The sequence below is a fragment of the Hibiscus syriacus genome, unplaced genomic scaffold (genome assembly GCF_006381635.1).
Source record: "Hibiscus syriacus cultivar Baekdansim isolate YM2019G1 unplaced genomic scaffold, ASM638163v2 tig00110057_pilon, whole genome shotgun sequence".
NCBI lineage: Eukaryota > Viridiplantae > Streptophyta > Magnoliopsida > Malvales > Malvaceae > Hibiscus > Hibiscus syriacus.
This window is the reverse complement of record NW_024062581.1, coordinates 1,319,088-1,391,176: the sequence shown is the minus strand read 5'-3', so window position 1 is coordinate 1,391,176 and position 72,089 is coordinate 1,319,088. Positions and strand designations below refer to the sequence as shown.

Here is a 72,089-nt window from a genome sequence, read left to right as displayed (position 1 = left end):
GTGTTGATATTTAACGGCATTTGGCAGACAAACGCTGCAATAGGCGTTGATGTTTAGCGGCGTTTTCTTCACAAACGCCGCAGTAGATGTTTATTTTTACCGGCGTTTTTCCTACAAACGCCGCAGAAGATGTTGATATTTAGCGGCGTTTTTCTACAAACAAAATTTTAGCTTAATTTTAGTTTAATTTTTAAAATCCGTGGTTTCATTTCCGCCGAGATAAAATATATTAATCTTTTCCCCCACCTCAACAACTACAAGCAAAATCCTACGGTCAAAGAAATCATATAAATCTTGCAAATGAGATGAACCCTAACATTAGAAGTTAATTGATAAATTCAAGCTTTCTTGGGAGATTTAGTTCCCTTTGATGGAGATTTCGATTCTTTAGAAGAGGCCTTTTCAGTCTTCTTTGGGAGAAGAACAGGGTTAATGTTCGGTAAAACGCCACCGTGAGTAATAGTAACGCCGTCGAGAAGCTTTCCCAGTTCCTCGTCGTTCCTCACGGCGAGTAGAAGGTGTCTTGGGATGATCCTGTTCTTCTTGTTGTCACGTGCTGCGTTTCCGGCCAATTCTAGAACCTGGATTCCCAATTCAAAACCGAATTACGACCTACAAATAACAACAATTAACTTATGCGATGACTTGCTCTAGCTTTCAGTTACCTCGGCTGCTAAGTACTCGAGAACAGCGGCGAGATAAACCGGAGCTCCGGTTCCGACACTCTGTGAATACCTTCATTTCTTTAAGTAGCGGCCGATCCTTCCGACGGGGAATTGGAGGCTAGCTTTGACGGACCTTGAAACTGGCTTCTTCTTTGGGCCGCCGCCTTTTCTTCCACCAGCACCTTTCTGTACTTTAACTCCGGCATCCATTGCTAGAGACAGACGTGAAAAAAATGATTTTAACGCTTCAAGAAGTATAAAATTCTCAGCTTTGACAAATCGCGGTGCAGAAAATAAAGCGAGATTGGCACGTTTTGTAGCGGTAGTTTAGGCGGGGTGCAACGAGAGGGGACTGAGACCCGTTAGATTGTGCACTTATCGACGGTTGAAGATCCTTTAGAGACGATCCATGTTGTTTTCAATAACACCAATGAGAAGTGTGAACACTCCAATCAAACGTATCAAAAATATTTAGATGCTTACATTAATTTGTATTTCAATGCTAATTCGACATGGAATATTAATATGTCAGAAACAAATTATATTATTCAAATTTTCATGTTATAAGTAAATTAAAGACTTAAATATATTATTGTCTCCTAAAGTATACTATTTGTATTAAATTGTCCTCTAAAATATTTTTTCAAATATTTTATTTTTTAAACTTTAAATCGTTATCTCATTTACTCTAAATCGTTAACTCCATTAAAGTAAAAAATCAACACGCCGCTGAGAGGGCAAACGACTGGAGAGAAAGAAAGCCTAACCTGGGTATGGCGAAATGCGACGACGCCGGAGACGAAGAAGGCATGGCACAGTGAAGGAGATGGCTACTGGTGTTTTCTGGGTAAATTGTAATCGGAAAATCGTAGACAAATCAATAAGGAAGAATGGCTAGGGCTTTAGGAGTTTTAAAACTGGCTTTGCGACGTTTAACATTACAAACGCCGCTGATGTGTAAATAATTGCGGCGTTTTTAATTAAAAAACGCCACGTTTGTTAAAATCAATTGCGGCGTTTACAGAAAATCGCCACTAATGTACGACCCATTTGCGGCGTTTCTTGTAAAACGACACTATAAGCAACTCTATTGCGGCGTTTATATAAAAACGCCACTAATGTACGACCCATTTGCGACGTTTCTTGTAAAACGCCACTATAAACAACTCTATTGCGGCGTTTTTATAAACGCCGCTAAATTACTACTCTATTGCGGTGTTTTTTTAGAAAACGTCACTATAAACAACTCTATTGCGGCGTTTATATAAAAACGCAGCTAAATTACCACCCTATTGCGGCGTTTGTTGAAAAAACGCCGCTAAAGTTTCATTTTCCGGCGTTTCGATTTTAAACGCCGCTACATCCTTAAATTTTGTGGCGTTTTCCCTAAAAGCGCCGCTAAAAACGCCGCTGCATAACACTTTTGCTGTAGTGATATTTTGAATGTGAAAAGGGTTCTTAGAGTGTTTGAAGTTATGTCTGGTCTTCAGCTGAATCTAAAGAAATGCAAACTGTTTGGCATTAACTCCACTCAAGAAGAAGTTCAAGAATAGGAAAAGTTTATGTAGCACCCCCAACCCGTACCCGACCCGGATACGAGTCTGAGGTGTCACATTGACTTTTCAAAACATTTACTTGTACAAAATAATGAATAATTTTAAAACTTTAGCCAAATAAGACTGAATAATTTACATAAAATAATTTAGCGCATAGCGGATTTAAATCTTTATTTACATGCCAACTACAATCAGTATTACAAAATACTTACTATTTAATTCTTTTCTGATATGATCTTTAGAAAGGAGAAACTGACCTATCTTGTTTAACTTTTATCAATCTTCCTATTCTCGGAACCTACGTGTGAAACAATCACACGCTAAGTCGTTGACTTAGTGAGGCATATAAAGCATATAATAGAAACCATAAAACATTTCATATAACATAATACATACATGCATAAATACTGTCATTATCAACATCAATATCATTATCATGAACCCATTTAAAACATGTCATCTTGTACTTAACCTTTGTAATATATTTACCAAGTAATATACACAGTATCACATATAAATCTTGTAATGTATTTTTCACATGACAAAGCATATACATCACATACATTGTATTTATGCTATCTCTTTTAATAGTCCATGTACTAGCCATGTATATTTTTTATTCAGTGTAAACAATAATAACATAATATCATATAATAATGCAAGCACTTTTGATATCTTTTATAGCCTATGCACAATACGAATATATTTTATAATCTCATGTATTAATCCATGTATTAGCCAATCTATTAGCCAATATATATTACTGAGAACTCAAGGTATGCGAGTACACTGAGGTTGTGCACACATATATTGTCACCACAGCTCGTATAAATGTCCCGAAGGACCTATCATCCCAAAGGATGTCATCTGTGTCCTGAAGGACCTGTCATCCCGAAGGATGTAATCTGTGTCCCTTAGGACCTATCATATGTCTTATAGGATATATGTAACCCTCGACTCTTGGCATGCCAACTATACCACTATCTATCATATCACATAACATGAGCATTATCATTTATTATTTTTCACATCACTTGTATCATTCTTGTATGATCTCATAGATCATTGTATAACATTCTCGTATGATCTCATAGATCCCTTTTCATATAACCCATTTCACATAGGTTCATATCATATCACATGTATTATATGTGCATGTAATCATGTAGATCATATCATATAGCTTATATCATTTCTCATATGTTCATGTAAACACATATGTTATATCTTGCTCACATATGAATGTATTCACATATACTAAATTCACGTATCTCATATTTTATTCTCATATGTTCACATCAATTATGTCACATAAAATAACATGTCAAACATATCACACAACTGATATCATATTCTCATATATTCATGTAATACAATATCACATATTATAACATAAGACACATATGCCCACTTTCATGTAATCATGCACACATAATATCCATATCAATCACATGCTTGTGCTTATGGAATTATGCATTCAAACATGGAAATATACTTATCAAAAATACTTCCCAATGATGTATAAAACATCCATATATAATGTTTTGCATGCACCACAAATCAAATAACATTTTAGGAGTCACTTCTTACCATAGTAACTCTGTCACTGGCTCATCACAAGCTAATGTTTATTCTATAACATAAGTACAAATTAAATTTGCACTCACCTTGACACTTTATATATCCAAACGATGTTCCTCAATATAATCCACAACAATCCTTTTATACTTAACTTGTCTTAGTCACAAATCAATCACAATCTGTACAAATCACAATTTTATAACGATACATATGTTAGTATTGTACTAACATAAATACATCCCCAAAACAAAATCCATAATATACTTGAAACTCATTTTCTATCAAAATACTTAACACCTAATAATTCCTTTTAATATTGGCACTAACTTTTCCAATTTATATAAAATGGTCATTCACCATTTTATCACTTAAATTTTAAATACAAAAAATTCCATAAATTCAAGAAATTCCAGTAATGGAATTATTACCAACCAATTACTTTTACAAAGGTATAATTACCTTTAAGCACCCCAACTATGTAATTATTGCATTTAAATCAACAATCCTTTTAAACTTCCAAAATAGTCATTTTTCACATCTAACACTTATTTCAATTCCAAAACAACATTTTCCAGCATAGTACATCAATTATACAACACTTACACAACAACCCATCAATTTTCCATATTCAGACAACTTGCACTACCTTTAAAGAATCCGTATTCTGTATTAATATACATACTGGAATTTAATTCTGTTTATTCGTTGCAAACTAGACTCGAATACAAATCTATCCATATAAATAAATCCTTCTAATTCATTCTGTACAATTTATGGTGAATTTTCAAAGTTGATAAACAGAATCTGTTTTACAGAATCTGCTGTCCGAATTTTCTGACCTTTCCTCGGTTAAAAATTCATATCTTTTTGTATTCACCTTGAAATTGATCCCCGTTTGTTTTAAACAAAACTAGATCGATATATGAACACAAATATATAAAAATAATCTCCAAATTAGTTTTATAAAATTTCTGGTGAATTTTTTAACCTACTGCCAAATTCAGAATCTAACTGTTTCTTTTAACTTCATCCCTAGGTTCTTCATCAATTTTCCAAAATTTACGAATTGATCTCCAACCTTTCAAAAATTATGAAATGGTCCCCAAATTTTTTCTAAGGCTTGTAGAATACTTTCTTCATCATCTCCAACCCATATATAATTTTTCCATAATTTTTCTCATCCTTTAAGATCAAAGCCTAATGATTTAAAGATCAAAAACTAGGTTTTCCATGATTTTGCTCGATTTTGATCGATTCAAGCATAAAATCAACTTTCAATCAACCTTATAACATATCTATAATCAAATCCCTTATCAAGTCTCATCAAAACACAAATTTAGTCAACTTATGATTTGACCGAATTTTGAAGAATTAATTCTAGGAAGATTAACATGTTATAACCATCAATCGAGCTTGAATATGAATCTACAACCTCAAAAACATCAAGATTCATCATCAATTTCATGATCCCTTATATGAACACAAACCCTTAGATTTGATATCTTTGAAATTCAGCAAGATTAGGAAGCAATATTGGTACCAAATGATAGCGTTTTTCGCTTAGACCACTTTCCTATCTCACGACATAACTCGAATTTCAAAGAAATTAGCTCAAAAATGGAAAATAAAATATTTCCTTACCTTGTAAGAAGTTCACGTTCTTGCTGCTGGAAAATATGAACAATGGCATGATATTTTAGATTGATATCATGCTTATCATCCTTTAATTAATATTTACTTCATTAACTTGGGAAAATACCAATATACCCTTAATATAACTTAATAATTACCAAAGTACCTAAACACTTATTCTTATCACCATCCAAATCAGAGAAATATCAGCCTTATCATCTTATAATAGTCAAATATGAACAAATAATATCTTAGTTTACTGATTTGCCCTTGTAATTTTCTAAAAATTATAATTCAATCACTTTAATCCTAAGGTTCAAATTAAACATGAAATAAAACCATTAAATATTATTTTCCAACATTTAAAAAATGTGAAAATAATATTTTTATTATATTATTTTCGTGACCCATTTGTAACTTTAAAAATTACACTTTGGTCCCTAAACTTTTCAAAGTTTATACTTTAGTCACCAAACTTTCAAAATCTTATAATTTGATCACTAAACTAAATCCATTTATGGAATAAAATTAGTTTTGGGAAAATACCATTTATGTCTTTAAAATTTCCCCAATTTTCTACTTTGATCCTCAAACTTTCAAATTTTGCATTTTGATCACTAGCCCACTTTTTGGGATGTTACAGTTTATTGGTTGTTCAGTTGGGTGCTTTCCTTCAGATTATCTTGGACTTCCCCTTGGTGCTATTAGGAATTCATCAGATCTTTGGGACCCAGTGGTTCAAAATTTCTACAGTAAACTTGTAGGTTGAAAGGCTTCTACTCTTTTATCAACAGGGAGATTGGTAGTGGTTAAGTCAGTGTTATGCTCGCTTCCTAATTATTTCTTGTCGATGTTTAAGATTCCAGCCTCAATTTACAAAATCCTCAATTCAATCATGTCTAAGTTCTTATGGGGAGGGGCAATGGGAAAAACAAGATACATTTGGTTAATTGGTCTACTGTGTGTAAACCAAAGAATGAGAGAGGTTTGGGAGTACTGGATCTAAATATGATGAACAGAGCTCTATTAGGGAAATGGTCATGGAGGTTTGCTAACTACATGAATTTTGTTTGGAGGATAATGATTTGTAGCAAATATAATATTGATTCAGCTATATTATTGTTCGACAGTAAGGTTCCAGCTCAAGCTTTTTGGATTTGGAGATCAGTGGTGAATAACCATTTCGAATATGACCCTTTTGGTTTTAAGTTTTGAAGTTTATGTAGCTTTCAATCCGGTGATGGAAAGTTTATTTGGTTCTGGCAAGATATTTGGGCTATGGATTATCCGCTCTTGGTTATTTTTCCAAGACTATTTTCTATTACTTCAAACAAGACTGGCAAATTATGGGAGTTTAGGGAACATCGATCTATGGGATGGATTTGGAATGTTCATTTCAGAAGAAATTTAAATGATTGGGAATTTGATCAATGGTCAAATTTGATGGTTATCATTTCGAATTTCTCATATTCTAAAGATTCCAATGATGATTTGATATGGAAAGGCAGTGGGGATGGTGTGTATTCTGTTAGCTCTTGTGTCAAGTTGTGTTCTTCAGGATTAAATGAGGTTCATTTCTGGAAAAATATAATTTGGAGGGGTCTGCTTCCTCAAAAATGGAATCCTTTATGTGGCAAGTTGTTTGCCCTTTCACTAGCGAACAATTATCGCACGATTGCACGGTTTGATCCCTTCTCTCTACTGAACTTTTTCATTTATTTTTTGTTGGTATGCTGAAAATGGGGAAAATCCAGAAAGTTATGTAATGGAGAAATATAATAGCTTTCGAATAGGAAAAAAATATTTATACATATTGTTTTACTGCTTGGGAGAAGTGTTTTTTTTCGAATAGAAAAATAATTGCTTTCGAATAGGAAAATAATAGCTTCTGAAAATGTGAATATCTGTAGGAAGAGCAGGATAAGTTATTCAGTAACAGAAAATATAGTCGGAATGTCCACGTGGCGTCTTTACTCTGATGATGGATCAAATTATCATTGGGAGGTTATCAGTCCGAACTTGCCGTCGAAACTCGATGATGACCCGAAAGGCCCTCCTATTGCAAAATACCCTTCCATGGTCGATCTGCTAAGTGAAGGTAATGATTAATCGCTGAAATTGTATGCCACTATATTTTTATTTTGTACTCTATAATTTCATAGATCGCACACATGTAGGATGTTCAAAGCTTATTGAGAACGATGATAGAGGAGTGGATAAATACCCGATGTTTAGAACCGAAATTGGTAACTCAGTGGCGTTGAAAGAATCTTCAATTGCAAAAGCAATATATATCCTCAATGAAGACAACATTGGCTCTACTGATACTCCAAGTAAACGTTTCTATCTTCTATTTAAATTTATTTAATGTTTGCTTCAATTTCAAAGCCACCTCCAATGAAGTTTCATATTGTAGGTGGAAGGTCGTTATCTGTTTCAAGTGAAGCACTGCAGCGAGCAAGGAATGTTCTTGGTGAACCGGATTTAGGGGATTTAATTAGTGAAATGGATGAAGAGTTTCTCCATATAGAGTTTACACAGAGGAAAAAGTTAACGATGCGTCATCAAACAAGGAAAACAACTTTCTTACGTCCTTTCTCCACGAAGGAGCAATGAAGAATAAATTCTAGTAAACAATATGGTGAAGATTGTTTATGCATTACTTTAATGTTTCTAAATTTTAATGTATTTTGTTGTTAAGTATTTTTATGCATAACTTTTGTATCCTAAAATTAAATGTATGGTTGTTGGTAATTACATAAAACTACATGATAGTAACTTTAGTTTATGTAGAGCCTAAATAAAATATTTAAAATATCAAGTTATAAAATAAAGGTCATTAGCGTTTGTATCAATAAGCGCCGCCATATACCTGACTTTTGCAGCGTTTATATCAATAAACGCCGTAATATGTTTACTGTATAGTGGTGTTTTATGAAGAAACGTCGCAAAATATTTTTACTTTTCCTGCGTTTTTATACAAACACTGCCATAGGTGTAATCTATAGTGGCATTTTGTTATCAAATGCCATAAAATATTTATATTTTAGCGGCGTTTTTTAACAAACGCCACAAATATTTATACATTAGCGGCGTTTTTGTATAAATGCCGCAATAGGTGTAATCTATAGAGGCGTTTGTTATGTAAACGTCAAAATATAGTTGAATAATAGAGGCGTTTGTTTTCTAAAAATGCCGCAATAGAGTTGAACAATAGTGGCGTTTTTTTACCTAAACGTCGCAATATATCTGCAGTATAGAGGCATTTTTTTAAAACACCGCAAACTTAGATAAAAAAACCCCAAAACCCACAAATTTTCATCTCCTTCTTCATTTTGCAGATCACCGGCAAACCTTAACACTCCTAAATTAAATTTTACCCGTAAACTCATATCAAAACCCCAAATCTCTATCTGTCCAACTCTTTCAGATTCATTCTCCTTTGTTCAAGCCATCTTTCCTTTCTTCATTCAAAACCCCAAAATATTAGAAACCAAACTTCAAAAGCAACAATGGGAGCTATTATTTTGAAGTGGCTATAGCGACACTACGGGCGCCAGTGCTGACGGTGGCGGAGGAGGAGAGCTGATCATTGTGACCGGTGAGTAACTGAACTTGAAAAGTTCACTCTTTCCCTCCCCCTTCTCCTTCTTTAAAATGGGGCTTTCAGAAGATATGTAAACAATGTTATCCAAGTTGAAGTTTGCCTTTTTGGGTTTATTATAAAAAAAGAAGATCCAAAACTGAAAAGAAGTGAGTGTTTCCTCTTTTGAAACAGAGGGACAAAGTTTTCTAATTATTTTTTCGGAATGAGAGAATAAGGAGACATGCACAAAATAACAGAGAAGATTGAGTTGCTGGTGGCTTGTAGCATGTTGTTTTCTTTCATTAATAACACTTTTCTTTGACCAGGTCCTTGATCGTGGTGAGAAGATTGAGTTGTTGGTGGATAAAACTGAGAACCTTCGCTCACAGGTTAGTCCTATACTCCTATTTAAACCACATTTAATGGGTGACCAAAACAATGGCTTCTTTGTGCTTTGATCAAGTTGTTTCCTCTTCAGTTCTAGAAATCATTATACTTATCGGTCTAAGTTTTCAATTATAAATATTATCTACGATGGTCTCTTTATGCCTGTTATTTTGATACATCATATAATGCATTTAACTCCGATAAATGTTGAATGCAAAAAGTATGATGCATTGAACTTAAAATTGGATTACAGGCCCAAGATTTTAGTCAGCAGGGAACAAAGATGAGAAGAAATACGTGGCTTTAGAATATGAAGATAAAATTTATTGTATTGGGTAACCTTATTGCCTTGATTCTCATCATCGTGCTGTCAGTCTGCCATGGCTTTAATTGTTAATCTGCCTCAGATTTCCTTTGTTCCAACACTTTTCTGCAATGCTGACTTGATTGTCTTGATAGATCAGTTTGCTTTACTTTGTTGTTTTAAGGTGTGTATTTCTCTCTTTGCTTGCCATTTAGTAGGATAGATTGAGACTTTGTATCTTGGGTTATTGTATAGGTCATAGTTCGAACTTCCTACAATAGATATATATCCATTAACCATTTCTTCTCAGATGTTGTAATGGAGAAATATTCGAATGTCTCTGTATTTCTTAGTTTTCCTATTGTGTTGCTTTGATTCTTGGTTTTTATCAGATACATCTTTACATGACATATATAAAACTAAACCACTACGCTACTATATGAATTCTATACTAACAATAAGAAACAATACAAGAAACAAGTTCACTAGATTCCTCATCTTGTACAATTAGAAAAGAAAACTGAATGGGAATCGAGCTGATTAAACAATCAATAAAAACTGCCTAGTACTTGCACAGTTGAAATTAACATCCATACTGAGATCCATTAGTCCTTAACACAGAAGCAAAAATATAGCATAACATCAAAACAAAACAAATAATTGATCATTCTATCCCCAAATAACTGTTCAATTAAAACCACTCGGTGATTAGGAAATTGCATGCAAGGCATTTGAAATGCGTGAAAATTTTCTGTCACCTTGCATACACCTTCATTCGGACTTGTACATTATTTCTTTCAAAATGTATTTTCAAGTAAAGGATATTGCTGGAAGTTAACCATGGAATTGTTTTATCTATATTGTTAACCAAATACATCAATGTGACATTCCTAACCATTAACCTTTTATAAATATTCCTAATAACTTAGTCAGCGACAATACCTACCTAACAATCAAATTCCCACTACATATAAGGCAACACCAAAAAGGAAGCTAGCTATCATCCATAAATTTGTTCATTGTACTGAACTTCTTCATCCAACCTTATTCTAGCATCATAAAGAAACATCCAACTTTTTCCAGTTTTTCTTTTAATTCTAATCTAGCAGATTTAACATTTGTAAACAAACACCCCTAGCCCTGTATCCATGCCTATGCATAGCTAGACAGTCATGGAGCAGTTCATAACCCTATTTTTCAAACATGTTCCAAAAATGCAACGAGCTTAGGCACATTTATGCTCCAATTTACAACAACAGATATAAATATTAAGTTTTAGTCCACATAATTACTCTACTAGGAAGCGAAAGCATACTCAATTCCACTTCAGTAATGAATGTATGCATTCCATTTCTCAACTAAAGGCAACATCAAAATATCATTAGCTCATTTTTAAATTCTATGTAAGCATTAACTCGCTTTCTATTCCACATAATGAATGTACGCTCTCTTGATGGGTACTTGTTTTATATTATTTTTGTTGATCATTTCACAAAATATAATTGGCTCTACCCTCTCAATAAGAAATCTGATGTTTCAATAAAATAAACCATTTTTTTGGCTTTTTTTTTCATAACATGAATGTCGATATTTTCTTGCATATTTTGTTATACACTTTCATTGGTTTCAATTTTCTCTATAGGTGTTAATTGAGTTGAGCAGCTCGAATTTAATTCAATTGCGAGGAACACTTTTCTCAGGAAACAAAGGTAATCTTCTCTCTTTAAGAATGAAACATGAGTTTGTTTAGATATAAAAGCATATTGATTTCGATTAAACATCTGTGAAAGTGATTAGTTATATACTATGTATTTCTATATATGCACCCTTATAATTTTTATAAAATAACAAAGATACAATTTCTCCCATAACATTTTTTAATTTAAAAAGTCTTATAATTTAGGAGTGATTAGTTCTATACTATGCAAATATTAGTATGCACTAAATCTGATAGTTTAATGCTTATGTTTAGGTTCTAACTTTTTCTATAATATTAGCATTTAACATTTGAAATTGAAACTCCAGAAATAAAAAATGGATAAGACTTGGATAGATTTCTCATGGGTGAGCGTCGAATATCAAAATGGAGTCGAAAACTTTCTAAATTTAGCTTTTCTGAATGCAAGCCATGAGAATATGATTCTTTGCCCTTGTAAGAACTATGTTAACATTAACTGGCACATTTGTGAAGTTGTGTACGAGCATCTAGTTGTTTTTGGATTTGTTCGGGGTATAAAAATGGATCTTTCATTGAGAGTTTCTATCAGATAAATCTACTTCCACGAGTTATTCGACATATCCTGCTCCTTCTCACCACCCAACTTTTAGAGAAGATGACATGGAAGGAATGTTACGAGATGTATTTAATATGCACAATAGTCAGCCGTATGTTACAGAAAATTATTGGCAGAATGATGTTAATGATTCCATTGAGATGGGAAGAATTGAATGCGATGAAGAGCCAAATGGAGAAGCGGCAAAGTTTTACAAGCTGCTAAATGAAATGAATGAACAACTTTATGACGAATCAAATTTTCAAAGCTTTCTTTCTGCATTCATCTTTTCCACTTAAAATGCCTGGGAGGGTGGACTGGGAATTCCTTTACGCAATTGTTGGAGTTAATAGGAGAAGTGTTTCATTTTGCAAAAATCCCTCAATCATGCAATGATATGAAGAAAATGATAAAAGATTTGGGTCTTGGATATGATAAAATTCATAGTTGTCCGAATGATTGTATGTTGTATTAGGGTGATCGAAAAAATCAGGAGTCTTATCATGTATGCGGAAAATCTTGATGGATGAGTGGGGAGGCAGAAAATGTTACTGAGGATGAAGCTCAAGCACCATCAAGAAAGAAACCGATCAAGATTCTCCGATATTTTGCTCTCATACTTAGGCGTTGGATTTTGTTAAGGTAATAATGTCATTATTAGTATATACTCTATACAAATTCAATACTAACGTATACTTACGATGCACACTTATTTGTTGTATAGGAGAAATTTTCTTTAGAGGTCTCTGACGATTATGTGAAGTAAGCGTTAGGAAAGAGATGGAGGGACTACAAGAGCTCCTTAAAGAAGAAATACTTCAAGAATGATCTCAGCCTTGAAGAGAAGCTGCAAACAGTCCCACCTGGAATGCTCATGTACCAATGGGAAGATGCAGTCAGATTTTGGAGTTCACAAAAAGGACATGTATGATGTATTTTTCAGAAATAATTGTAACGAATTATAAATCATCATTAAAATTGGTTGTTTGACATTGTAGGACCGAGAGCATGTTGGTGTTGTTAGCAGGCAACATCAAAAGTTTACGCACACGGCTGGATCAAAGAGTTTTGCTTGTATAGCTAATGAGGAGGTATTATAGATTATTGATATTGTTTTTTGTATTCCATGTACATACTAACTCATAGAAATATATTATTATATTTTGTAGGAAAATACATTCGGTTCTAAAGTTGGCCGAATCCAACTATTCAACATGACACATACGAAGAAGGATGGAACTCCTATGACTGCTGAAGCTGCAGAAATTATTGTATGTTTATTGGGTACATGTTTTAAATTTACTTGACTTTATTTATATTTGTAGCATGACATTTTTTATATTTTAATTAATTATTCACCTTATTATTAGGAAAAATTGAAGGAGAAAAGGGCGGAGTATTAGATCACTGGTTCGAGTCACGGTATGGTTAATGATGATGACATTGAAAACTGAGCTATTAATGACGTTTTGGGTCTTGAAAGATATGGTCGGGTGCATTGTCAAGGATCATTTGTTACTCCCACCAAATATTTCGGATCCAGTTTGTCACAGTACATGTCATCACAGTCTCAATCTTACAAATTAGAAGTTAATCGTTTAAAACAACAGTTGGCTAAGATGGATAAACAAATGGCTAACATGAAAGCGGAAAATGAAGCAAGGGAAGCAGCGGCAGCACAGAGAGAAGTAACATATCAGCAGAGATGTGAAGAATTTGAAAAATGACTCAATGATATGATGAATATGATACAGAAAACTCAACCTCAAAATCCATCATCATAGTCTCATTTATGTTATCAGCATTATGTTATTGTTACTGAACAGTGTCTAACTGAACTTATATTATGTTAATGAAAACTTTTATTTATTATATTGGATTTGATGTTGCTTGTTATGGATATAGAGTTTGATGTTATTGCTGTAATGTTTTGTTGGATAATGGAACAGGTTGAAAAAATAGATTTGGGGTAATCGACAATACTTTTTTAATTGGTTAAATTATGTGTTATTTAGCGGCGTTTGTCATAAAAAACGCTGCAATATATAAGACATTTAGCGGCGTTTGTATCAAAAAACGCAGCAAAATATTAACATCCATAGCGGCGTTTTTTGTTACAAACGCCGCTATATACAAACCTTTAGCGGCGTTTTCAGGATACAAACATCGCTATTTACTAGACCATCAGCGGCGTTTGTATCCTAAAATGCCACTATATACCAGATCTTTATCTGCGTTTTTATCCTAAAACCGCCGCTATATACCAAATCCTATTGCGGCGTTGGTAAGACAAACGCCGCGTAATGTCAAAACCTATTGCGGCGTTTACAAACGCCGCTAAATGTCCACACCTATTGCGGCGTTTGTAAGAAAAATACCGCTAAATATCAACAAACGCCGCTATATATCGTTACATATTGCGAAGTTTTTGGTTCACAAACGTCGCGAACTTTAGCGACGCTATTTTCAGCGGCGCTTTTTGCGGCGTTTGTCATAATGCCTCATGTGTTTTTTTTTAAAACACTACAAAAAGACAGTTTTGTTGTAGTGAGTGTCTCCACTAATTATTGGACAACGAAATATATCCACTCATCTATGGATATTAGATTGTCTCTACTCATCCCTAAGCTAAATATCACATAGGCTTGAAACATAGTTTTCCAAAACGGTTATGCATCGAATGCAATCCACATATCATAAATCATATCACATATTCAATTCACCTTCCATAAATCATATTCTTCCAAAGCATCATAATTCATAACCAACTCATCATGATACATGTACATTCACAATGATCATTTACATCTCATGCTTCATAACTCATAATAAATCATGCTTTAATGTACATGCTTGCAATAACCACTCACTTTCAATTCATCATGGCTAATAATTAACATACTTAAATATAAATGCTTGCAAATATCACTTAATTCCAATACGCCACAACTCGTGATCAACTTATCATATTACACATGATTGCATAAATCATATTCTTTCAATGCCACAAATCATGTCACAAAATACATGCTCCTTATAATCACTTACTTAAATCAAAAATCATGAATTCACATCATTAATCAACAACAAGTAAACAAGTTTAGAATCTTATATTTAAAGCTCACACATGCTAAACCTTCATTCAACATTAAACACATTCATCACAAATGAATGGACAACAACTCACCTAAATGGCGAAACCATACGATCCAACCCCAAACGCTAACCAAATGACCACCAACAATTGATGCACCATTTTTTACAAACATAGCCATATTAGGTTCCCTAAAAAATAAATTCAACATGTAACAAAACCCTCCAAAACAGAGCAGAAAATTTTGCTTCTAAAACAGAATGAAAATCGAACAAATAATACAAAAACCTTACCATCCACGCGATGTAAACATTCTAACTTGAGAATCTTTGCTTCGTCACACTTAAGCTGAACCTAAACAATCATAAAATTGATTTAAAACCCATTAAATCTCCCAAAAACAACAGCCAACATAAACATTCCTGGATTTCCAAAAAATCATTGAAATCGTCATTTCTTGCTCAAATCAAATTCATTTGAAAAGTTGTTTTAATAACATTATATTCAACCTTTAAACATCTTAAACCCATAAAGAATCAATATAAATACAATCAAGAAAATAACCCTTTTTTATTTAAAAAATCAACCCAAAATGAAATATTACCAAATCACTTATGCAATCATGTATTACCCATTGATATCAAAATCTTTTAATTGAAAAAGCTTAAGGAAACCAAGTAAATAAGCTTACCTTGCTGGAAATGGAAGGAAATAAGATAGAAAATATGAAGCATAAAGTTGAAAAAGAAGTCTAAGAGACCTCCAGGTAAAATCGGCAAAAAATGAGGATTAAAGAAGATGAAAAGATTATAAAATTTAGAAAGGGCAGATCAAAAGTGAATAAAAAATTAGAAAACGAGATGGGCATTTGAAAGAAGTTTTGTTAGCCATGAGAAGGAAAATCAAGGAAATAAAGAGACTATTTTGGGTTGCACAAAAGATGAATGATAAAGGGTGGAAGTTAAAACTAACTTTTGATTAATAAAATAACATAGTAAAAAGGTGGAAATTAAAACTAACTTTTGATTAATAAATTAACATAGTAAAATTCATAGATAAGGATGAAAAAAAAAACACAGTGGAATTAAAAGAAAAAGTGAACAATCACAACCTTGGTGAAATTGATTTATAGAATTTTAAGATTTTGAAACCATTTGATTTAGTCACCTAATTCTCTTATTATAAAAAATAATATAATTTAGTCATTTAAATAATTCAATTTAGCTTATTAAAAATCACAATTAATATTCAAAAATCATTTTGAAATATTTTAGAAATATTTCCCACTTCAAATTTTGAAAATAATATTTTTCTCGAAAATCACAGAAATTACCGGATTGTACTGACCCGGATTTTGAGATGTTACAAATCAAACCTAGAAATATCCTATTTTCTAAGGGAAATTCATCTAAATTAATCTCAAACACTTATTTAAGCCCTGAGGTGATGTTTAAAGCTTACCGAAATCAAATGGGGACATATAACAACATTTAGAGGCATGTATAACACCAAATTCATCCACAACTCATCCACAAGCAAATAACATCGAAGTATTCTTCAAACATTCATACAAGCAAAGCTACACGCAACGATCTATAAGTATTATAAATGAGTTAGAAGTATGTTATTTTATTCTTAAGTGACTAAGAACTCGAACAACTCATTCAAACACAGATGTCTTATTGTTCTTGTATTTGAAGGTCTCTATACTTCTTTACCTAATCATACAAGTAAAGTAATAGCTACCAATTCTCTTGTTACTTTAAAAAATGTATATAAATGTTAAAAATTGAGATAAAATGACCTGGTTAGCTCAAGGGTCCCAAAACCCTTCAAAAACCTTGCCATGACCACTATTGTCAATCATGGAAAAATAGAATTTGAATTGAAGTTCTAGGAGAGGAGATTACAACACATTTCTCCACAAAGTTCAAACTAAGAATGCAATATAATAAATGTGTTTCCTTTGTTTTTTCTATAAAGTTTTGAAGAAGAAGAAATTTGGGTGAATAAGAAGACAAAGATGTGATTTTGGGAGATAGAGGAGTTCAATATTTTCTCCTCATCTTTACCTCGATGACCTCATCCCATTAACTGGAAACCGACCTTTGAAACTTTCAAAGATATAATTGCAACAACAATGCTTTCTCATTTTTTTTTTCCAATTCAAAAACTCATTTTTATCACTACGGGCTCAAAATCTATAATGTTACATTAGTTTTATCATATTAATAGGTGTTGAAAATCATCTCAGATAAATCATGTTTGAATCACGATAAAGTTATTTGTCAGTGTACCTTCATCATTATATTTATTTTTATGTTTGTGTTGATAGTATTTTTTTTCACCGTTCAATGATGTTTGTTTGTATCTTCTATTCCTTTAATATATTTAGTTGATTTTTTTAACTCATTTTTGGTATGATTTTTTTTATTAGGCTTAATACAAAAATAAGTGCCCAAAGTATATCTTAAATTAAATTTAGGAGCCTAAATATTTTTTTGTTAAAAATAACTACATAACGTTTCTGACGTTACACTTTTAGTTACCTACTGTTAACTTTGACAATTAAGTCACACATGTCAGAGTTATAAAAATTTAAAAAATTTAAAAATTTAAAACAAAAAACAAAAAACATATTTTTTTAATAAAAAACCTATTTTTTCTTAAATCTCCAAAAATTCAAAACACTAAAAACCCTAATTCCAAATCCCTTTATCCACATACGTCGGATTCCATCAATGTTGCCTTGATTGTCGTCTTTTGCCGTGGGTCACTTCATCTAACTAGATTTTAACGCATGATAGAAAGAATAATTGCTTGAATCACTAGAATCATCGCCCTTACGGAAATCAATAAGTCACTGCAATCACCCATTTTTCGCTACACATCTTCTCTTGAATCATGGGGGATTCGATACTTGGGTGTTCGAGTTGTTCCGCGCCGTTGAGTTTTCAACCGATTGATAGCAGTTGTGACGGACGATGGTTGTGAGGGGAATGAAATTAAGGTTTTTCGAGATTTTGGTTTCTTTTTATAGTTTCAAAATTTGTGTTCTTTTTTAAAATAATAATTTTAAGTATTTTTAAATAAAATTTTGAAATTTTATATGGCTAAAACATGTCATTTAGTAGCTGAATTTTAACGACGTTTACTATTTAGACACCTAAAAGTGTGACATTAGAAACGCTAGACACATATTTTTAATGAAAAATTCTTTAAGCACCTAAAATTAATTTTAGGTATATTTTGAGCCCTTACTTTTACATTGAGTCTTTTTATTATTAATATTTAATTTATATTCTTTGATAGTTTTTTAAATAATTAAAGTAATTAATATATTCTAATTTCTGTAAACAATTTTTAGAAATTATGATTTCAATATATTTGTTTCTTTATTCAATAAACCTAGTTGGTTTATTAGTAAAACAAATGATTTTTTTTATGAATTAACTCCTTTAATTCAGCTGATAATACGAAAAAGAACCAGAAACGCGTAGGATTAAAGAAAAGTATTTCCTCAAAGTCAAAAGTCAAAACTCTCCTATTGAGACGGTATTTTCAGTATCTTCGATTCCATCTCCGCGAGAAAACAACTTTCCGAGAATTTGCAAAGGAATCCCGACCTTGATCAGCTGGGAACGAAGCTTGATCTTAAAGGACTCTTTCCATCTTCTCCTCTCTGTTACTCTCTTAACTCCAAATACTTTTTATTTTCTTACTTATTTAAGTCGTAAGCTTTGTTGCCCGCCGTTTTCCTAAGGAGAGAAAGAATCAAAAAATCTTCAAACCCTCCATAAATTTCCCTTTCGCCCTTAAATTGATACACCTTTTTAATTCAGTGAGGGCGTCAGAGTAGACAAGTCTTCCATAATTTTCCTTCTGAGTTCTGATACTTCCCTTCTTGTTATTTTAATATATGAAATCTACCCTTTTTCAGGTTTCGTTTCAGGGTAATAAAATTTATAGACTATAACGTGTTATGTGAAGACCCTTTTTCCACATGTTTTCTGGGATTTGCTCCGATTCTTTGGTTGTGGGGTTGAATTTATTTTGTAGGAGTTAGAGGTTTTTGTAAAATAAACAAGCGGGAATATTTGAATAGAGATGAAAAACGAGGATCAAACAAGGTTTCTGTTTGGAATTTCGCTCACAGACAGACCGAAATGGCAACAGTTTCTTATTTGCTCATCTGGGTTCTTCTTTGGTTACCTTGTTAATGGCGTTTGTGAGGTTTGTTCTCGCTGTTTTTTTTCCTTCCAAAAACATTATTTGATCTTTTATTCTTGATAAAATTACATGTTAGTGTTGTTTTGAACCCGTTATTACATCTGCAAAGGTTTCTCTGTTCTGCATGTCCCTTTCATGTTTCTGTGTTTGCTTGCTAAGAAAAATTATGAAAAGTAAAATTTAGGACATTGTATTTTTGTATTATTTGTTTGTAACACTAGTTTCTCTTTATTTGCATTTTCATTGGTTTCACTTGTTGATGCCTTTGGTCTAGTGATTCAGAATAATTTCTTCGGTTCGCTCTGTTTTTTTTAAATTCCCTTTTTACTCTGACGATCGATGTGTTATTTTGTTTTATTGCAGGAATATGTTTATAATAGGCTTCAATTCAGGTTAATTCTTCATAATTTCTCCTATTTTGCCCTTTTAATTTTGATTTTTTCTTGACTTAAAATCTTTGAAACGTTTCAGTTTTGGATGGTATTTTACATTTATACAAGGATTTGTTTACCTGATACTGATACGGCTTCAAGGGTTTACTATGAAACAAATGGTGAATCCATGGAAGACATATGTGAAACTATCTGGTGTTCTCATGGGTTCTCATGGATTAACCAAGGGTTCATTGGCTTACCTTAACTATCCTGCGCAAATTATGTTTAAATCTACAAAGGTAACAACTCTGCAACTTTTTTAATTTTCTTGTACTAAAGTTTAATTTTCTTCCTTTTTCATGCAATGTGATTTAAGGTGCATGTTCTTAATCTATGCCATTTTGACTAACAAGTGTTTTGCTGTTGTATGAAATTTTTCAGGTTCTGCCAGTTATGATTATGGGTGCTTTTGTTCCTGGACTGAGAAGGAAATACCCATTTCATGAATACATCTCAGCTTTGCTTCTTGTGGTTGGTCTTATCCTTTTCACCTTAGCTGATGCCCAGACATCTACAAATTTTAGCATCATTGGTGTTATAATGATTACGGGTGCTTTAATCATGGATGCCTTTCTGGGTAATTTTCAAGAAGCCATTTTCACCATGAATCCGGAAACAACACAGGTTTAGCCTTAAAAATTCTCATTTTTTTTTGAAACTTGGAATAAATAAGCAAATGAAATAGTGACAATTTTTTATGAATATGGATGATTTATCTGCAGATGGAGATGTTGTTTTGCTCAACTGTAGTTGGGATTCCTTTCTTACTTGTGCCAATGGTTCTAACTGGAGAGCTCTTGAAGGCATGGAATTCTTGTTCTCAAGTAAGCAACAATGCCCTTCTTTTATTTTATTGATTGACTTCTTTCATGCACCCCTGGCCTCCTGCACTGCCAAGGGCCGGGGCTGCATGAAATAATATTTTATTTAGGTGACCTAAACTTGAAGTCTACAGTTTTGAAGTCATGCACAACGTGGCCTCTAATTCAGCCTAAATTTCTTCATATTGGAGAAATCAATGATTTAGTAGTTAACCATTCCTTTTAGTGTTGAATAACAATTTTCCAAGCCTGGCTTACAAAGATTTAAAGATATATATATTTTTTTGTGATTATAAAGTAGTATATGTTCATTATTTTCTTAGCCTATTGACAATGCTCACACACTTTGTAGACACGGCTGCTCGAACCTGGGTCCTCTTGGAGATACTTTAATTTATTGTAATGGGGAGTTTGGTAACATTATTAATGTGAAAAATTACAAAAGTATCTGCATTTACAAAATGGCGTACTTTGGGGACCATCAGGAGGTTCTCTTGTTGTATGTCTGTGGACCTAGCATATGGAATAGATGGCACCATGGCTTCTAATCCGGTTACTCTCATATTGTTCCTTCATTGGCATGTTCCTAATAAAACCTTGTTTCGATTACTGAATGCACCTTGATTGTTACTCCATTAGATGTTTGTATTGATCATTGGGTTCTTTTTATGTTGATCGATTGCAGCATCCGTATGTGTATGGGGTGTTAGTGTTTGAAGCCATGGCTACATTCATTGGTCAAGTATCTGTTTTATCCCTGATTGCCATTTTCGGTGCCGCAACGACTGCCATGGTAAAATAGACTTGTGATCTCGTAACCACATCATGATTTTCATCTACTCATACGCCCCTTGACTTGTTTCCTGCGTTTTTAGATAACAACTGCTAGAAAAGCTGTAACTCTGTTGTTGTCATACATGATATTTACAAAGCCGTTAACCGAACAGCACGGTTCGGGGCTGTTGCTGATATCCATGGGAATCATATTGAAGATGTTGCCGGAAAGTAAACCAGGACCAAGGGTTCAAAGATCAAATGGAAACGCCATGATGCAACCAAAAGCCTCTTCTAAAGAAGTGGCAAGTGTAGAAGATGATGGAGAAGAAGAACAGAGAAAACCCCTAGTCTGAAAAAAATAAGGGTTCAATTATTGAGGGGTTCAAGACTGACAATTCTTTTGCTGTCTGTTTTAAACGTGTTTTTTCAATATTTGTTTATGTGTGTGTGTTTTGTTGGGGGGGGGGGGGGTAAACGGCCTGCTTTTGCACGTTCTCATGTCGGTCTTTGTAATATTGCTCTGCCGAAGGGAAGCTTTCACGCAGAGGGGAAAACTCAGAAATAAATTAAGGGTAAACTATCTATTTAGTCATCATTTTATTACTTTATTTTTTTAATTATTCAATTATTTTTTCGTGTCAATCATATTCAACGTTTTTGTTTTGATCATCTTTCGTTGAAGTGTTTTTATTTAAATCATCTTTCGTTGAAGTGTTTTTATTTTAATCATCTATCGATGAAAAATTAATAGCATATGTCATAATCTTAAGAGAGTAAAATTAAGGTTTAATATAAAAAAGTAGTGCTCAAACTATACTTATTTTTTCAACATGGTACTAAAATGAACGTCCAAATTTCTAACCCTATACTTACCTTCTTTCTTGTTTGACCATGATGGTCGATGTTGACATCGTCCTTACCATCTCCATTGTTTGTTGTAGTCAAACTTGCCGATAGAGTTATCGCGTCTCGCGAATTTCAACAGTTTCGTGATATTTTTTAAAGTTTTCCAAAATTTTTGGGTTATTTTAATAAAAAATATTTAAAGTTTTTTTTATTATTTTAAATAAAATAAATGACCATCTAACTCAGTTGGTAGAGCACGAGGTTCTTAACCTTGGGGTCATGAGATCGAGTCCATGGAGGGCATTTCATAATTCGGAGGTCTCCTACGGAAGCTGCTCTCAACCTGGTGTTGGGGACAACCTACTATCTTACCTTCCCCTTACCCCATTACATATGGGAATAAGGGTCAGCTAATTTTATTATTTTAAATAAAATTTTCAAAATTACCAGAATTCGACAAATGTTACTTAACAGTATATTTAACGGCCGTTACGGTCCAAACATATATAATGATAACATTTGTAGTGTTAGACACTTGAATTGATCGAAAAAACATTTAGGTATCACTTCAGGAAAAACGTTATAATTTGGACACTTATTTTGTTATTAAGCTGAAAATCAAATAAAATTATAAAATTAGCCCTCTTAGACCTCGACTCTCTTGTAAGGGCCAGATTTATATTTAAATTAAACTATATTAGTGTAGACATATATTTCGTCCCTACATAAATAACTATATATATATATTATATAATATATAATTTATATGTTATATATATATTATATATGTTATTTACATATCCTTATTTCTCTTCTTTACAAGCCTAAATAAAAAAACGAAACCCATTACAAAACCAAGGATGCCCAACAAAAACACCCCAGTGGTCCAGTTCGATAGACGCGTGAACTAGGGTTTGAAAACCCTAATTTCCCATCCTTTGTTCCAGCCGCGCCGAACGGTCCCCCCAAGGTTCCCTCACTCTGCACGCCTCTCCAACAGTCCCGAACCGACCGGCGTCGTGTGAGGTATCAACATCAACAACCCACCACAACAAGTAAAGCAATAAGAGTTAGAGTTTGATTAGGACTCGAAATAGCCTAAAAAGAGGATTTTTATTCTTATAAATTCATGTAATCAAACACACGAAGGGCAGAGAGAGATTTATACAAGAAAATCACATGAAATATTGAGAGAAATACCGAGCAAGATTCGAAGTCTTTTTTTAACAAGTTTGAAGAGAAATAAAAGGGTAGCATTATTTTTTACCTTTGTTCGTTCGTTTTTTACTTTTGCATGATGAATGTTGCTTGAGATTTGGCTCGGAAATGACCAAAGATCGAACGTCGATGACCGAAAAGGGGTTGTTCGAAATATTTCTTTTTAGATCTACACCCATACGAGGCGTATTTTAAAAATCTATGTTGATTTCCGGAATGAGTGTGAAAGGGGCTAGAGAGAAATGAGAGAAAAGGGGTGGGATTTTGGTTTTCAAATGAAACTAATAAAGATTATTTTTTTAAGTCTTATAGTACACCCGTGGAGCCCGACCCATAACCTGTCAGACCCGCGTTTTTAGGAGTTAGTGGGGGAATCCACTTTTGGTCCTTTTGAGTTTAAAGTCTTTTAATTTACACCCTAAATTGAATTTAAACCCCGATCTCCTTTGATTTGGCCACTCGATTTGATTTTCTTTTCAATTTAACCCCCGTTAATTTCAATTCATGTTTTAATTTTGTAAATTTATTTAGTTATTCATTTTTTTCTTATTTTTGTTATATATTACATTTTATTAATTTTATTATATATATTTTATCATTAGTATTATTATATATATATATATAATTATTATATTTCCTATTTTATTTCCCATATTTTTTGTCTTTACTTTTGGTTTTCTATTTTATATTATTATTATTATTATTATTATTATTTTTCTATTTTACTTATTTTTTTATTTTTTATTTTTTCTCTACTTTTATCTTTTTGTCTCCCTTTTATTTGTTTCATTTATTTATTTATTTGCATTATCTTCTTATTTTTATTTAGTTGTTTACTATGAATATATTATTATTATTATCTTTCTTCATTTTATTTATTTTATTCATTTTTATCTTTACTTTATTTTTATTTTTTAATAATTTATTTTCTTTATTTTATATTATTTTCTTTATTTCATTCGTTTTTTTATTTTCTTTATTATTTATTTTCATTTTTTTCCAACACATTTTTTGACTTTTAAAGGGTACGTTTTCAATCAATCAGAGGTAAGTTTTGGATCGTTATTTTACCTTTCAATTTAAACTTATAACTTTCTTAATTAAAACAACGGGAAATTACGTAGTACCGAAATGGCAGTTCAAGGGTGCTAACCCTTCCTTGACTGTAACCGACTCCCGAATCCGACACATATTTAGTAAGACGTAGATCAGGTAAGAAATAAGGTATCCGATCAACCCATTTGTTTAAAAATAAATGATCGGTGGTGACTCCTAATCCATTTTCCTAAGTCGAAGCCTAATTCCAGGCCTACCTGAAAAACGGTTCCGACAGCTTGACGACTCTGCTGAGGACATGTAAGTGAGTCAGGCTAAGGTAATTTCCAGTTGTCTTTTTAACGAAAAGGGTAAGTTTAAATTTCAAGGTAACATTTCGATCCTTATTGCTTACTTTTGATTATATTTTTGAGTAAATAGTTGTACTAACCATTTTCTAATGATTTTAGCCTTTAAAGAATTTTCATCTAAGGCTCTAAACCCGAGCTCCAAACCCGTTTTTAAGTGGGGGTGAAAGCGACGCTCTCGTGAGAATTTATTCTTCGTATGGGCCTAGTAAGTAGCCTTCGGGATTCATATACCTTATGTTTCGTGTGAATTTATTCTTCGTATGGGCCTAGTAAGGCCCAAGGGGGCACTGGAAAGGGGAACTCGGGTACTGTTTTTTAGAACCTAAATCGAGAGACTATGGAGAAATAGAGCCTACCCCGAAACTCCATTTCAAACCTAGGACATTTTTTACCCTAACCATGCAATTTATTTATTTTTCTTATTTATCTCTTTATTTTCATTATTATTATTATTATTACTAACTTTTTTTTCGTGTTTGTTTTTTGGCATTTACATAATAAAAGAGGCTATTGATCCCTAAAAAGAGTTTTTTATACCCAAATAATATGAATTCATGGACAAAGGTATTGTAATACAAGAGATAAAAAATGCCGAGGTACGACTATAGTCCAAGAAAACTTAGAAAGAGAAGGGAGACAGTCTTCAGGGAAGCTATGTGTCAGAACTGGTCAGTTTTGCCTCTGTCAGCCTGAAGCAGAATGATGTCCAAGAGCTATAGAGTATTTGGGACAGTTGGAAAGACGACCGAAAGCATAAGTTCAGCCAGCGGTATGGTGATATCGCACTTCTACTCCATGTCAAGATAGACGAGCCCTTGATCAGAGTCTTGATTTAATTTTGGAATCTAGGGTACAACTGCTTCACCTTTAACCGGGAGGACATGGTGCCCACTATTGAGGAGTATACTACGTTGCTACTCTGTGAAAACATCAGACTGGAGCGAGACTATATTAAGCATATCAAGAGTCAACCTTTCAAAAATGGGTTGGCCAAAGTTGTGGGAGTGGACGAGAAATGGGTAACTGATCGGACTCAGCGCAGAGGCATCGGAGAAGGAATTCCTTGGTCTGACATCAAGCAACTAATGTAGAACAACCCTGATGAATGGTAGACAATAAACCTTTTTGCACTAGGTCTGTAAGGTTTTATTATCTTTCCGAAGACTTTTGGGTGCATTGACACAACCGTGGTGGAACTGTTTGAACAATTTCTGAAGCGAGTCAACCCAGCACCGGATATCTTATAAATCTTTCGATCTCTCAACCATTGCAGAAGAACCGGCGGAGAAATGTTCATTGGATGTGCTCAGCTCCTTCAAGTCTGGATTCACAGCCACTTCTGGAAGACTAACGAGGTTGCATACCGCTATTTCACCACCACTTATTCACCTTTGGAGAGTTCATCACTATGAAATGGCATAAAGGCACATCAAAGGAAAAGTGGATGAAAGTCTTTGCTCATCTTCAAGACCGAGACATTGCCTGGAGAGCCCCCTGGTTGTTCTACAGCGACATTATTTTTCGGTGTGGGGATTCTAACACTATGACCCTAATTAGACTATGGGGCGTAGTTGGATATTCTCCGCTGTTGGCACTTCGACAGTATGGGGCACGTTAGATTTTCCCGGCCACAACAGATTATCTGTATAAGAGTTTGTGTACCATGGTGATAACTATAAGAAGATGATCAAAGAGGTGGTTGAATCATGGAAGAGAGTGTTTCGGATGGGTGTCGTGGCTGCCAAAAACATACTTACTCTGGATTATTTGAGTGGCGAAGATTAAGGAAAAATGATAACATCCTGGTGCCAGACTGTGAGGACACTCGGACCATGGAGGAACATCTCAGGCATGCCCCTTTCGAACTTGAGATAGCAAAGGCAGAGTTTGAAGCTGTCAATAATGAGTTGAAGCAGAGGATAAGGGAACTTGAAGCTGAATGCTATCAGTGGAAACTAGACGCGACACTCAGAAAGATCGAGCAGACAAACTAGAGAAAGAACAGAAGAAAGTCTGTTTCGAGCTCGAAGACTTGAGAAAGGGGTATCAAGATAAAGTCAATGATAACTCCAAGTTGAAAGTGATATCTGAATACTGGAAAGATGAAGCTTACAGCCTGAAAGGGAAGTTCGAGGGGCCTGATGAGAGAGCTTGGAAGGAACAATTGAAGACTGCTCAAAGATGCTTAGCAGACAATCAACATTAGAACCAACACTTGATAATCCGGGTAGCTGATCTAGAGAAACAACATGAGAGAGATGGCAAGACAATAGTTGAGTTGGAAGCTATTGTAGATGGGTTCAAGAAGTAAGCGAACGAGCTTCAGATAGTGCCCTTTGACGGAGGTTTATAGTGGCATTTCCGTTGGGAGCAAGCACAGCAAACGATGAAGGCCAGAGACGCAGTCATCCGAGATTTCCCGGATCAAGTACAAAAGGTAACCCATCATCTACTCGACCTAGCATGGGAAGCTGGAGTGGTTCGACAAGGCATTCAGCCAGTGATAGATGAAGGCAGAATACTTTTCAATCTAGTAGAAGATGTTCGGGGTCTAGAGATTTAGTCCGGATGTACCTTTGATTTTTTTATGTCTCTTAAAAGATAAAACATTTTTGTCTAAATAAGGATTATGTATAATAATGGACACTTTTCTGGATCAATGCCTCTAAATTACATACATCATGCATTGTATACCTTGCATTTTATATTTCATGTTTATTTTTTATTTTTTCCATGTTTTTACATTCATATTAACTAACAAAACATGTCTCAGAGAGAACAAGCATCAATTTTACCTCTACGAGCTCAAGATACACATCATCCACACAACACTCGAACAAAAAAGAGACAAATAGAGGCCAGAATCGAGAAAATTGAGAACATGGAAAATTGCAGAAAGAACTTGAAGATAAGATATCCCAAAACAGTCAAAGTACCCTGGATTCCATCACGAGAACCTATGAGTCTTTAGTTGATCAAATCATAGCCAAGTTGTCAGGTTTGCAGCAGGCCAGTGCACCCGGGGGAGGTTCATCGAGAGCATAGCTATACCACCAACCCCACAAGTGGTTGTCTTATCCGAGATCTTGCCCGGACTGTAAGGGGACTCATCTGCTACCAAAGGGAAAGCTGTATCGGTTGCAAATATGCAAACTTCTGCAACCAACCCTGACAGTCATCCGGACGACTACCTTATCCCGAATTTTAACGAGGAGGATAAGGAAAAAAATATGGAAGAAAAGATTAGAATGTTGGAAGACCAGATGAAAATGGTCAAAGGGGACCACGACTATTATGGGATGGATGCAATGAGTTAGCTTGGTTCTCGATTTAGTGCTTCCACCAAAATTCAAAGTCCTGGAGTTCGAGAAGTTTGACGGTTACAACTTCCTTCAGCCCATCACTATGTTCTATCGGAAGATGACAGGATATGGGGGAATGACCAAGTTCTAATCCACTGTTTCCAGGGGAGCATGTCCGGTTCAACTATTCGGTAGTACAACCATCTCAGTCGAACTCATATCAAGAAGCGGAAAGACTTAGCCAAGTCTTTCATAGAGAATACAAGTATATTAATGATATGAGACCAGAACGGTTATGCTACAAAGCTTGGAAAAAAAGCATAATGAAAGTTTCTGACAATACGCACAACGATGGAGGGATTTGGATGTGCAAGTTCATCCACTTTGGATGAAAAGGAAACTAGGAAGTGTTTGTGCAGACCCTGAAGGCACCTTACTTCGAGCACCTGGTGGAAATCACATTTCTTTCATCCAAAGGTGCCTTCAAGGTCTGCACAAACAGCTTCCTAGTTTCCTTTTCATTCAAAGGAAACTAGAAATGTGTATGCGTGGGAAAACCATGGGTTCCCGTTGAAAGTCATTTCCAGTTAACCTGGCTATCATTCTTTCCCGGTTCTTCTGGATTTCATTCCTCTTTTCTTGATAACTGGGCTGAAAACAAAGCCCAAACTGATCTAGTTTCAAAATAGGAAGGACTGGATCGATCCTTCCATGCAGTAACTTCCCAAATCCCCTTTCGGTTTTGGCACCTCAGCCCAGGGTTTGCTTGATCTCTATCTTGGTACATTTAAAGAATCAGGGTTTAGGAATCTTCTTTTCTTCTGCCACAAATGGAATTCACAAATTCCAAGGAGCGGAATGAACATTCCACCGCTTTCTCATCTACTTCGATGTATGGGGCCTCCGTGGTCACACTTGCTACAATATCTTCCTCAACATTGATAATTACTAAGGCCCCATCAATAACAAATTTAACTTTTTGGTGCAGTGTGGATGGTATTGCACCTGCTTGATGGATTCACGGCCTTCCCAAAAGATAGTTATAGGACGACATGATATCCATCACTAGAAACTCGACATCATATATGGTAGGTCCGATGGTCAATGGCACCTCGATCTTGGTAATAACCTCTCTCTTGGTCCCATCAAATGCTCAGACCACATTCTGGCAGGTTCATATGTATGATGTATCTATGGGCAGATTTTTCAATATAACTAAAGGTATCACATTTAGGGTTGAGTCATTATCAATCAACACAGTTGGTAGGGCATGCCCCTTGCAATACGTAGTGATATACAATGCCTTTGTTCGGTCTCTTCTTCCGGATGAAATCTCATCATCCGAAAACAAGATAAGATTATCAGCTTGAATATTGTTCACCAGTCGATCCATCTTACTGACTGGTATGTTTTACGGCATGAACGTTTGATTTAGGACTTTAAACAGTGCCTCCTGATGTGCCTCTGAGTTTAACAATAGTGTCAATATTGAGGTGTGCGTTGGCAAGTTGTGGAGCTGTCACTGTACTCGCTATGCTTCAGAATTTGAGGAATTCTTTAGCTTTTTCCTCCTTTATAGGTTGGTTTATAGCCATCACATCTTCTTTGAAAGGCTCAAGTGGTCTCTACCCCACTTTGCTATCACATTCTTTGGAAGTACTCACCTGGCATTCGTACTTCTATGGCACTTGTCGACTGTCCTTGTATTGAAAAGGCCAAGGTGCTGTGATCACCACTTGGCTGGTGTTGTTGCTGTCATATTTTTCTTAGGGGTAATTATCAAAGGATTACCCCTACCGAATCTTTTGTCTGATGATTCTCTGGTAGCGCAAATGTCTACTTCCGGGGAATCCTGAACTTCTTCATAAAATTCCAGCTCTTTACTGTCCATCATGAACTGGACCAATGATTTGAATTCTGGGCAATCTTGACTGTTCTGTGTGGGATATTTTTCTCTCACGCATACACATTTCTCTTTTCCTTCAGGTTCCCAGATAACAATAGTGCAGAACTGAGGATTTGATTCAGAGGTGGATTTTGAATCGACCATTTGTCTCAGATCGATGAATGCGAAATGAAGAGGAGTGCAACTTACCTATTGAATTGCTGAGAATATAGAAAGAGAAGAAAAAAAAATACTTCACATGAGGAGATGATCGAAATCTTGAATTGGGCACTAAAGATAACATAAAAGAGGTTAAAATAGACACAACTCTTTCGGCTTAAGCATGGAAAACTTGATAACCTTGCTTCAAGACTACAAAGATATGTTCGCTTGGTTGTACCAAGACATGCCAGGGTTAGACACAGGTATGGTAGTCCACAAACTGCCAATCAAGCCAGAATCCAAACCTGTGCAGCAAAAGCTAAGAATGATGCGACCTGAGATGCTCCTTAAAATCAAAGAAGAAGTAAAGAAGAAGTCAAGAAGCAATTTGATGCCGGTTTTCTTCAAGTGGCCAAGTATCCAGAATGGGTGGCCAACATAGTGTATGTTCCGAAGAAAGATGGGAAAGTTCACATGTGTGTTGATTACCGGGACCTTAACAAAGAAAGTCCCAAAGACAACTTTCCTCTACCCCACATCGACACGTTGGTAGACAATACAGTCGGGAACACTTTCTTTTCATTCATGGATGGATTCTCGGGATATAACCAGATCAAGATGCATCCTGAAGACATAGAGAAGACCACATTCGTCATAATCTGGGGAACTTTCTACTACAAAGTGATACCCTTCGGTTTGAAAATGCTGGGGCAACGTATTAGAGAGCTATGGTGGCCCTATTCCACGATATGATGCATAAAGAGATCGAGGTTTATGTTAACGACATGATTGTCAATGCACAATCCGAGAATGAATATGTCGAGAATTTGGGAAGCTCTTCCAGAGGTTAAGAAAGTTTCAACTGCGACTGAACCCTAGCAAGTACAACTTCGGGGTAATATCCGAGAAGCTATTAGGCTTTGTGTTCAGCAGAAAGGCATCGAGGCTGATCCTGATAAAGTTAAGGCCATCTAGAATCTACCTCCACCACGAACACGAAAAGAGGTCCGAGGTTTTCTGGGCAGATTGAACAACATAGCATGGTTCATATCTCAGTTGACCGACAAATGTGACCCAATCTTCCGTCTTCTCCGAAAGAACGACCTTCAGAGTGTATGACGAGAACTGTCAAATTGCATTCGAAAAAGTAAAGGAGTATTTGTCTCGCACTCCTATCTTAATGTCCCCTATCCCAGACAAACCTATGTTCTTGTATCTATCCATATTCGAGAACTCAATGGGGTGTGTCTTGTGTCAACATGATGAATCTGGAAGAAAGGAAAAAACTATCTATTATATAAGTAAGAAGTTCACCGATTGCGAGGTCATATATCCTCCTATCGAGAAGGTTTGTTGTGCTCTAGTATGGGCTACGAAAAGACTCGGACAATATATGTTGTATTACACCACTTGGTTGATTTCCAAGTTAGATCACCTAAAGTACATGATGGGTGTACCCGCTTTATCTGGAAGGTTAGCCCGATGGCATATACTCTTGTTTGAATTTGACATCGAGTACGTGAGCCAAAAAGCAATAAAAGGAAGTTCCATATCAGAGTTCTTGGCAAGTAGAATCGATGAGAATTATGAGCCATTGGACTTTGATTTCCCAGACGAAGACTTGATAGCTATATCCTTAGAAGAAACAAGTACTTCAACAGACAGTTCCTGGAGAATGCATTTCGATGGTGCATCAAATGCATTAGGACATGGCATCGGGGCAATCCTAATCTCCCCATAAGGGAATCATTATCCATTCACTAGCAGACTGAACTTCTATTGCACCAATAACATGGTAGAGTATAAGCCTGTGTCTTGGAATTCGAGCTGCACTGGGGTAAAATATAAAGACCTTGCGGATATATGAAGATTCGACATTAGTAATCTATAACTCCGTGGAGAATGGGAAACCAAGGATACAAAGCTGATGGAATACTGAAAGCTAATACTGGATCTGCTTGAAGAGTTCGATGAAGTCACCTTCCACTATGTGCCAAGAGAAGAAAATCAAATGGCTGATGCCTTGGCTACCTTGACAGTCACTTTCAAGGCTGGTAGAGCTGAAATGATGCCAATTGACATGCAGTCGCATGAGTACCCGACTCATTGTTACCAAATTGAAGAATTGGATGACACTAAGCCCTGGTACCACGATTTTGCAGTACATTAAGCTTCGAAGTTATCCAGAAGAAGCCACTAAAACTGATAAAAGAACCATTAGAAGATGATAGCTGGATATGTCCTTGACGGAGAGGTCTTGTACAATAAAAGCCATAATCAAGTCTTGTTAAGGTGCGTCGATGCTGAAGAGGCAAAAATGATAGTGGAAGAAATACATGAAGAAGTTTGTGTAACACATGCAAATTGACATGTGATGTCAAGACAAATACTGAGATGCATATATTTTTGGTCCACACTGGAAAGTGATTGCATCATCTATGCTGGAAGATGTCATAAATGTCAAATTTACGGAGATAAAATCAATGTTCCACCTCATCCATTCATGTAATGACATCACCATGACCTTTCTCTGTGTGGGGCATGGATATTATCGAGCATGGATATTATCAGGCAAATACATCCAAAGGCTTAAAATGGTCACCGATTCATTCTTGTGGCAATCAATTATTTCACCAAATGGGTAGAGGCTGCATCATATGCCAATGTCACTCAATCTACTATTTGCAAGTTTTTGAATAAAGAAATCATATGTCAGTATGGTCTACCTGAAAGGATAGTTACCGATAATGCTATAAACTTGAACAACAAGATGATGGATGCTGCTTGTGAGCAATTCAACATAAAGCATCACAACTCTACTGCTTATAGACCAAAGATGAACGGAGTAGTAGAAGCAGCAAACAAAAACATTAAGAAGATAGTGGAGAAAATGACCGAGTCCTACAAAGATTGGCATGAAAATTTACCTTTTGCTTTGTTCTCTTACCGAACCTCGGTACGAACCTCGACTGGGGAAACTCCATTTTCACTAGCTTATGGAATGGAAGCAGTGCTACCCATTGAAGTAGAGATTTCGTCATTCCGGGTCTTGACATAAGTCAAACTAGATGATGCAGAATTCGTGTAATCCAGATATGATCAGCTTAACCTGATAGACGAAAAGAGATCGAAAGCCATTCACCATAGTCAAATCTATCAGAAATGAATGATTTAAGTACATGACAAGAAGGTGTGCCTGAGAATATTCAGTGAAGGAGATCTGGTGTTAAAAAGAATTTCGCCCATTCAGAAAGATTTATGAGGAAAATGGACGCCAAATTGGGAAGGACCTTATGTCGTGAAAAATGCCTTTTTAGGAGGAGCCCTTGTCCTGGATGAAATGGATGGACCTAAACTGTTACATCCCATCAATTCGGATGCAGTCAAGAATAAGTTGCTTAGGATGAAAACCCGAGAGGGCGTCCTAAGTTGAAAAAGAAAAGAAAAAAGAAAAGAAAAAAAAAAGAGAAAAACGTTTAGGGTGAAAACCCGAAAGGGCACCCTAAATTAAAAAAAAAGAAAAAAAAAGAACAAAAGAAAAAAGAGAAAAGAAAAATAAGGTGGTTTCAAGATGAAAACCCGCAAATGGCGTCTTGTATCCAAAGATGGGTCCAAGTTAAAAACCCGAAAGGGCAATTTGGATATTGATTCAAGAAATCCAAACAGTGGAAACATCCCAACATCTGAATCTTCTACAGAATCAACGAGTCGGAGAAAGGTTGCACACTTCAGAACGTTGTCGCATTTTCGAAGATTCCTTGACAAAGGCTGCGTTCAAGGTCACCTAATGGCTTTTCAGCTCAGAAGTGCCCACATTATCTAGATCTAAGACATTCGTTCATACTTCATCATGTATTCATATCTCAGAATGTTTGTCATGTATCGCTTGTTCTTTTTTCCCTTATGAATATAAACATTATTTTCTTTAAATCAATTCCCTTTGAGCATCTTGGGTTGAATTTAAACTTAATGATTTATTTAATCATGCCAAAGATAATTTCATTTTAATGTAGAAAGATTCATTGAAAAGTACAGGTACCCGGAAGCCGATCAAGGCTCATGCACATACTTGAGATGGTCGGGAAGCATTTCCCAAATTAAAGATCAAAAAATAAAATTTGCACACCAGATTTGAACATTGAAGAATTCAAGATCGGGAATCAGAACTTCAAGATTCCAGAATCAAGATTTCAGACAGGCAATCGGAGATCGATATTTCTCTCCAGATTCCAAAATAACATATGTTGCATATGCATTTAGGCATACCTAAGAGCATTGCATTCATAGCATTACATTTTTGCATAACTTTACAGGTTTTAGCTAGAGTCGATTTCAACTTTGAAGCGAAGGATATTGGACTCGAAGTGACACAATTTGTTTGAGATTGAATTTCAACTCCACGACGAGGATATCCAACTCAAAACCCACTTTCTCAAGATTGGATTTCAACTTCACGACGGAGGATATCCAATTCAAGGCTCAACTTCACGACGAAGGGGCCATCCACGATATCAACTCCATGATGAAGGATATCATACCCACAAATCCACGATTTTAACTCACGACAGAGGATATCGTACCCACAAATCCATGATTTCAACTCCACGACAGACGTTATCGTACCAATTATACATTGGATTTTAACTTCAGAACGAAGGATATCCAATTCAAAGCTCAACTTCATGGCGAAGGGGATTCCCAATTTCAGAGCCAATTTCAACTTCATATTGGACTCAAAAGAATACAACTTACTTGGATTTCAACTTCACGAAGAAGGATATCCAGTTCAAGGCTCAACTTCACGATGAAGGGGCCACCCACGATTTCAACTTCATGATGAAGGATATCGTGTTCTCAAATTCAAAGCTCAACTTCACAGCGAAGGGGCTTCCCAGTTTCATTCAGAGCCAATTTCAACTTCACGGCAAAAGATATTGGAATCGAACAATACAAGCTTGGATTTCAACTTCATGACAAAGGATATTCAAGTAAGGCTCAACTTCACAATGAAGGGGTCATCGTACACACAAGTAGCATCCATCTCTAGATTGGATTTCAACTTCACGATGAAGGATATCCAACTCAAATAAGAAGTGTCTGTCAATAAACTTTCCAGTTTCAGAGTTAATTTCAACTTCACAGCGAAGTATATTGGCCTTGAAACAATGCAACTTACATTCGATTTCAACTTCACGACGAAGGATATCCAATTCCAAGGCTCAACTTCACGACGAAGGGGCTATTCCAACTTCACAACGAAGAGTATCGTACCCCAACAGATTAACCCAACTTCATGACGAATGAGTCATTTGTGACATAACAACACCAAAGTATTCAGGTCAAGTTTCAGCTTCACGATGAAGTATCTTGAGCTAGAAGATGGTTCAGAGGCCACGTGCCAAAAGCTTTAAGTTCGATTTCAACTTCACAACGAAGGATATCGTGCTCAGAAGTTTCCAGTTCATCTCAACCTCACGACAAGGGAGTCATTTCGTAATTTAATCTAGATTGACAAACCAGTTTCGATGTCGGATTTTAATTCAACAACGAAGGATATTCGATATGGACAAAATTTTTGTCTTTCAATCTTTGTTCCATTTTCGTTACACGATAATGAGCAAAGAGGGGCAGCTGTAGACACTATATTTCGTCCCTATATAAAATATATATATATTATCTTATATATAATATATATGTTATTTATATATATTATATATGTTATTTACCTCTCCTTATTTCTCTTCTTTACAAGCCTAAATAAGAAAACGAAACCCATTACAAAACCAAGGATGGCCCAGCAAAAACACCCTAGTGGTCCAGACCCGATAGATGCGTGAACCAGGGTTTGAAAACCCTAATTTCCTATCCTTTGTTTTAGCTACACCGCACGTTCCCCCTGAGGTTCCCTCGCGCTGCACGCCTCTCCAAGAGTCCCGAATCGACCGGCGTCGTGTGGGGTATCAAAATCAACAACCCACCACAACAAGCAAAGTAATAAGAGTTAGAGTTTGATTACGACTCGAAATAGCCTAAAAATAGGATTTTTATTCCTATAAATTCATGTAATCAAACACACGAAGGGCAGAGAGAGATTTACACAAGAAAATCACACGAAATATTGAGAGAAATACCGAACAAGATTCGAAGTCTTTTGTAACAAGTTTGAAGAGAAATAAAAAGGTAGTATTATTTTTACCTTTGTTCGTTCGTTTTTTACTTTTGCATGATGAATGTTGCTTGAGATTTGGCTTGGAAACGACCAAAGACCGAAAGTCGATGACCGAAAAAGGGGTAGTTCGAAATCTTTCTTTTTAGATCTACACCCCTACGAGGTGTATTTTAAAAATCTATGTTGATTTTTGGAACGAGTGTGAAAGGGGCTTTCGAACTGTAAAATAAATTTGATTTTACCGCTGATGACCGGTGGTTGGCGCCGATCAACGACGACGGCGAGACGACGTGGGGCGATCGAGGCCAAAATCTATAAATTATAACCTGTGTTCATCCACTGGGATGAACATGCGAGAGAGTAATGAGAGAAAGGGGGTGGGTTTTTGGTTTTCAAATGAGACTAATAAGGATTTAATTTTTTTAAGTCTTATAGTACACCCGCGGAGCCCGACCGACCTGACCCATAACCCGTCAGACCCTCGTTTTTTCAAGAGTTAGTGGGGAAATCCCACTTTTGGTCCTTTTGAGTTTAAAGTCTTTTAATTTACCCCCTAAATTGAATTTAAACCATGATTCTCCTTTGATTTGGCCACTCGATTTTCTTTTCTTTTCAATTTAACCCCCATTAATTTCAATTCGTGTTTTAATTTTTTAATTTTATTTAGTTATTTTTTTCTTATTTTTATTATATATATTACATTTTATTAATTTTATTATATATATTTTATCATTAGTATATATATATATATATATATATATAATTATATTTCCTATTTTATTTCCCATATTTTTTTCTTTACTTTTGGTTTTCTATTTTCTATTATTATTATTATTTTTCTATTTTTTTTATTTTTTTATTTTTTATTTTTTCTCTACTTTATCTTTTTGTCTCCCTTTTATTTGTTTCATTTATTTATTTGCATTATCTTCTTATTTTTATTTAGTTTTTACTATGAATATATTATTATTATTATCTTTCTTCATTTTATTTATTTTATTCATTTTTATCTTTACTTTATTTTAATTTATTTTTATTCATTTATTTTCTTTATTTTATATTATTTTCTTTATTTCATTCATTTTTGTATTTTCTTTATTATTTATTTTCATTTTTTTTCTAACACATTTTTTGAATTTTAAAGGGTACATTTTCAATCAATCAGAGGTAAGTTTTGGATTGTTATTACCTTTTAATTTAAACTTATAACTTTCTTAATTAAAGACAACGGGAAATTATGTAGTACCGAAAGGGCAGTTCAAGGGTGCTAACCTTCATTGACTGTAACCGACTCCCGAATCCGACACATCTTTGGTAAGACGCAGATCAGCTAAGAAATAAGGTATCCGATCAACCCATTTGTTTAAAAATAAATGATTGGTGGTAACTCCTAATCCATTTTCCTAAGCGAAGCCCAATTTTGGGCCCACCCGAAAGACGGTTTTGACAATTAGTACCATAAAATAAATGAATTTGGGTTCTGACAACTAGTAGAGTATTACAATTGATCCATATAGATCTTTATGGGCCAATTAGAACTATTAGCTTGAGTGGAAAACAATATTGCTTTGTATTGGTAGATGACTATTCTAGATATACTTGGGTTCTATTTTTAAGTACTAAAGATGAAGCATTAGAAAAATTCATCACGTTTTCAAAAGTAATCTAAAATGAAAAAGGTTACTCCATAACTAGTGTTAGGAGTGATCATGGTACTGAATTTGAAAATCTTGGATTTACTGATTTTTGTAATTCTAATGGTATTAGTCATAATTTTTCAGCTCCGAGAACCCCTCAACAAAATGGAGTTATTGACAGGAAAAATTGAACTTTATAAGAAATGGTTAGAACCATGCTTTGTGAAAACAAATTGCCAAAATATTTTTGGGCAGAAGCCACAAATACCGCTTGTTATGTTATAAACCGAGTAAATGTTTTCATCATTTTGGATGTAAATGTTTTGTTTTAAATAACGGTAAAGAAAACCTTGGCAATTTGATGCTAAAAGTGATGAAGGAATTTTTCTGGCTATTCCTTAAATTCTAAGGCTTATCGAGTATTTAATAAAATAAATTTTGTGGTATGATGACGTAGGTATTATAAAAACAAATGACGTTAGAAACGACGTTGGAGAACCATCATCAAATGAAGAAACAAAAGATGAGGAAACTCATGATGTTCTCGAGAATTCAACCATTGAAGAAATGGAAGTCTCTTACCCAAGAGAATACAACTATGTCAAGGATGGTGAGATAATAGGTGATTCATCCAAAGGGGTAACAACTCGATCTTCTCTTAGAAATATATGTAATTATGTTGCATTTATTTCATGCATAGAGCCTAAAAATATCAAAGAAGCATTAGATGATGAAAATTGGATTTTGGCTATGCAGGAATAATTAAATCAATTTAAGAGAAGTATGGACATTAGTTGAAAGGCCTAGTAATAAATCTAATGTAGGTACTAGATGGGTATTTAGGAATAAGCTTGATGAAAGTGGTAATATAGTAATAAACAAAGATAGACCCGTAGCTAGGATGGAACCAATAAGAATGTTATTAGCGTTTGCATGTTTCAATGAATTTAAATTATATCAAATGGATGCTAAAAGTGCATTTTTAAATGGTTTTATAAAAGAAGTGTATGTGGAACAACCTCCTGGTTTTGAAGATTCAAAATTTTTAGATCATGTTTTTAAATTGACAAAAGCTCTTTATGGTTTAAAGCAAGCTCCTAGAGCTTGGTATGAAAGATTGTCAAATTTTTTAATTGAAAAAGGTTTTTCAAAAGGGAAGGTTGACACTACATTATTTTTAAAACATAAAGGTAAAGATTTATTAGTAGTTCAAATTTATGTTGATGATATAATATTTGGTTCTACTAATGATGCTCTTTGCAAGAATTTTCTAAACTAATGCAAAGTGAATTCGAGATGAGCATGATGGGGGATCTCTCATTTTTCTTGAGACTCCAAATCAAGCAAAGAAAAGATGGCATCTTCATCAATCAAGCAAAATACGTCAAGGATATGCTCAAGAAGTTTGGATTGGAAAATGGGAAACCTCATGTCACTCCAATGAGCTCATCTACAAAGTTTTACAAAGATGAATGAGGTAAATGTGTGGATGTTAAATTGTATAGGTCAATGTTTGGCTCTTTGCTTTGTCTAACCGCAAGTAGACCAGATATTATGTTTAGTGTTTGCTTATGTGCTAGATTTCAATCATGCCCTAAGGAATCACATTTACTAGCTGTTAAGAGAATCTTTGTATACCTTAAAGACACTCTAGTTTAGGACTTTGGTATCATAGAGACTCTAGCTTTAGCTTGCATGCCTTCTCTGATGCGGATTATGGGGATGAAAAATAGATAGGAAAAACACCTCCGGTACTTGTCAATTCCTAGGAAATATGATGATTTCATGGTTTTCAAAGAAACAAAATTGTCTTGCACTATCTACCACTGAAGCGGAATACATTCAGCCGGAAGTTATTGTGCACAAGTTTTATGGATGAAACAAAAACTTTTAGATTATGGAATTGAAGTTAGTACCATACCTATCAAGTGTGACAATACTAGTGCTTTTGTCTCACTAAGAATCCCATCCAACACTCTAGAACTAAGCACATTGAAATTAAACATCATTTCATTAGAGATCATGTCGCTAAAGAATATATAGTTCTAGAATTTGTTGATACGTTGCACCAATTAGCTGATATTTTTACAAAACCTTTAGGTAAAGAAAGATTTTGGACACTTAGGAGAGAATTATGTTTGACCAACCTACCTTGACTTAGTGTTTAAAATAATTTTAGCACTTTTAAATTAGAATTGAAAAATGCTTATAAAAATAATATTTTTGATTGCATTTGTTGCTAATAGTTAGGGGAGTTTATGATCTTTAGAGAAAATTAATTGTATGTTCAAATAATATTTAAGGATATATTTGATTGATTGAATATAGTTAATTTTCGTAATATGAGCTTCCAATACCACTAGAGCAAATCAATTTAGCATTTTTAGTGTTTAAATACATATTTTTAACTTTTTTGTGCACCAGGTATCGATACCCCTTCAATGTGTATCGATACCCCCTTTAAATGTGTATCGATACACCCCTATAAGGGTACCGATACCCCATCGGGTTCTGGTCTTTAAATTCCTAAAATCTTCTTATTTTGTCAAAACCATTAAAAAATACTCAATCCCGCCGCTCATCTCTCTTTCACCCCTAATCTTTACTTTGCCCAAAATCAACGGTTTCAAGTCGGATTTCATTCATTTTTCATCTCCTAATCCTGCTAGCTTCATCAAAATCATGCAAAAATCATCACATTCCTCTCAATGTGAAAATTTTCAAGGTATTTTCCTAAAACCACTAGTTTATTAATTTTTGAACTTAGACTAGTTTTGATTAGTTCTAGGTTGAACTATATATCGGGCATTGATTATATGATGTTTCTAAAATAGATTCTACAACCGATTTCATCAAAAACACAAGATTTGGTCACAAAATTTCAAATTTTTGAAATAAAAAAAATTTGATTTTAAAATTGTTGTTTTTGATTTAATATGTTGTTTTGAAAACTAGATATTGATTTTCAAACATTGTTTTCAAACATAGTTTTCAAAATTGCCCATTAGGATTTATTTTTGAAAACCTTGAAATATTGAGGACTCATTTGAGTTTTGGGATTGATTATATTTGCAAACATATGTTTTCAAAATTGTAGGTATTTATCCAATTCTGATTTCTTAAACCATGTCTAAATACCCTAGGAAATCATCTAGTCGTTTAAAACGACCACCAAACCGACCTCTAAATCCATCTCTATTCAACAAAATCTTAATCCTGATGATCCCAAAATGACTATTCAAAACTCGTGCTTTAACGAACTTGGCCGTAGGGATAATCTTTACCATAAGTTTGTCTACTCTTCGAGTCGTACAAAATTCGGGAAGAACGTATTCCTTCTCTTCGAGCTATGGTAGAAATGAACTTTAGATATCTTCCTACCTTACAAGCTTGAAATGAACCAGTAGTTTATCAACAACTTGTTCAAATTTTCTATTCAAATGTCGTTTGTATCCAAAACCAAGTTAGAACCGAAACAATAGGAATTCGATCATATCTTCTAGGTCAATTCATTTATATTGACTCGGATTACATTGCTAATGCCTTTGATTTAGATAATATCAGTTTAGATAATGAAAAAGAAGTAGTAGGTACTCCTTACAAGGTCAAGTCGAGTGCGAGTGTGTTAGATCACCACGATCGCTTTCTCCATCTTATGATCTCTTGGTGGTTTAGATCATCCGGAGGAAAATACTCCACTTTTAGAGCTTTAGACCTTTGGTTGATACATTGTATCCAAAATAATAAGAAAATAAACCTACCTCGAATTCTCTTTTCTAAACTCGTTGAAACCGTAAACCTTATCTCTAATAAGAAAGTTTGTGAAACTCTAGTTTACGGTTGTCTTTTGAGTAACCTGTTTATCAAAGCCCAGCTTAGAGTTCGGCTTGATGTAGCCATCGCTCTAAAAAATGAAATCAATCTGAAATCTTTAAAGAAATCGGGATAGAAGAAGAAAATGATCAATAGGCTTTATCCACTGAGAAAACACAGGGAGCTAGTTCTTCACGAGCTCCACCTGCACCGGCACCAGCTGCGGACGATGATCCAAAGCTTCAACAACTTATGCAAGATATCGATGATATAGACGACGAGCCGGCACAACAAGAAAGTTAAATACCTTCACACTTCCAATTGTTTATGGAGACATTGGATATAAGGTTTGCATCTTTAGAGTCCCACTTGACTGCCATGGGACTCAACATTTGGAGAATCAACAAGAAATTCGAGTTACTCGCGAAGCAGTGAATAATCGATTCAATGTTGTGGATGATAGACTCGATGCGCTTACACGAGATATGGCTAATATATGGGCACATCTATCTCCTCCCATCCTCCTACAGATGCTTGAACTTCACTTGCTAGTTTTCTTTGGTTGAATCATAATGGATCCTAACATTGTCTTTAAAACACTTTGAATGTTTGGATTTGTTTAAATTTGTGTTTTTGGATTTTGGATGTTTGAATTATTTGTTTGGATGTTTATTTTGGTTTGAATGATATTTGAATGGTTATTAGTTATTTGAGCTTCAATTTATTTTTATATTTTGCATCATTTAGACACATATGACCAATTACCATTACACATTGTTTATGAATATTGATTATGGACTAATGTCTAATCTTCTCTTGACTTTCATCTTAGCAACTTACGCTATATCTAAATATCAATTGGCTTAAATTTTAAATTCTTGTTTAAAATCGTTTTCTAGAGTATTTTTTGATTTAACAAAAAAGGGAGAAGTGTTATAGTAGTAAAGGGGTGTATTTTTTCAAAAACGATTTCAAAAATGATTTTTGAAAGAAAATCTTAAAATTACTAAAATATTTTATTATATCAAAAAGGGGGATATTGTTGAAAACATTTTGATGTTTCGATATAAAAATTAAATGTTATTTGATTTTAAGATTTTATAATCATTTTAAAGTATTTTCGATTAAATTATTCGAATATCAAAATTTTACTCCAAGTTTTCAAAGGTTAATTTCAAACCTTACTTAAGTGTAAAATTGTGTTTTAATCTTAAAATATTTTTGAAACAAATTTTACAAAGGATTTCGAGCCTTAATCGAGCTAAAAATAATTTTTAAATAAAAGGGCTTCGAGAAAAACAGATTGCTCAGTGGGTACCGATACCCCTCGTAGGGTACCGATACCCTTATGCAAGTTTTGGCTCTGAGAAAAACAAAATGCTCTATGGGTACTGATACCCCCTTATAGGTATCGATACCCCCTTATCGGTACCGATACCCCTAGTCATTTAACGGTCGAAATATTTGAATTTTACACTGCAGATACCGATACCCATTAAAGAGGTATCGATACCCCACGCTCCCAGCAGCTTTTTTCTAGAGGGTTTTCACACTACAACGGCTCTAACATCACCCAAATGATTCACAACGGCTAGAATCAATCCAAGGTGTATTTAAACAAGTTCTGAAGCCATTTATCAAGTAGAATTCATTGAGAAACAAGATAGAAAGCATTAAACATCAATTTGTGCATTTCAAGCCAATTTTCCTTCAATATTCATTTTGCTTTCAAGAAAACATATTGTGCTCATTTGTAATCATCTTTGGGTTTTTTTTCTTGTTATAGAATTGTGCAAACACATTGCCTTGTGAGGTTTTTCTGTAAGTTTGCAAAATTTTTATTTTTCTCTTTTGGGGGAGAGTGTTCTCAATAATTTGGGGTATAATTCTTGTGGGATTTGTAAGGTTACTCTTTTTTCCTCAAAAGAAAGAAAAATTAGTGAATTTGTCGAAAATCCTTAGTGTAGATAGCTAAAATAGTGGACATAGACTTTGGTTGAGAAAGTCGAACCACTCTAAATCGTTGTGCAATTATTTTCTACTTTCTGCAAAAGCTTCCACCAAAATTTTTATTGCCAATTCACCCCCCCTCTTGGCTATTTCGTCGATCGATTAACTCAACATGATTTTTCATAATTTTTTGTTCATCATAATGAATTTTGGTTAAAATTGATTTTCAATGTAAATGATATCTCTCTAACAATTGATATCAACTTTTCAAATGCTTTGATTTAACAAATTTTAAAATTTTACCTAAATTTAAAGGTTTATGCATGTACTTAAAATGTTAAAGATATCTCTCTAACATTTGATATCAAATTCTTCAAATATGAACTTGTACTTAATTTCAATTATTGGTATTGCATAAAGTATTTTAGACTTAGATATATTGAATTTCATGTACTACTAACATGTTTGTTATTCTTTGTTGAAATTCAATTTTTTTAGTGCCAAGCTTTTAAAGTCACTTTTTGTTTGGAATGCAATTTTTGAGGGGGAACTTTGATTTTTCAAATGTTTTTAATGACAAGTTTATCACTTACTCTCCAATGTTATTTTTTAACGTTAAAGTTGAATTCTTTTTGATCTAACAAAAAAGGGGAGAAGTATGGGTTTGAAAAATTCAATTTCTTAATGAAAAAGGGGGAGCTGAACATTTTCACATATTTTCCAAACAATGGGTAACTTTTTTATTAAACATTTTATTAAGGGGGAGTTTTACCAAAAACAATTTTTCAAATGTTTTGTTATATCAAAAAGGGGGAGTTTGTTGAACTATATTTTGATATAACAATTAAGGAAAATGTTTTTGGACTTGAATTGAATTTATTCAAAAGTTTTCAAAGTTTTTCAAAAATAATTCAAAGTCCTTAAAAGTGGAATTGAGCACAAAATACGTTTTTGTACAAGTAGTATCGATACTGTTCTTACAGTATCGATACCTCATGAACAAGTACCGATATTGTTCATATGGTACAGATACCAATGTAAGGTAAGTATCGATACTTACTAGGTAGTACCGATACTACCAGCTTTGCTCAAATTCTAGAATGCAAAAATGGTATCGATACTGATTTGTATAGTAGTACCGATACCATTGCATAGTATCGATACCATCAAGCCCTTACGGCAAGTTGATTTAAATATAAACAAAGGTAGTACCGATACTCCCTTTAGGAGTACCAATACCCCTTGGTCTGGGCAAGTTTATTTTGCACGAAAATTGATCCCCAACGGCTCCAAACCACCTCTAACGGCTAGAAACAACCACAACTTGATTCCAACATATAAATACAAGTTGAATACACTTGAAGAATATTAGAACACCTATCCAAGCAATCAAACACAAGAGAAGAGCTTTTCACTTTTTATTCCAATTCTCTTGTAAATATTTTGTTCTTGTGAGTTTTTAATTTGTAAACACCTTCATTTTTAGAGGTTTTATTTGTTTACAATATTTTTCCTTGTAAAGAGTTTTTGGTTCTATGTTAGCCAATTGAAATGATAGGGAGTGTAAAGGTTATCTCTTTATCCTTGAAAAAGAAAGAACAAATTAGTGAATTTGTTAGAAAATCCTTAGTGAGGAGCTAAGGTAGTGGATGTAGACTTGGTTGATAAGTCGAACCACTTTAAATCCTTCTGCCATATTGTCTTATCTTTTTCTTCTCCTTACTCCCTAAATTCAAATTTATCTATTTACCCCCTTTGCACTTTTTCGGTTGTCAATTGAGCCTCTTCATAATCCCAACAATGTCGTATGAGAATCATTATTTTAAAAATAAATTTGTCTTGGTTTGTATAACCATAAAATATACTTCGTCTAACGAAATTAATATAATACTTCAAAACGTGTACACCCGAATATTGAAGTGGAAGACAATAAGTACCACTCTTCTCAAAATGATAACTTTTTGGTTGAAAAATATTTTCGGTAATCAAGGACAGACGCAAAATTTTATGTTAGGAGCGAACTTAAATTTACAAAATTTCAGGGGAAAAACTTGAACTTATAAAATTTTAAGGGGGTAAAAATAGATTTTCAATAAAAAATCTAAAATATGTGATAATTTTAAATTTTTAGGGAGAGTGATCGCCCTCACCTGCTCCCATCTAAGCCCATTCCTGCCGGTAAGTGAATCGACAAAGAATGTTGGAAGATAGAGGAAAAAACTTTTATTTTTGGATAAATTACGCTTTTAATACCTACACTATCAGTTTTAGCCTGTTTTAGTACTTAAACTTTCAATTCTTTCAAAATCATACCCAACTTTTAGTTTTTGTTTCATTTTAGTTTTGCCATTAAAAACTTAACGACAATGCATTTTTATGGGTAAATAACATAATTCATCACTCATCTATCTTCTCACTCCTATTTTGGTACCAAAGTTTAAAAATTTTCAATTCAACTACTCAATTTTCAAATTGCTTCTATTCTAATCACTCTAATTTAATTTATTAGTAATAATTTTTGTGCCATGACATTTTTTACTATTATTTTATTAATATATAATTAAAAATAAAAAATAAATTTGAAAGTTAAAGTGATTAAATTAGGAGTATTTTGAAAATTAAGTAATTAAATTAAAAGTTTTAAACTTTAGTGACCAAAATAGGAGTGAGAATACAGTTGAGTGATGAATGATGTAATTTACTCATAAAAAGGTACCACATGCAAATCACCGGTCAAGTTTTCAACGACGAGGTACTAAAACAAAACAAAAAAACTAAACATTATGTATTATTTTAAAAAATTGAAATTTATGTACTAAAACAGACCAAAATTAATAGTTTAAGTACTAAATAGGTAATTTATCCTTTATTTTTTCACATCCCTAAAATGAAGAAAACAAAGTTGTTTATAGTATGGGTGAGCAAAACTCGACTCGGCTTGAAAAACCGATTTTTTTGACTCGACTCGACTTGAAAACCCTCTACTCGAATTGAGTTCGAGTTGCAATTTCATAAACTCGACTCGGCTTGAAAATATTTCAAGTTCAAATCGAGTTGTAAAATACAACTCGAATAACTTGAATTTTTTTTAATAATTATTAGATTAATTTTCAAGTTTGTGTCGAAGTTTGAGCCGAGTCTCTCGACTTTGTATGATATATGTGAATCATATATGAAAAATTACAATATATATATATATATTGTATATTGTTATAAAATATTATTTAAATTGGAATCAAATAATGTCATAATATTGTAAATATTTATAATTAAATTTAAATGGAACTCAAAAATTTGACTCGACTCGAGCAAATTTCAAGTCAACTCCCAGTTATAAAATAGGACTCGACAACTCGAATAACTCAAGATTTTTTGACTCGACTCGATCGAACGTTCACCCTAGTTTATAGGATTAGACAAAGGGACAAATGGATAAAAAGCAAGTAACATTTTTTAGAAAAAATGGTTAATCCGAGATAATAATAATAATAATAAATTAATAAATATTATTTATAATCAAATGAAACAAAATACTTAGAAATAATTAAAATAGAAGAATGAAACTTGTTACTCATGTGTAGACAGAGAATTATATGAGTAGAGTAAGATAAACGAAGAAGGATTTTTGTTGAGACTTGTATAAACAATTTCCTTAAGACAAATTCTTCATCTCCTAGGTGCTTTGAGAAACGTTGGACGTCGGTCTCCCAGGATACAACAACAAACGATCAGAACAGTAAGCACAACCGCAGTGATCAGTCGAACACAATCTTGCATTTCTATATCAATGGAAGGAACGAGTTTGGAAAGAATTTTCTAAGTGTTTTTCCTATTCCAAAGTTCTAAACTTGTGTAACTTATGTCTCATTGTGCCTAAACTAGTCTATATATAGGGAGAGAAAATTGACTAAAAGGTTAAAACCTTTCGATGAAATGACTTAATCTTTTGATTAAAAGACTTCTCTTTTGGTGAAAATGCTTAACCTTTTCATAAAAGAATTAATCTCTTCATTAAGATAATTGTTGAATAGGTATGATTGAAAGAATGCAATTTTAAATCAAAATTTAAGTTCATTCAACAAGTGACACGACTTATAATTAATTAGTTATAAATAGCATCAATTCATTCAATTTTTCCAATAACATTTATAAAAATAATTAACTAGCATAAATATTATTTTAAATATCATAAAATATTTTTAATATTTTATTACAGTTATAATTAAAATATAAACGAATAAAATAATATTATATCGAAAAGATTGTTTCCGAAAAGAAATACACATAAATCAGACTGGACCAAACCAAACCAAATGGTTCCTACGCAATTTGATAATCTTTGCATTATAGCGATTAAGCGTAGTTATCATATAGTAAATTAATAATTGCGACTAAACTAGTGTTTAATATGTTTTTGATTTGGGTAAAGATCACAAATAATTTCCCACCTATAAGGCATTATTTTGTTGAGTTTTCAACTGTTAAAAGTTACAAAAAAATTCTTAATTTTTTATAATCGGAGAATTCAACAAAATAACATCCTATAATTAAGAGATCATTTATATGTTTTACTCTTTAGATTTTCAATTTCTCCCTTTTTTTTCTGTTTACCTTTAATTATAGAATCGTCTCAAATATTTTTAATACTTTAAAAATATATTCTTATAAAATAAAATTATATTTGTTTATTTTGAATAATTAATTTAATATTTTACTAAGAAATGATAGAAACACAATTAAACTTTGTTAAAGATATTATCTTTATTGTTTTCTTAAAAGATATTCATAAATACAATTAAAACAAATAAGAGACTATCACTAACTTATAATATTATCAAACATATTCTTTTTATTATTTTACTCGTGCTTCTCTCCAAGACACTGTTCAATTGCATCGCATCTTAGTATACTCAATTTAATAATAATAATAATAATAATAATAATAATAATAATAATAATAATACAACTGGACATCGTTGTTTTTTTAAAAAAAAAACGAGTAGCATATATATGTTATTATTAGCAGGAAAAGTCTGGTAGGCAACGCCGACCCATTATTTACATTTGAATCACCAAGCTCCAACTTGAAGGACCAATCCCACACTTGGCTTCATTTTCTAGCCTTGTGCTTCCACCTCCGCTACCTGCCTACAAATTGGATTGTTGAATCAGGTACCGTTTTCTGCAACATTGCCTGAAAGAGTTGTCAAAACCATTTTTTTTGGGTAAAACAATTAAATATTGTTTAAAAAACGATTATGACTTTAATTTGGAAAAATTGGGGAATTTGGAATTAATTTGGACTAAATTGAATAGAGTCGCCATCGACCTTTAGGTTAGGTAGGTCGAATACCTAAAAACGTCTTTTAAAACAATTTTAAAAAAATCATTTTATAAGACAAAATTTGGTATGCGTCACCAAAGATTCGATTAAATGGATTCGGGAATCGGTTACGTGTAGGGAATGATTAACACCCCACAACGCCCAAAAACTGGTACTGTGTCGCTTACACATTGTCGTAATGGTAGAAATTACAAATCGAATATAAAATTAAGATGTGATCCATTTATTGAAATTTAATCAATTTGCTTCGAATAAATTAATTACAGAAAATTATTTAACTCGAAAAGAAATATCGAAATTAGTAATCCTCCATCAGGAAAGCTAACTCGACTATTTCTAGTTAATAAAAGAATATTCCCTCATTGATAAATATGCAAATCGAATATAAATGAAATTAACGTTTGCATTCAAATAAAAATGAAATAAATACTGAATTAAAAAACACACATTGCATTATTAAAATAAATTAATTAGTAAAATATACTCGACTTGTTGCAAGTTCCTATGTCGTTAAAATGCCGTATCGGATCGTACCACTTCGACCAAGTGGTACTTTCCACGCCCATTCTACGCATACGTGTTCTTGAAAATATAATCGAATATTTCATACATAGATAAAAATATAATGAAAATAAATGTAATTGGAAATACAAAATAAAATATTTACATTACTAAAAAACATTATTTACATAATACAAATAACCGAATAACAAGTACAATAAAATCATACATAAATGACTAAAATAAAATATTCACAAATATCAGGGATAAATTCAAACATCTACCAAAATACCTATCATATAAAATCAGAGACTAAAACGAAACTATTACAAACATTGGGTCCAAAGTCAAATATCCACAAAATGACATAACATACATTAATAGGGCTAAAATAGAAATACATAAACATAATGGATTAAATTAGTAAAAGCATAAACTAACAGGGCTAAAAAGTAATTACCATAGTTCAAATTGCACATATTAAATAATACAGGTGTTAAAAATGAAAATAGCCCATAAATATTGTTAGTGACCAAAATGAGATAAACAGAAAGATAAAGGATCAAACTATACTTAAACCAAAAGCCCAACAATGATTAAAATAAAAATCCTACAAAAGACATGGCCAAATTAAAACATCAAAGAAATACACCATATATAAAATTAGTGACTAAAATGAAATAAATCACAAATCAGGGCTCAAAACAAAGTATTTGCCCAAAGCACACTAGTGATCAAATAGGGATCAAAATGAAAAGGTATAAAATATTAACTCCAAAATAGAATAAATATAAATCATTAATTGATGACCAAAATGAAAACTACATGAAATTAACAGCTAGATATATAAACATTTAAAAGACATAATATAAGACTAAAATGAATTAAAACAAAACATTAAGACCGACTAATAATTAAACCAAAAATGAAGCAGTGACTAAAATAAAATATTTAGAAATGATATGACCAGATTCAAATGTCAACAAAAATACACAACACAAGCTACCAGTGACTAAAATAAAATAACTAAAAACATTGATACTAAAGTAAAACATACATAAACATGACAAAGTAAACAAACTAGTGACTGAAATACAAATATTGTAAAATACACGTCTGAAACAGAATATTAGAAATTTCATTTAATGATTAAATAATACGGTTACAAAGAAACAGGGACCTATAATGTGATTTACCCTAAAAATATGAGAAACACGGGTGAGGTTCTCAACAAGAAGGGACCAAACATGCTATTAGCCCCTTTAGACTTTGAAAACACGGGAATGAGTTTACAAAGGAGAAGGGACTAAATCTGAGATTAACCCTTTTTATAAAACAAGCTGAAACCCTCTACCCACTGAACGGCGCCGTTTTGGAAACAAGTTATAAGCCTTGTTTTAGGATTTAGAAAACCCTATTCCCATTTGGTTTCATTCTCTCCCTCAGCAGTAATATCGAAGCATTCAGGGGAGAGCTCTCCCAGCTTCTTCATCGCACGAGGCGGCCCAAAGTCCCGACCACCGTGAATCGGTGGCCACGAGACGCAGAATAAACGAAAGGGTCCCGTATCACCGCTATCAAACCCTAGAATCCACCCTAAAAATAGTCCTAACCCGAAAATAGAACCCCAAGCCCGTATGAGATTACCTTTGACCACAAAGTCCTCTGCTCCGGTGAAGCAATCAACGGCCGGACCGAATCCAAGGTAAGCCTCTCACTCTATCTCTATTTTTCTCTCGAGCTTTCCTCTGTTTCGAGCCCCCACCCGAAGCTCCCTCTGTGTTTTTTTTTTCGAAAAACCCCCGGAAAAACTCTCCTTTTGTCGTTCTCTCCATTCAATTTATGGTCTTCTTTGGATAGATATCATGAGATCTAGAATATAGGGCATGAGCTTCTGATTTTTAATCTGTTAAATCCCGAAGAATCGGGATTTAATCTTAGTTTTTTATGGGTTCTTGATTTGAGGGTGATTTGGTCCACTGTTGATGATGTTTTATTTTCTGTTTGATTGGTTCTGCTGTAGATGACTGTGGTGACGTGGGAACGACGGCTGGACCATCGGAGTGGGCCGGAACAGTAACGGCGGCGTGGCATCCTTTCCTCTGTTGGGGCGGCTGCTGATGATTAGGGTAAACCCTAATCTATATTTGGGTTACTGAGCGGGCCTGGGACAGGCTTGGACCTGGAACTCGGGTTGGTTGTAATTGGTGGGCTTTAGGTTTGGGCCTCGGGTGGGCTTGAGTTGTATTTGGGATGGCCTGCACAAAAATTTAATAATAATAAATAATAATAAAATAATAATAATAATAATAATAAAATAACGATAAAAAAAACCCGGACAAAAACGGGTGTCTACAGCTGCCCCTCTTTGCACATTCTTGTGTTAATCAAGAATAGGGCAAAGACGACAAGACATCACGTTTTTTGTCTGGTTCTCTTTCTTTTGACCTAAAAATTGGATACTTGTTTGTTGGTGGGGGCGACACTGCTCATACATGATGAAGAGTTCGGGTCGTCTAAGGGTGACACAATTCCTACGTGATGAAGAAATCTGGTCGAGGGATGACACTACTCATACATGATGAAGAGTTCTTGGCCATCTAAAGGTGATAACACGGTTCCTACGTGATGAGGACGACTGGTTATCTTAGGGTGACACGGCTCCTACGTGATGAGGAGGTCTGGTCGAGGGATGGCACGGTTCCTACGTGATGAGGACGGCTGGCCATCTTTAGGAGTGGTGATAACTCGGTTCCTACGTGATGAGGACGGCTGGCTATCTAAGGGTGACACGGCTCCTACGTGATGAGGAGGTCTGGTTGAGGAATGACACGGTTCCTATGTGATGAGGACAGCTGGTTGAGGAATGACACAGTTCCTATGTGATGAGGACAGCTGGCCATCTTTAGGAGTTATGATTTCAAGAGAAACCGATTCAAAGATTTGTTTCAAAAGAAACAGACTCAAAGATTTGTTTCAAGAAAAACAAGCTCAAAGATAACGTGTTTCAAAAGCAACTGTCTCGAAAGAGACAAAATTCGTTTCAAATGAAACAACTCAAAAGATGACGTTTAAAGGGAATTGTCTCAGGCGAGACAAAATTTATTTTTAAGGGAAACGTTCTCAAATATCGGTGTTTCATGGGAAACTGTCTCAAATGAGACAAAATTCATTTCAAGGGAAACGATCTCAAAGATGTTTGTTTTGTTTCAAGGGAAACAAATTCAATGATGGTAAATTTTGTTTTCCAAAGAAACAAACTCAAAGATTTTTCTCAAAGAAACTGTCTCGAGAGAAACAAAATTTTGTTTCCAAAGAAAGAGATTCAATGATTTTTTTTTAAAGACATTGTCATAAGAGACCAAACTTTGTTTTTCAGAAAATTGTATCTTAGTGAGACAAAATTTTGTTTCCAAAGAAACAGACTCAGATTTTTCTTTAAAAGAAACTGTTTTAAGGGATAAAACCTTGTTTCCAGAGAAACAAACTCAAAGATGATCTTGTTTTAAGAGACAAAATTCATTTGAAGGGAAACGACTCAAAGATGTCATTGAAAGGAAATTGTCTCATGCGAGACAAAATTTGTTTTAATAGAAACGATCTCAAGGTGGGTATTTTCAAAAGAAGTTGTCTAAACGATCTCAAAGGTGGGTATTTTCAAAAGAAGTTGTCTTGAGAGACAAAATTTTGTTTCAAAGGAAACAAACTCAAAGATTTTTTTTCAAAAGAAATTGTCTTTAAGAGATAAAATTTTGTTTCAAAAGAAACAGACTCAAAGATGGATCACATCTTAAGTGAGACCAAATTTGTTTCAAATGAAACAATCTCAAAAGTTAGTTTTTCATTAGAAACTGTCTCAAGAGAGACAACATTTGTTTTTAAAGAAATAGACTCAAAGATGATTTTGTTAAGAGAAACAAACTCAAAGATTTTCAAAATGAACATATTCAAAGATTTACTTCAAGAGAAACTGTCTCAAGAGATACAAAATTCATTTTAAGAGAACAGATTCAAAGATTTTTTTCAAAAGAAATTATCTTAAGAGAGACAAATTTTGTTTCCAAAGAAACAAACTCAAAGATTTTTGTTTCAAAAGAAACAATCTCAAAGATTTTTTTTCACAAAATTGTCTCAAGAGAGACAAAACTTTGTTTCAGACTCAAAGATTTTTTTCAAAAGAAACAATCTCAAAGATTTTTTTCACAAAATTGTCTCAAGAGAGACAAAACTTTGTTTTAAAAGATTCAAAAATTGTCGATTTTGTTTATATGGAAATAATCTCAAAGGTGTTTTCAAAAGTGTTTATTTTGTTTCAAATGAAACAATTTCAGGATTTGTTTAAAGGGGAAACTGTCTCGTGCGAGACAAAATCAGCTTTGAAAATCTCAAGTGATATTAATTTTGCTTTAAGTACAACAACCTTGAAATTTGTATTATGAGATAAAATGATGTCTCAAGCGAGACAAAATTTTCTTTAAGATATAGTCTCAAATGAGACAAAATTGTTTTTAGAGAAATTGTCTCAAGCGAGACAAAGTTTGTTTTGAGGAAAACGATCTCAAGTGAGATCAACTTTGTTTAATGTGAAACAAATTCGAAATTTGGATCTCAAAGGGAAAAGGTCTCAAGCGAGACGAAATTTGTTTTGAAAGAAACAACAATCTAAGGTGAGATTAATTTTGTTTTTAGTGAATCAAATTCAAATTTGTATCTCAAAGGAAAATGTCTCAAGCGAGACGCAATTTGTTTTAAAATTCTCAAAATTTGTGGAAAAATGTCTCAAGCGAGACATAATTTGTTTTAAAGAGAAAGTTGTCTCAAGCGAGACAAAATAAAATTTGTTTTTAAGAAAACTATCTCTAGTGAGACGACACTTTATTATTTTTTTTTTAAAGAAAATAATCTCAATAGCTCAAAGTTTGTCTATTGATTCTTGCATGTTGAGGAAACGTCTTCAGAAGATCTGATTGTTGACTTCAGGAAGCCAAATATGTGGACTGCATTGTTCTTTCAAGTTGAAAACATCTGGTTATTTCCGAGCTCTTATTTCCTGAAAAGATCAGAATGATGCATTTTTGACTAACTATCTTGGATATTATGATAGATGTCAATATGAAATTTATTTGATTTTTTTATTGAATTTGTCCTCAAGTGAGGAGAAAAATGTCTTTAATACACATGATGATAAATGTTTGATACAAATTTTATGTATCATGTATGTATGTGTATGTATGTATGTATGTATGTGTATACTTTTCTCGATCTAGAAGGAGAATGATCGCGAGAGCAGTCTTCACTCTATCATTGATTCAACTTGTCCGTATTTCCACCAATGTGTACTCTTACAAACCTTGACTGAGACCATTTGTTATTCCATCAAATTTTGCCCTAAAATTTAGCTTCTCTTGCCCCAGCTTCGATCTTGAGCTTCAGATAGATATTTTTTGAATTCCAAGATACGTCTCCAGAGAGATTATCTTGTTTGAAAATGTTTTTCTTCTTCTTTTATTTTCAAAAGTCTGAAAATATCAATAGTTTTGAAAAATGTTTAATCAAAAGTTTTGAAAATATTGCCCCTTTTAAGGTTTCACAATTGACAAATCATAGAACAAGAGTTCATTGGATATCAAAGAATTAACTACAATTTTAATCCTTCAATAAATTATAGCTATTTGACAAGTGTCAAGATCAATGCTATCTTTGAGAAATGGTTAAGTAAGGAAGGATCAAAAGTCTCAAGTGGTTATTTTTGGTCAAAAGTATAGTGTTCTCATTATTTGATGTTCATGGTCTGATGGAGTAGCTTCTGTACTCATTTATTGGAAGTGTTCTCGGACTCCCAGCTCTCATGTTCTTATTCAGGCTGTGCGATGTCTCATCAAGGGATTTGTACGATCGCTTCCTCTACAATAGTTGTACAGTCTTCATATTCGAGCTACCTTTTTAGGTTTTCAACTCGAATCCTCCTTTGGTTTCAAGACGTTATTCATGATTTACGTCTTGAACCCCCCTTTGTTATTTTTTTCTCTATCATGCATTAAAGATTTTGGAAAACCTTTTGTAAATAAAAGATTAATCCTGATGAGCGGAATGAAATCTGAAGATAGTCTTTTCTGTTTAGAAATCCATGTATGATTAGAATGGACTTTTTAGGCACGTAATGCAGGCCATGGTTCAGGGTTATGAAAGAAATGGATAAAAGGCCCAAACAAGTGTTGAAAGGTGATTGAACCAAGGATCAATTAACTCTGATGCCTTCAATCTTGTCTTGCTCAATTTGAATATGTCGTAGAGTCCTTTGTCTTCTCTTGATGTTCTATGATCTTCTGGTGAACTAATTCTGGATCAATCTCATAGTTTGAAACTTGATGTGCCATTTGAGTCGAGAGACTTTTTGTATGTGCTCTTTGTCCACTTTCTCTTCTTTCCTTTTTTTACTTTGTTTCTTTCTCTCTGTTTTCTTTTCTCTTCGCTTTAATATGATCTTTGCACTGTGTATTTGGTTCACCTTTCGGTATCTTATCTGGATCAATGGTCTTCACTCATACGAGCAGATTCCTCTAACTTGCCCCCCAATATGGAGGGTGATCCTTGATTATGGTTGAATCAGAAGAAAATATCATTCAGGCTCAATGGAGACACAAGGGATATTTTCTCCTTTTGTGAAGGGATAAAGAAAGAAAAACCGTTCATCATCTCATACACAGAAGTCCTTGCAGAAGAGGTATCCCCAGGGGGATAGATTTTCAGGATTAATTTTATTTAAATGAAAACAGTAATTAATGCATGATAGAATTATTTTGAATGAATTCTATTTTTTCTCTTCGCTTCTTGCTCTCAACATGTCTCAATTGCTCATGTCGTCTTCAGAAAATTGATGCGAGATGCCCCACACTGTGTCTTCTTTGTAGGAAGGTTATGTTCAATTGAACATCTTACTCAATGTCTGTAGGTTTATTGGTAGAAAATGTTGGTTTTACGTCTAAGAAGACGATGATGACTTTATTGGCTCAAAGAAAGGTATGGGTATGACTTTTGTGTCTCAAAAAAATAAATACAGTGTTTCAAGGTGGAAAGAATGGTTTCAAGGTCTCAAGAGAGGGAATGTTTCAAGGTCGAAAAGAATATTTCAAGGTCTCAAAGAGATAGAATGTCAAAATTGGTTATTTGGTAGTGACCAGGAATTATTTCGGGTAAAAATCGAGAGATTTTATTTTAGGGTTTTAGACAGGATAAAATAGGTCTAATCTTGCCATATGTCAAAAATCTATAATTCTTGAAGAATTAAAGAATATGTAATTCATTCGATATTCAAAGAACTAAAGATTAAAATTTGTTCAATTATTCAACCTTAGAAGGTAGCATTTCAGTCATCAAAGATTAAAATATTTAAGCAAATATTGAAGAAAGAACAAAAACGAGTTCAAACAAAACAATCTCTATGGATGCAAGTGGTTGATGCAATGACTTCTCTGGCTTAGTATTAGGATCATATTATGGATTTTGTGCTTTAGTGTCTTGCAATTCTCAGTGGAATGTCTGGAGCTTCTTAGGTGGAAATTGTGCACTGGATCACATCGTAGACCTCAGGGAACGATGACTCTTTTCTCGAACCATCCTGGAAGACTCAATCGAACAAGCTTCTATCGTGTTGATTTCAGCTTCTTGTTTATATTCTCAATATGGTCACGTGATCAGTATTCTTCCACTGACTTCTCCACAAATTGATCTCATGTTTTATGAATGATGCATATGAAAATGCTTAAAATAAAATATATATGCAAAATAAAAAGATGCAAATGCAGATGGAAAAATGTTGACCCCAACGATGAATATCATAGAATAGTCTTCACCAGAAATAAAAGTTTTCACATTACAAGACAATCCAATTTACAAACATGTCTTCGCTTAGATGGTGAGCCTGGAATGGATCACTGCTTCATATCGGATCTTCATCCTCAATAATGATGCCCCTCAAGCGCTCTGTAATCTGACTCCGTTAATGCCTCGGTGGTAGTGAGGTCGGTGTGTCGCTCTTTGATAACTAGCGATGAAATGATTGTAGATAAGACTCCACTGCTAGATTACTCCTTGAATCAGTGGATCATCATCTCGTACGAATGATGCACGATCTTCGAGCTGACTGCTTCGTCTCGGATCTTTGTACTTGGAACCGATGCCCCTCATGCTCTGTAAACTAACTCCATTAATACCTCGACTATGCTGAAGTTTGTACTTCACTCCCTGATGGTTAACGATGGAATAATTGTGGATGAGAATCTACTGCTGGATTACTCCTTAGATCAGTGGATTATCATATCAGTCTCGAATGATGCACGATCTTCGAGAAAATCCCATTCTTGTACTCTGGACTTCTTTTTGGCCCTCGATGCATGTCTGTGTATGCGATCGCTTGATTGAAAACTTTTATCTCTTCTTGCGAAAATTTTCTCTCGAATATCCCCTTACGGATCAACACTTTTGCATTATGATGATGCAATGCAATGCAATGCAAATGACAAAATGACACAAACAAAAGAGAAGAAATAAGTCAGTATACACAAACAAAAGAGAAAAATAAGTTAGTACATGTAAAATAATTGATACAAATAAAAAAAATGAAATTCAGAGATGAATATAACACCTACCCGTCATGATATCTACCCGAACATGCTTTCAATAAATAACATTCCTACCTAGACATGCTATCTACCCAAAATGATTTTTTTCAAGAAATTAATCCTAACCGCATGGTATCTAGTTCGCATGCTTTATTTAACCTAATTTAAAGCAAAAAGGAAAGGTTCAGAAATGCTCCTCCTTGTGTACACTTAGTTTGGGTACTGACGGACAGAGGTTCGATATAACTATACCTAGGGTGATCGTTCTACGGTTCACTATATGCATGGTTTCGGCTCTAACGGGAAAAAGGGACTCGAATTGTCCTTGATGTCGGTGCCCCCTTGGGATGCCAGACCCTCGATCCTCACCCATTACAGGTTTCGAACGGAACGAGTTCAATTCGAGGGATTCACTGCCTTATACCCACGAGGAATAATCCTACGAAGGTAAAAGGTATGTATCCCACGGGCTATTGCTAAACTCATACGAAGAATAAATTCTTACGAGAGTAAAGCATTTACCCGATTAATTGGATCGAAGCTCTTGTCTAGAGCTTATGTTATGTCAAGTTCGTGATGTGTGTAAGGAGGAACGTACCTACCTTTGACTCAAAGGAAAACGAAACAAGAAAAGAAAAACTTGATAAAACCTGACGAATCTGAAAACAAAGATTAAATTGTTAGTTTGACAGATAAAAATGAAGCAATTAAAAACTTCAATAAACAAATCATAAGTTAACTAAATACTCAAACTCATAATTTCCACCAAGCGACAATGTATAAGCGACCTTACAGCTTGACTCATAAAAAAAAGGTCCCCAGTGGAGTCGCCAAACTGTCATAACCATTTTTTTTGGGTAAAATAATTAAATATTGTTTAAAAAACGATTATGACTTTAATTTGGAAAATTTGGGGAATTGGAATTAATTTGGACTAAATTGAATAGAGTCGCCATCGACCTTTAGGTTAGGTAGGGTCGAATACCTAAAACGTCTTTTAAAAACAATTTTAAAAAATCATTTTATAAGACAAAAATTTGGTATGCGTCACCCAAAGATTCGATTAAATGGATTCGGGAATCGGTTACGTGTGGGAATGATTAACACCCCACAACGCCCAAAAACTGGTACTGTGTCGCTTACACATTGTCGTAATGGTAGAAATTACAAATCGAATATAAAATTAAGATGTGATCCATTTATTGAAATTTAATCAATTTGCTTCGAATAAATTAATTACAGAAAATTCTTTAACTCGAAAAGAAATATCGAAATTAGTAATCCTCCATCAGGAAAGCTAACTCGACTATTTCTAGTTAATAAAAGAATATTCCCTCATTGATAAATATGAAAATCGAATATAAATGAAATTAACGTTTGCATTCAAATAAAAATGAATAAATACTGAATTAAAAAACACACATTGCATTATTAAAATAAATTAATTAGTAAATATACTCGACTTGTTGCAGTTCATATGTCGTTAAAATGCCGTATCGGATCGTACCACTTCGACCAAGTGGTACTTTCCACGCCCATTCTACGCATACGTGTTCTTGAAAATATAATCGATATTTCATACATAGATAAAAATATAATGAAAATAAATGTAATTGGAAATACAAAATAAAATATTACATTACTAAAAACATTATTTACATAATACAAATAACCGAATAACAAGTACAATAAATCATACATAAATGACCTAAAATAAAATATCACAAATATCAGGGATAAATTCAAACATCTACCAAAATACCTATCATATAAAATCAGAGACTAAAACGAAACTATTACAAACATTGGGTCCAAAGTCAAATATCCACAAATGACATAACATACATTAATAGGGCTAAATAGAAATACATAAACATAATGGATTAAATTAGTAAAAGCATAAACTAACAGGGCTAAAAAGAATTACCATAGTTCAAATTGCACATATTAAATAATACAGGTGTTAAAAATGAAAATAGCCCATAAATATTGTTAGTGACCAAAATGAGATAAACAGAAAGATAAAGGATCAAACTATACTTAAACCAAAGCCCAACAATGATTAAATAAAAATCCTACAAAAGACATGGCCAATTAAACATCAAAGAAATACACCATATAAAATTAGTGACTAAAATGAAATAAATCACAAATCAGGGCTCAAAACAAAGTATTTGCCCAAAGCACACTAGTGATCAAATAGGGATCAAATGAAAAGGTAAAAATATTAACTCCAAAATAGAATAAATATAAATCATAAATTGATGACCAAAATGAAAACTACATGAAATTAACAGCTAGATATATAAACATTTAAAAGACATACAAGACTAAAATGAATTAAAACAAAACATTAAGACCGACTAATAATTAAACCAAAAATGAAGCAGTGACTAAAATAAAATATTTAGAAATGATATGACCAGATTCAAATGTCAACAAAAATACACAACACAAGCTACCAGTGACTAAAATAAATAACTAAAAACATTGATACTAAAGTAAAACATACATAAACATGACAAAGTAAACAACTAGTGACTGAAATACAAATATTGTAAAATACGTCGAAACAGAATATTATAAATTTCATTTAATGATTAAATAATACGGTTACAAAGAAACAGGGACCTATAATGTGATTTACCCTAAAAATATGAGAAACACGGGTGAGGTTCTCAACAAGAAGGACCAAACATGCTATTAGCCCTTTAGACTTTGAAAACACGGGAAGAGTTTACAAAGGAGAAGGGACTAAATCTGAGATTAACCCTTTTTATAAAAACAAGCTGAAACCCTATACCCACGGCGCCGTTTTGGAAACAAGTTATAAGCCTTGTTTTAGGATTAGAAACCCTATTCCCATTTGGTTTCATTCTCTCCCTCATCAGTAATCGAAGCATTCAGGGGAGAGCTCTCCCAGCTTCTTCATCGCACGAGGCGGCCCAAGTCCCGACCACACGTGAATCGGTGGCCACGGGACGCAGAATAAACGAAAGGGTCCCGTATCATCGCTATCAAACCCTAGAATCCACCCTAAAAATAGTCCTAACCCGAAAATAGAACCCCAAGCCCGTATGAGATTACCTTTGACCACAAGTCCTCTGCTCGTGAAGCAATCAACGGCCGGACCGAATCCAAGGTAAGCCTCTCACTCTATCTCTATTTTCTCTCGAGCTTTCCTCTGTTTCGAGCCCCCCACCCGAAGCTCCCTCTGTGTTTTTTTTTTTCGAAAAACCCCCGGAAAAACTCTCCTTTTGTCGTTCTCTCCATTCAATTTATGGTCTTCTTTGGATAGATATCATGAGATCTAGAATATAGGGCATGAGCTTCTGATTTTTAATCTGTTAAATCCCGAAGAATCGGGATTTAATCTTAGTTTTTTATGGGTTCTTGATTTGAGGGTGATTTGGTCCACTGTTGATGATGTTTTATTTTCTGTTTGATTGGTTCTGCTGTAGATGACTGTGGTGACGTGGGAACGACGGCTGGACCATCGGAGTGGGCCGGAACAGTAACGGCGGCGTGGCATCCTTTCCTCTGTTGGGGCGGCTGCTGATGATTAGGGTAAACCCTAATCTATATTTGGGTTACTGAACGGGCCTGGGACAGGCTTGGACCTGGAACTCGGGTTAGTTGTAATTGGTGGGCTTCAGGTTTGGGCCTCGGGTGGGCTTGAGTTGTATTTGGGATGGCCTGCACAAAAATTTAATCATAATAAATAATAATAAAATAATAATAATAATAAAATAACGATAAAAAAACCCCGGACAAAAACGGGTGTCTACAAGAGTGGCACGGTTTAACCTTCTCAGAATCTTAATATTTTCTTAATATTTTTATTGATAATATCTTTTCGTTGTTGCGGAAGACGGCTATCAGATATAGCAAAATCGCAACTGATAATTTGAGAAAATAAAAATGAAGATAAAAGAGACACAAAATTTACGTGGAAAACACCTAAAAATTTAGGGTAAAAACCACGGGCAACGGTAGAAGAATTTCACTATGAAAAAATAGGAATTACAACCTCTCTCGATCTACCAAGGAGAAAATAATGATAATTCTCTTTTGATAAAAAGGAGAAAACAACTCTCAAGAAACTCTCTAAATTCTCTAGTATTGGAAGAAAGCTAGAATGCTTTGGGATGGTTTTGAAGCTAAATGAGCTAGGGTATTTATAGTTGAAGCTTAAGGACTAATCTTATAAATATCCTAAAGTTTAGTGACTAAAGTTTGTAATTTGCCCATTTAATTTTCAAACATTGTTGCACCTAATTTTGACATTGTATATTAGGTGCCTAACTTGAACCAATTTGCTGCCGCTCAAGCTTTGACATTTCAACAATCTCCCACTTGAAGATATGATTGAAAAAATCATATCTTCACACCATTCTTTCTACCTTGTACCATCATGTTGCTTACGTCTCTGACAGGCCACAAGAGGATCGACACCAAGTAAATTTAACAGTGTTGATCGCCTTCGTCATGAAATCTGTTATGTTGTATTTGGTACGGATCTTCTGCATATCTATCGTCCCTTCTTCCACCTTTTCACGAATGAAATGGTATTGAACTCGTATGTGTTTTTTCCTTGAATGAAATGTTGGATTCCTTGCTAGATGCAAGGCGCTTTGACTATCACAAAACAGAGAGACATACTCTTGATTGTGCCCAAGCTCCTCAAATATCATCTTCAACCAAATTGTTTCTTTACTGGCTTGTGTAGCTGCTACATATTCTGCTTCTGTTATGGATGTAGCCACAACTGACTACAATTTTGAAACCCAACTTACAGCTCCACCAGCAATTTTGAACACATATCTTGTAGTAGATTTGCTTTTATCCAAATCCCCTGCATAGTCAGAATCTACATACCCATTGGATTAATAAGTTTGATCCTCCGTAACATAATGCAACATTTGAGGTCCCTTGATATCTCAGGATCCTCTTTATTGTATTCCAATGCTCTTTGCCTGGATTCGCCATGTACCGACTAACCACTCCCACTGCTTGTGCAATGTCTGGTCTTGTGTATATCATAGCGAACATTAAACTTCCCATTGTTGATGCATACGGTACTCGAGACATCTCCATCCTCTCTTCTTCACTGCTAGGACTCATACTGGAGGATAATTTTGAAGTTAATAGGAAGAGGGGTAGAAATTGGCTTACAATCGTTGAATCTTGACAAGATCTTCTTCAAGTAATTCTTTTGTGAAAGCCAAATCTTCCTATTACTTCTGTCTCGGTGAATTTGCATCCCTAGAATCTTGTTTGCTAATCCCAAGTCCTTCATTTCAAATTCCCTAGCCAGTTGTGCCTTCAATTCTTCAATATGATCTTTGTTGGGTCATGCAACCAACATGTCATCTACATACAACAGCAATATAACAAAATCGTTATCACCAGACCTCTTGAAATAAGCACAAGGGTCTGCGTTAAGTATGTTGTATCCAAGGCACATAATGAAGGAATCAAATCTATTATACCAACACCTTGGCACCTGCTTTAGACCGTACAGAGATTTGTTCAACCTACAAACCAAGTTCTTCTTTTCTTTTTCTTCAAAACCTTCAGGCTGGAGCATATAAATTTCTTTTTCAAGATTTCCATAAAGAAAAGCTGTTTTAACATCTAGCTGCTCTAGATGTAAGTCCAATGTAGCACAGATTGCCAAAACTACTCGAACTGTTGTTAGTCGAACCACAGGAGAAAAAAAAATTCATTGAAATCAATACATTCTTTTTGAGCATATCTTTTGACCACCAGTCTTGCATGATACCTCTCAACTTGATCGTCACCATTTCGCTTGATTTTGAAGACCCATTTGTTACCAATTGGCTTCCTTCCTTGTGGTAGTGGCACAAGGTCCCATGTATTATTTTTATGAAGGGCTTCGATTTCTTCTTGTATCGCCATCATCCACAGTGAAGCATCTGAGCTATTTATTGCCTCTTGATATGTTGATGGCTCACCATCCTCTGTTAAAAGACAGTATGCAACATTTCCTTCTATAACATAATAATCTGAGTGCCAATTGGGACGTCTTCTCACACGATCTGATTGACGAGTTGTTGGACCTTCAGAACTCTCTGGTTCTTGTTCATCATGTGCTGGTTCTGCTTCAGAAGAATCTCCTTGTTCAAACTCCTTTTCCACATTTATCTGTGTAGTCTCTGACTTTTCAATGTTATCATCGTCTTCTTTTATTTGTAGTTTATCCTCTACAAAGATAACATCCCTGCTAATGATCACTTTGCGGGCAGTGGGATCCCACAAGCGATACCCCTTTACTCCATCAACATACCCCAAGAATTTGCATTTCCTGAATTTTGGATCCAGCTTTAAAATTTCTTGGGCGTTGTACATCACGTACACAATACTTCCAAATACATGGAGGTTTGAATAATCAACTGGTTTACCAGTCTACATCTCCATTGGTGTCTTCAGCTCTATTGCAGTTGATGGAGCTCGATTCACCAAATAATAGGCGGTATTGACTACTTCTGCCCAGAATGATTTTTCTAGGCATTCGTCCCTCAACATTGCTCTTGTTCTTTCTAACAAGGTTCTGTTCATCTACTCTGCCACTCCATTTTGTTGAGGAGTGTTCGCCACTGTGAACTATCTTTTGATGCCTTCTTTTCTTGCAAAAGTCATCAAATTCTTCGCTTGTGTATTCTTCTCATTATCTATTCTGAAACACTTGATCTTATTTCCAGAATCAAGTTACACCCGCGCTTTGAAGTTTTTTAAAGTTGAAAACACGTCTGACTTCTTCTTAATATGGTGCACCCAACATCTCCTGGAGTAGTCATCAATAAATGAGACAAAGTATTTTGCTCTACCTAGGGATGTTACTGGTGCTTGCCATACGTCAGAGTGAACCAATTCTAGAACACTTTGCCTCTAGAATTTGATGTGTTGAATTTCACCGGTGCTGCTACTTGTTATGCAATGCTCACACAAAGTAAGTGATACCTTTGTTAAGCATAAGTAGCTTTCTCCACAAGGACTTTCATTCCTTGTTCTGACATGTGTCCAAGTTTCTTATGCCATAGCATTGCAGAATCTGAACTACATGAGGCAACAGAGGCTTCTGCTTCTAGTAATGTCTCTCCCTTCAGCATGTACAAGTTTGCAGCTATCTTTTCACCATTTAGTACCACAAGCGCTCCACGGAACACCTTCATGATTCCTTTCCGTGTTTCAATCTTGCTAGCATTATTATCCAACAATCCGTAGGATAATAAATTTTTCTTCAAACCTTTCACATGCCGCACATCTCGAACAAATTTAATTGTTCCATCATAAATCTTCAATTTGATGGTTCCCACGCCAATGATTTCTAAGGAATGATCATTGCAACTATACACAGATCCTCCTAAGACTGGTTCATAATGATGGAACCATTCTCTTCTTGAGTTCATGTGATATTTTGCTCCCGAATCAATGAGTTATATATATGCAAATCGTTTTCTTCCTTCCACGGTGGTTGACGCTTCACAACATAGAGCATCTCCATCATCTGAAGTGTTTGCGGTATTGCCTTATGGATTGGAGTTTTTATTTAGACTCCAACAATCCTTCTTCAAGTGACCCTTCTTTCCATAGTGGTAGCACTTTAAATTCTTCTTGCTCCTCGACTTCGTACCATGTTTAGACTGCTGCTTTGACCACGTTCTGTTGATCTCCCTCTCATCGTTGTCAATGCTTCTGCTTGTTGCAGATTTACTTGTCTGTCTTCCTTGTTCTTGCACCGATTTTCTTCTTGTAGAACAGCAGCTGCAACGTCATCGAAGACTAGACTGGTGACATTATTGTTTGTCAAGTTGATGATGAGTTGATCATACGAATCCGGTAGACTTTGAAGGAGAAGTTCAGCACGTTCTTGTTCTCTTATTTTACAGCTTAAGGATGTAAGCTGAGAAAATAAAGTGTTCAACGTATTTAAGTACTCTGTCACTGAAGTAGATTCTGGCATACAGAGAGTGTACAATTTTCTCTTAAGGAAAATTTTATTGTGCATCGATGTGTCCTCGTACAGTTTGGTGAGATGATCCCATATCTCCTTAGCTGTCTTCTTTTCCTCGATGCTTGACAATACTTCATCTACTAATGCTAGATGAAAGTTTTCCATAGCAATCCCGTCCATTTCGATCCATTTGTTGTCATCTATGAAATCCACCGGCCTTTCACTGATAGCTGCTAGACAACCGTCTTTCCTCAGGATGGCCTTCATCTTTAATTTCCACAATGAGAAATTTCTCCCATTGAATTTTTTAATATCAAATTTCGTTGCCATAACTTCTTTTACAGATAGCTCCCACTATTTCACTATCGTGAATAGTTCTCTGGAACCTTCAAAGAATGGGTAATAACTTCTTACTTTCTTATGTTGGAGGATCCACCTTTTGGTGGCAACCACAAAGACAATAAGCAAATATTACACACTCTAATCTGGCTCGGATACCAATTGTTGCGAAAGACGGCTATCGGATAGAGCAAAATCGCAACTGATAATTTGAGAAAATAAAAATGAAGATAAAAGAGACACAAAATTTACGTGGAAAACCCCTAAAAATTTAGGGTAAAAACCACGGGCAACGGTAGAAGAATTTCACTATGAGAAAATAGGAATTACAACCTCTCTCGATTTACCAAGGAGAAAACAATGATAATTCTCTTTTGATAAAAAGGAGAAAATAACTCTCAAGAAACTCTCTAAATTCTCTAGTATTGGAAGAAAGCTAGAATGCTTTGGGATGGTTTTGAAGCTAAATGAGCTAGGGTATTTATAGTTGAAGCTTAAGGACTAATCTTATAAATACCCTAAAGTTTAGTGACTAAAGTTTGTAATTTGCCAATTTAATTTTCAAACATTGTTGCACCTAATTTTGACATTGTATATTAGGTGCCTAACTTGAATCAATTTTCTGCCGCCCAAGCTTTGACATTTCAACATTCGTACCCTAAAATTTTATAAACTATCTCCATCAATATAAAAATCTTGCATCCCTCCCTTCTCAGAATCTAGCATTTGTTCATGTATCTTTGACAAAATGTTTGCCTAGCGTTTCGCAGACAATGGGTGTAGGGTGGTGGACACTTTTTGCAGCTGGATTTATCTTCTTTCATGGTTTTACTGCCACTGAAACAGGTAATATTCATTCAATCTTTTCCCTTATTTTCTACCAGAATTGCCAATATATGTATACTTTGATCTAAATTGATCTTTGATTAAATCAAGAAAACAATATGGTTCTAAATTTTATATGATTCTTTTGCCTTATTTTCCAGCTAAATTTCTCTTCTTTTCCAGCTAGATTGCCCGCGTCTCAATAGTAACTAATAAATAAATGGATTGCAGGCTAGGCAATTATTTCAGCCTTCAGAGTTGATTTAATGCAATCTCACTTTTTTCATCGTAAATAAAGTTAATGAAACTGGATTTATCTAACGATTTTAATGATTCAAAGAAACTATTATTTTTCTTAAAAGTCTTAAGATTAAGCAGTTACATTTATAATGTATATATATCGTTAATAGCTAAAAAAAATAAATAAATTATAACTTTTAATCGCCTCAAACTAGTAAAAAAAATTCATAAAGCTCAATGTGCTACTATTCTTTTTTCATGTAGAATTATGAGTCATAGACATTATGATAACTTAGTTCAAAGTATTTTCTTTTTATTATTTGTTAGTTTAGTTTATCCATAATTACATCTTAAGAATAATTCAAAATACTATTTGAGAAAACAAATTTTTTTATGAATGAATGAAAATATATGACCTACAATTTTTATATATGTCATTGATGTTTTTCTCGCTTTTATTATTTTTATCCATTCTTACTATAAAAAAAATATTTGGGGCCATTTCAAGATATCATTATGAATTCATTAAGTGCGGTTGTTATATTTGGTAGAATATTAAAGTTTAAACAATTGTGTTTGTAGTGTGTGAATTATCAATATACTAAGAAAATTCTGAACAGATAATACATTATATTTATCTCAAATTATTCCACAAAAAATATACAATTATAATTAAAAACAAAAATATTCGGATAAATTAAAACTATACTCATAATTAAGCTAATAACTCTGAATATATTCAAAGTGAAACATAAATTAATAAGGAAAAATTCACACCACATATTTAATGCAATTAATTACAATGAAATTAAGTACGAACTGTGACTTTAAAAAAAATTAAAATATGTTAATTTTTATATGTAATACATTAATTTCATCTAATTAATGAATAAGTATAAGTTTTATTTATTTTTGGATATATGAATAAATACAAGTATAACATTTCTCCTACTTATATCTCCCAAGTAATTGTCATGGTTCCCTTTCATTCATTACACCCTAAAACAATACTTGTTGCCAAATTAATGCCGCCCATACTGTTGTGCTTTATTAAGACTATATAATTTGCTGTCCTTTGAATCCTCATCTTATATTATAGCCTGCGTGTCTTGTTTCTATTCTCATCTATGACATATGCATCTCTCAATAATTCCAATATTTAAATATTTTATTTGGAGTACAAAAAAATATAATTATTTTATTACCATACCATCGTTTTCATGCACAAATGTGAGACTTCTTAAACAGTAATGAATATCCTTTCTACCCCTACATTAAGATATGAATTAAATATTCGTAACTAAAAAATTTAAAAGTATCGTAAATTTAAATAAGAATTATATTTTTATAAATAATTTGTACACTAACGTATTTTCAGCTCCAAACTACTTGTTCATGCATAATGCGACGTCTGCTCCAACCTTATCATATTACGACTACATTATTGTCGGTGGTGGAACCGCCGGATTCCTATTAGCCGCCACATTATCTCAAAAAGCCACCGTCTTGCTCCTTGAACGTGGGGGCTCCCCTTATGGTAACCCCAACATAACTAAAATGACCAGCTTTGGAGCCGCCCTCTCCGACCTTTCCCCGTCGTCTCCGTCGCAACGGTTCATCTCTGAAGATGGCGTAATTAATTCACGGGCAAGGGTGTTGGGCGGCGGAAGTTGTCTCAATGCAGGGTTCTACACACGCGCCTCCACCGAATATGTCAAGTAACCAACTTGTACCCGAAAGCTTTTACTTCCCCGGCCCCCGTATTATAGGCTAATGAATTAATGGAATCATTTATCAGGCAAGCTGGTTGGGATGGAGGATTAGTGAATGAGTAGTATCAATGGGTGGAGAAATTGGTGGCATTTGAGCCACCATTGGGACAATGGCAGTCGTCGGTAAGGGATGGTTTGCTGGAGGCTGGGGTGTTGCCATTCAATGGCTTCACTTATGACCATATTTACGGGACCAACCAAAGTGGGTGGAACAATCTTCGATCAACAAGGGAATCGACACACAGTAGCTGATTTATTGGAGTATGCTAATCCCAGTGGACTCACTGTCCTTTTGCATGCTTCTGTTCACAAAATCTTGTTTGCAGTTGAAGGTACATAATCTTATTAACTTAATCAAAACCTAAAGTTTTTCAATATTTCCAATATTTTCTTTAAATTTTCTATTGATAATTTCTTTCCAATATAAAATTCTGTCCGTATGGTATGGTAGGGAGAAAAAAACCGAAGGCTCGTGGAGTGGTATTCAGAGGTGCAAAGCACAAAGCATATCTTAAAAGAGGATCGAAGAATGAGATCATTATATCAGCAGGAGCACTGGGAAGCCCGCAGCTGTTGATGTTGAGTGGAGTCGGGCCTGCAGAACATCTCAAGTCCCACAACATCAAGGTGGTGTTTCACCAACCACTGGTTGGCCAAGGCATGTATGATAACCCCATGAACGCCGTCTTTATCCCGTCTCCTATTCCAGTTGAGGTTTCACTTATCCAAGTAGTTGGTATCACTCGTTTCGGAAGCTACATTGAAGCTGCCGGCGGTGCTTCCTCTCCTTCTAGGATGTTTTCATCAGAAGCCACAGCCGAAGCAGCATTTAGAGGTGGATTCATCATAGAAAAAGTCATGGGACCGATTTGGACGGGTCATTTGGAGCTTCGAACACGAAATCCGAACGATAACCCATCGGCCACCTTCAATTATTTCAAGGATTCACAAGACCTACAAAGATGTGTCCAAGGAATCCAAACCATTGAGAAAATCGTCGAATCAAAGCCTTTCGCTAAATTCAGATATGAGTCTCTGCCTTGGACGGTGCTTCTCAATATGGCAGCCAATGGCCCAGTGAATTTGTTGCCCAAACATTACAATCCTTCAATGCCATTGGAAGTGTATTGTAAGGACACAGTGATGACTATATGGCACTATCATGGAGGCTGCCAAGTTGGTAAAGTTGTTGATCATGACTACAAGGTTCTTGGTGTAGATTCTTTGAGGGTTATCGATGGATCCACATTCAACGACTCGCCTGGGACTAATCCTCAGGCCACCGTAATGATGCTTGGAAGGTACATGGGGGTGAAGATATTACGTGAAAGAGTAGCCAATTAAGAATCCAAGCGACTGAAGTTGGTTCAATTAGTTGACTTGTTAAGCTTGAGTGGTGCGAAATTGGATGTTTAAATCATTTTTCAATTTTCAACCGTAACAGTTATGAATGCTTAACATTGCAAATTCTTACGTACTTGTTCTGCTGTTTATACTAGTACTACTACAGCTTTACTTTTAGTGCAAACGGTGGATTAGTGGAGGGTATATTACATTCATGATCACTTGATTATGAGAAAATCAAACTATTATTCTTTTAGTTTTGTCAATCAAACTACTTAATTTTTTAAATGATATCAAAATCGTTAATGTTTATAAAGGGAATGGATTTTTGGAGGTGGGAGAAGAAGAGTTTTATGAGATGCTGCAGTGGATAGTAAGCCTCTGAGCACGCGGATGATCTGGTCAGAAATAAGGATGAAGAATGGGAAGGTCCTATGGCACAAACTGATTTGGTTCTCATTCATGTGCCAATGCACGTTGTTATAGCTTGGTTAGGCATCTTGGAGAGGCTTGCAACAAGGGTTAGGTTGTTGCGCATGGGAATGGTGGTTGATAGTGCGTGTTTGCTGTGTAGCGCTGCAGCTGAAACCAGACACCACATCTTCTTTGACTGTCCTTTCTCACGATGAATTTGACATAATGTATTGTTTAATTGTGGTTTGGGGCAAGATGTGTCGACATGGGACGAGGGCTGCTAAGCATTTGAGGGGGGTAAGTCTCTTGTTACTTTCATCCTCAAACTTATTTGGATTGCTTTTATATACTTCATTTGGGAGGAGAGAAATAGAAGATTGTTTGGAAATATTTGTAGCAATGGAGAGCCGATTCTGAATTCTATTGGTGAAATCATTAGAGTAAGGACTACATGGAGATATATCTTGAGTAGCTTGAGAGATCAAGTATACGACCGACTGATAAACCAAAACAATTAAATGATCTATAATTGACAACATATAACATATAACAGATAACTTGTCTCTTAATGTTTAAAAACTTAATTTAAATGCGTAATATTTTCATCAACCAAAAGATTATTATAGTCATAGTTACGGGAAGAGATCAATTTCTATAATCTATGGACTCTTTGAAGTTTATCAAATCTCATGATTCTTATACTCTTCTTTCATCTAGTTCCCTGGTACATATTAACCTTGATACATGTTCTATTATCATGAAATATATTATAATTAATAAATATTCAAAAGTAGCCAACTCAACGAATTACAAAAACTGTTAAACCAAGATGCAACACATGAGACCAAAAAATTTGTTGCAACAGACCATTTGTCTCAATAGTTTGGCATGCATATTTCTAACAAATATTTTGTCTCTTATTAGTTCATCACATTAGTTTGGTCAAATAGTGTTTTAAGGAAGGAACCCCTAATCCTATATAG

General features: G+C 34.3%; 1 protein-coding gene, 1 long non-coding RNA gene and 2 pseudogenes across 2 annotated transcripts; 3 read left to right on the top strand and 1 right to left on the bottom strand.

Moving 5' to 3' along the window:
* Positions 1 to 338: 338 nt before the first annotated feature.
* LOC120214280 lies at positions 339 to 908 on the bottom strand (annotated as a pseudogene).
* Positions 909 to 13,040: 12,132 nt separating this feature from the next.
* LOC120214318 lies at positions 13,041 to 13,379 on the top strand. The gene is made up of 3 exons (XR_005524852.1): positions 13,041 to 13,075; positions 13,154 to 13,255; positions 13,355 to 13,379. It is a non-coding gene; the product is annotated as an uncharacterized LOC120214318 (long non-coding RNA).
* A 5,702-nt stretch (positions 13,380 to 19,081) lies between these two features.
* LOC120214317 (UDP-galactose/UDP-glucose transporter 2-like) lies at positions 19,082 to 21,693 on the top strand. The gene is made up of 7 exons (XM_039212239.1): positions 19,082 to 19,311; positions 19,672 to 19,700; positions 19,780 to 19,981; positions 20,124 to 20,366; positions 20,465 to 20,566; positions 21,249 to 21,356; positions 21,439 to 21,693. The coding sequence occupies exons 1-7, from the start codon at positions 19,186 to 19,188 to the stop codon at positions 21,691 to 21,693; spliced, it is 1,065 nt and encodes a 354-aa protein (XP_039068170.1). The 5' UTR covers positions 19,082 to 19,185.
* An 18,328-nt stretch (positions 21,694 to 40,021) lies between these two features.
* LOC120214316 lies at positions 40,022 to 70,748 on the top strand (annotated as a pseudogene).
* Positions 70,749 to 72,089: the final 1,341 nt, after the last annotated feature.

Coding starts and splice junctions, on each gene's coding strand:
- LOC120214317 (XM_039212239.1), top strand. CDS start 19,186: ATGAAAAACGAGGATCAAACAAGGTTTCTGTTTGGAATTTCGCTCACA. Junction 19,312..19,671: donor TTGTTAATGGCGTTTGTGAG/GTTTGTTCTCGC, acceptor GTTTTATTGCAG/GAATATGTTTATAATAGGCT. Junction 19,982..20,123: donor TTATGTTTAAATCTACAAAG/GTAACAACTCTG, acceptor GAAATTTTTCAG/GTTCTGCCAGTTATGATTAT.